We start from the raw sequence: 59,205 nt of genomic DNA, 5'->3' as shown, positions 1-59,205 counted from the left end.
CTTTCTTTCCCGGGCTGCCTGGGCTCGCTCTCAGCTCGGCTGGGCTCGGCGGGCGGCAGGAGGAGGAGGGAGAGGGAGGGAGCTGGCAGGCGGGTGGGCGGAAGGGGGAGGAGGGAGGGAGCTGGCAGGCGGGCGGGAGGGCAGGCGGGCGGAAGGGGGAGGAGAGGAGTGAGCGGAGCCAGTCCGGAGGGGCCCCGGAGCTCGGACGAGAGGAGAGACGGAGCAGCGGTTCCCGGCCCGGCCAGCTCCGCGACGCCGCTGCCGCCGCCGCCGAGTGAGTTGGGACGGCCTCCCGGGAGCCCGAGGCGCCGCGCGCAGGGGTGGGGCGGGACGCGGCGCGGAAAAGTTGGGAGAACTGGGGTCCCGTGAGGACGCGGCTCCACGGACAGGGCCGGCGGGGAAGGCAGCGGGCCGAGGAGGGGAGAGGGGCCCGGGCGCGGGGCGCCGCAGCGGGCTCGGGGCCTCTGCCGGGTGCGCTCATGGCGGCGGGCCTGGGGGAGGGCGGGCCGGAGCGCCTCGCGGGAGCGGCCGGGCCCCCAGCGCCGTCCGAGGGAAGGCTGGCTGTGCGCCTGGGCGTCCCCGGGCGCGCCGCCCCGAGCCCGGAGGAGCCTTCCTGGGCAACAGGTAGGGACCGGGAGGTGGGGACGCGGGGCTGCTCGCGGACAGCTGAGCCCCAGGCGCCCCTTTGTCGGGGAGTAGGCAGCTCCGGTGACCACTTGCATGAGAGCCCCCTGCCCGGCTGCGGGCCCGCGTCGTGGCTCCTGGCCCGGAGGGTCCCGTGGCTATAGAGTGGGAGGAGAGTGGAGGGTCTTGCTTTTTCTTACCGGTTCACTGTGCCCACTCCGGGAGGGAGGTCAGAGCGTCCATGTGCTTAACGGGAAACAGGAAGGTGCGGCTCTAAGTGTCTATCCCGGCCCCCCAAGGCTAAGGCTCTTGTACCGTTATGGGGTGTGTGGGGCTGCGGTCGGGGGGAGCTTCTGGTGAAATGGGTTTTCTGGGCCTCCCCTCCTGGCTAATTTTTGGCCCGGAGGCTCTCTGGAGAGTAGGTTAATTGCATGTGTGTGATTATAGTCTTTGGCCTCAGCTTAGGGGTTCACTTCCCAAGCCAGGTTCTTGGCATCAAAATCTGGTCTGTCACCTGAGTAGACAGGTCCAGGAAGCAGGGGGTTCTGAGGATCCTGAGCAATGGATTGAGCCCCTCTTTCCAGAGAACTGAATCAGGGAAGGCTTCCAGCAGGTGATCACTCCCTCCCACATCTGTGTTGGAAGGGTTGGTGTCCCGTACCAGAGTCGTGACTGGGCCCCATGTGGGTGGCCGACAGTGCTTGTGATGGGACTCCTAAGGGTAAGGACTTGTCTGCAGCCTCCTCCCACTGGGCCTGGCCCTAACCATAGAGTGACCTGCACACCCTCTGTTCTGAAGAGAGAGAGTTCCTTGTCTGCCGTGATGCCCCACAATCCACTTCCTTCACTGGGGCCTCTGGCCGGCTTTCCCCCTGGGAAGGAGGGCTTCCACTTTCCCTTGTCACTGGCCACAGGCTGGCTGATCCTTTACTGTGCCTTCTGCACACACCCCCTCCTGCCCCCCATCTTCCTCTTCCACCTGCCCATGGGGGCTGTAGTCTCATGCAGTATTCGGGTGTGTTGGGGCCTCTGGTGCGGCAGCCCAGAAAAATGAAAAATTTGGGACCTATACTGCAGCCTGGAGCAATGACACACCTCTTCTTGGCTTCATCCATTGCTCGCTGCCTTCTAGTTCATGACCTGCTGTTGCTTCCTGAAACAAGGAGGACTATTCAGGTCCTCTTGCACTTCTTTTTTGTAGTCCCTCAGGCTTCAGTGGAAGCTGGGAGTCTGTGGGACCCTCTCTTTGTCACTCTCTCTTCCCTTACTTACTGATCCTGTTATATTTTCCTTAATTATTCCTCCAAACTGAGAGCTGCTGGGACCGTTATCCCATTGAGTCTGTGAGATCTCTTCGTCCCAGACTCAAACTTCTGCCCTCCTAGCCCGCTGGGTCTACAAGCCCCCATGGGGACTTTCTGCCCCTTTTCGTCCATCGGTGAGGGTCTGGGACAGGTCAGTCAGAGTTGGGGCAAAAGTTGGGGGCTGGGCGGAGCCCTGTTCAAGTTGCTGGTAATCCAGTGCCCACGAAATCCCCGCTCAGCTGGCCCCTCTCCAGCCTGTGCCTCAGAAAGTGGTGTCTGGGTCTCTGGGTGAGGATGTGTGTCTGTGAGAGAGAGAGAGAGAGACAGAGACACACACACACACACACACACACACACTATTGTCTTGTCATGTGTGTGTGGGAGTAAATTCTATAAGTGGAAAAATATTTATAGGTGTGATTTTCTCCACCAGGAGATTAAGTAACGTGACCCAGAAAAGCAGGGTTGTCTCCCTATCCTGAGGGAACATCCCCTTTTCTTGACCCAGCTTTTTGTTTGTGGGATCCCTTTACTTGGCTGGGTGTGCCAGGGATGCCACTGGGAGCAGACTGATTGGTTCTGTGGGGAAGTGTAAATGAGGCCGGCTGGGAGCCCCTGTTGTCCTCCCTTCCCCCTCACATGGAGTCAGAAGTCCTGACCCTGCTGAATCTGGTGCCTCTCCCTGCTGGGCTAGGCCCTGGTGGGTGACGGGCAGGGCTGGGGCAGTTGCTCCTCTGCTAATGGAAGTACTGGGCGGCAAGGGAGGGCTATGGTCACAGAAAGCCTGAAACCCAGGTGTGAGAGAGCCCTAGATCAGAATCTGCCTCTCTGGACTCCTGACACATCATGCTCTCCTGCCCACACCATCTTCCACTCTCCCTGCTTGGAGCAGGAAGGGGACAGGTGCTGTCTTGTCCTGGGGTTGAGATCTTGTCCAGGCGCTTGCCCTTGACCTCTCTCTGACCCTCTGCCTACTCCCCCAGCTCCTCATCTTCTTTGTCAGGATCAGACTGGCATAAGACATTCCTGGACCCCAGGAATCAGGGAGAGGGGCTCCACTCATACCCTCCAGGACCCCAGCCAGCCCTCTGAATCTTTAATCCTCACAATATCTGTGACAAGAGAAACTTCCCTGCCGGTTTCCACTGACCGGAAGCCGGGTCAGCGATGGGACCCAATTTCTAGGCCTGACAGTGCCCTTGGCTTTAAACCTCAATGGAGGAGAAGTTGGGCTCCAAGAGGTATAGCAGTGAGGTGACTGGGTCAGGTCCATTTCCTCATCTCCAATCAAGCTAAGCAAAAAAGTTGGAAGGGAAGAGCCAGAGGTGTGCCACCACATCTAGGCATTCTGCCTTGTCCCTTCTCTACTAAATTTTCTACAACTTCTCTCCAGGAAAAAAGTGTGTGTGTGTGCGCCTGGTTGCGTGGGGAGGGTTCTACTGTGGATAATTGTGTTTTAATTTTGTTTAGTTCAAAAGGCTTCCATCTCTTTAAACTAATTAAGTATTTCTTCTGGCTGAGGTGGAGGGGGAAGTGGCAGTACCCTCAGGAGCTGAGGCCTGGAATGTGTGTGTGTGTGTGTGTGTGTGAGAGAGTGTGTGTGTTGCTGGGGGCGGGTGGAGCTGAAGCTCCTTTACTGTCAGTGCTGACCTCTGAGAGAGCAGTGACCAGGAGTGGGGACAAGAGGGTAAAGTCCTTGAGCTGGAATACAGACCCGTGACAGGCTGAGAGGGATTTCGCAAGTGCTTCTGTGGTGGGTGGGGGCGGAGCCGTCGGAGGAGCAGCCCAGCACAGCTGTGATACGATCAGCCTTCAGCTGTAGAGCGGCACCATTTGGTCTCCAGTTCACAGCGGAGAACAATCTCCCAACTCTCTTTCCTCCCTGGCTGGGAGGGGACTACCTTCCTTCTGTGTCAGCTTTTAGTCTCAAGGCCAGCCTGGATACCACCCACCGAGCCTCCCTCCTGGGAGGACGAGGGGTCGGGAGCCTGGCAGATTTGCCCTTGTCATCCTTCTGGGTTCACTGCTCAGTCCCAGGACTGCCAGGTGTTGTGTGGTCCCAGCATCACTGTCTCTTAAGGATCATCTTGCTGCTTCTCTCAACTCCAAGCAGCTGCTGTCCCCGCTTGGGCCCCAGATCATTCCCTTCCTCATTCGGGTATTCAAGTAGTCACTAACACCCTGTAGATTCTTTCTCTTTCAGTGGAGGAAAGGGGGGAGGCGGGGGAAAGCAGCAGCTCTTTCCTAGCTGAGGGTATTTGTGATGGGTGTTCCCCACGCAGACTAGTATTTTATTTTCTAGATGAGCCTTAATAAGAAATAGCTCCTAATTCTACCAGATGTCTTAGTCTGCTGTCTCGACTCTCTGTCCCCCAATCCCTGACTCCCTGAAGCCTTGTCTTCATTTTGTTTCTGAGGATAGGCTTCAGATTGGGTTCTTCTGCCTTATGTTTAGGAACTGGATGGCTTGGCATGGGGTATTAATCTTGTGTGCAATATTTTGATGTCCATTGGTTGTCCTGGAGCTCAGCATTCTTTGGGAGCATAATTTTGCTTTACTCAGGCCTCTTAATTTTCCCTAGGACCTGCTGCCTCAGTGGCTTAGAGGGAAGGAGGAGGAAGGGTTTGCCCCAACCCTGCAATCCTTTCTTGAGCTTCCCTGGCAAGGAAGCTTCCAGTTATGGGTTGCTTGGGGGCACTAGGGGGAGGCTGGAGAGTGCGAGGAAGGGAGGATGCCTCTGACTTTAGTTAAGATTGTTGGCTACAGCTTCTAGGGCCAGATCCTGCCTGTCCTCCACTTGAGGATAGCAAAATGATGGAGAGACCCCCAAGATTCTTAAGTCTAGGGAATCAGGATTTCTACGGGTTGTTAGCATCACCTTTGGTTGATGTGCATAGTAAATGTTAGAGCTGGAAAGCCACCATATTTCAGATGGGGAAACTGATTTGTCCACATGGCCAGGACCAAAACCCAGGGCTTGAGTCTCTGCCCCTGCCCTTTCTGTTAACACTGTGGAAATTTTCATCTGTCTCTTCTTACACTGCTGCCTGCTTTGATGCCCTCTACCTTCCCCTTCCTCACTCAGGATGCTCCAGACCTTATATGACTACTTCTGGTGGGAACGGCTGTGGCTCCCTGTGAACTTAACCTGGGCTGATCTAGAAGACCGAGATGGACGTGTCTACGCCAAAGCCTCAGACCTCTATATCACACTACCCCTGGCCTTGCTCTTCCTCATCATTCGATACTTCTTTGAGCTGTGAGCATACCAACATACCCCTATGCCTTCCCTGGCTGCCAGCCATAGTTTCTTGTACTTCCAAGTTTGTCTCTTGCTGTTTAATTGGTCCTGGACCCTGGTGTTCTCACCACCCAGGTCCCTGCCTACTGTGTGCCCCCTACTGAAGGCAGCATTGTCTTTCTGAGGGCTCAGCACCCCCAGGCCCTTTCCTTCAATGGTTATTTGTTCTCACCCTCCACCCGCCTGGTCGCTAGTGAACACAGGCAGCTTTGTCAGCTATGGGCAGCCCAAGGCAGCCAGAGAGGGCGTTGCCGGGAAACTGAGGCCCAGGATAAAGTTGTCTGAGCTTGCACTCCTGCCCCGCCAGCCCCCTAGCTTAGGGGCTACCAGGAGACTGAGGTGCTTCAAGAGAGCCAGACGGTCCTCACTCGTATCCCTTCCCCAGTTACGTGGCTACACCACTGGCTGCCCTCCTGAATGTAAAAGAGAAAACTCGGCTGCGGGCACCTCTCAACCCCACTTTGGAGCATTTCTACCTGACCAGTGGCAAGCAGCCCAAACAGGTATGAGCTGCAGACCCTGTTCTGGGAGTTAAGAGTTCTGGTGGGGAGTGAGGAGGAGATAGGGTTGGAATGCCAGCTCTGGTGGCGGAAGAGATGGGAAAGCAGTGGGGCCAACTTGGGTCATTACTGGCAGAGGGTGGGGTGCTGCTGAGTTCCGAAGCAGAGTGTAATGGGCTTCTTCACTGCACTCAGGCAGAGGTAGAGCTTCTGTCACGGCAGAGCGGGCTCTCTGGCCGCCAGGTAGAGCGCTGGTTCCGCCGCCGCCGCAACCAGGACCGGCCCAGTCTCCTGAAGAAGTTCCGAGAAGCAAGGTAGGGGAGGTTGGAACAAGAGAAACTGGGCAGCAGAGGAAGGTCTGATGTATTTTGGTGGGAGGGGTGGATCATAGCTGTATGCAGGGAGATTATACCCAGCTGAGGAGGGAAATTCGGTTATTAATATCCGTGAGAGGCTATCTGGAGGGAGGTACTTGGGGGTTGGTTGGAGGGCTGTGCCATTCTCCCACCCCACTCTCCTAGCTATTTCTGCTTCCTCTTCCAGCTGGAGATTCACATTTTACCTGATTGCTTTCATTGCCGGCATGGCTGTCATTGTAGACGTGAGTGGGGATTACTGGGAGGTGGGAGTAGATTCTCTGGCAAGGTGGGATGAGGCCACAGAATTTGGGTCCCTTCTCCTTTAACCTCTCACCATCTCTCTGCAGAAACCCTGGTTCTATGACATGAGGAAAGTTTGGGAGGGATATCCCATACAGGTACGAGATGGGTCCTGATTCCTTACATGGGGTGATTAAGAGAACCAGTGTAGGATAGGATTAGGACATACACATTCTTGTGAAGAGATGATCTCGGAGTATGTGACAGAAAGGACCGGAGTCATGGTGCTAAACAACCTCATGTTCTGGGAGGGCTGGGTTTGGAGAGGTGAGACCCTTGAGTCCAGTTGCTCTGGGGTCCCTTACCTTCCTCTTTCCTCTCCCCTCTCCCAGAGCATGATCCCTTCCCAGTATTGGTACTACATGATTGAACTGTCTTTCTACTGGTCCCTGCTCTTCAGCATTGCTTCTGATGTCAAGCGAAAGGTGGGTCAAGGGGCTGTGCCATTAAGCCTAGAAGCCAAAATGAAGCCCTGGGATGAATAGCCTCCCCTTTGACTTCTGGGTGCTTTGGATGGAGTTGTGGGATAAGTGGAATTAAAGGTGAGGGGGAGGAAGAATGGAGGCTAGGGACCAGGAAAAGGTCCTCTGGAGGCTGCATCTTTTCTACAGGATTTCAAGGAACAGATCATCCACCACGTGGCCACCATCATCCTCATTAGCTTCTCCTGGTTTGCCAGTTACGTCCGAGCAGGGACTCTTATCATGGCTCTGCATGACTCTTCTGACTACCTGCTGGAGGTCAGGATTTCTGGGCATTTCTTCAAGCCTAGAGACCCTGGTGCAGGTTCTTCTGTCCCTCTATCCATTTTCGGTGGGGTGGTGGTGGTGGGGTAGTGGTGGTGGGGAGTGGACATTCCCGGGATCAAGGAGCTGGGGGCACAGAGCCAGTGTGGTAACTGGGGCGTACATAGGAACGTATACGGGAGTAGGGAGCTCATGATGGATGGGGGCTGTCTACACAGTCAGCCAAGATGTTTAACTATGCGGGATGGAAAAACACCTGCAACAACATCTTCATCGTCTTCGCCATTGTCTTCATCATCACCCGACTGGTCATCCTGCCCTTCTGGTGAGTAGGAGGCGACACTATACTCCTGTTTTCAAGAAATCAGGAGTCTCCCAGCTCCGCACCCACATTTTCAGTCCTCCATCTTAACCCCTTCTTTTCTGTGTTCACAGTTCTTGTCTCTCCCTTTTCATCCCAAGGATCCTGCACTGCACCCTGGTGTACCCACTGGAGCTCTATCCTGCCTTCTTTGGCTATTACTTCTTCAATTTCATGATGGGAGTGCTACAGCTGCTGCATATCTTCTGGGCCTACCTCATTTTGCGCATGGCCCACAAGTTCATAACTGGAAAGGTGAAGCTTCTGTCCCCATTGTGTAGGCCCTACTCCCATCAACTCTAGTACTGCCCCAATTCCCTTCCCATATCAGCAACCCTGTAAAAACTACTGGGGGGCCCTGGGTGTAGCTGGAAAAAGCCTGCGGAGAGAGGCAGTCCTTAGGGGTTTGTAACCCTTCTCATCCCTTTCCACAGCTGGTAGAAGATGAACGCAGTGACCGGGAAGAAACAGAGAGCTCAGAGGGGGAGGAGGCTGCAGCTGGGGGAGGAGCAAAGAGCCGGCCCCTAGCCAACGGCCACCCCATCCTCAATAACAACCATCGTAAGATTGACTGAACCGTTGTCCCTGCTGCCCCTCAGATTAATGCATAAAGCCAAGGAACTACCCCACTCTCCCCACAGGGTCGCTTGAAGCTCTGGGGAGAAAGGAGAAAGCAAGAGGAGGGTGTTCTTCTCTGTGTCCCCACCCCTGCTGCTTTTTCACCCAGTTGCCTTTAAACCAAATTCTAACCAGCCTATCCCCAGGGAAGGGGAGGTTGGTTATATCCTTGTTAGAGCGGGGGATGGTCTTATTTTCCTCTCTACTTTCCAAGTTGTCCTTTCTATTGCTTTCGAGACCTTTCCTCAGCTCCGGGGGTGGGGGTCACAACTCACATTCCTTATTCTTCAGAATCTGGCCCTAGCTGTCTGCCTTTGACTCCCAGACCTCCAGAGCCAGGGTCGTGCCTTACTGTCCCACCCGTGGGCCTCATTCTGCCAAAGTTGGACCAAGGCTCACCTTTCTAATCTCCCTAACTTGGACCAGAAACCAAAGCTGAGCTTTTAACTTTTTCCCTCCTAAGATACAAATGAATTGAGTGTAGGAGGGTGCACATGACCCTTATCCTACCTCTGCCAAAAAGTGGGGGCCACAATGGGGACTGCTCAGACAGTCTTTTGTTACTACTCTGCCAGCTGTCCCTGTAGTCACAGGTCCAAGATCTTACTGCCTCCTTTCTCTGGCCTCTTTCCCTAGGCTAGCTGGTTTGGAGTAGAATGGCAACTAGTTCTAATTTTTATTTATTAAACATTTGGGGTTTTGGTTTTAAAGCCAGAATTACAGCTAGCGCCTGGCGTTTCAGCAGAGGGACCACTTCAGACCAAAACGTACTGTTAATGGTTTTTTTAATTAAAATATATTAAAGATTAAGTAAAACACGGCAACAAGTGTTTGAGACTCTTAGGAACTGAGAAGAGGGATCAACTAAATAAACTAAGGTAGTCTTCCTCATGCCTTCCTCACGGTTACATAACATTTAAAAATTTCAGATGGCAAGTAAGAAAAAGCAAAAGTAGAGAAAGGTCAAGATTAATGACAGCTGCCCACTGGGAAGGATGGGGGAAAAACAGCTCTCATCAAAAGACCCCGAATTGGGAGTTGAGGGACAGAAATCAAATCACAATCTTAGTTTTAACATCTTGTTAAAAGACTTTCAAGAAACAATACAAACCAGGGATAATAAAATACACAGCCCTCATTCTAGGAATAAAGTCTGTTAGAAGCATGAACACCTGAACAAATGTAGGATGGGAGGGGTGAGCAACAGGAGGACTGAAGGGATGTCAGGCCTAGGTTAGAGTGGTGACCTCTCCCACCTCTATGCCTCAGGAGGTGGGGGAGGGGCCCTGCCTGCTAGCACCACAGTGGAAGGGATCTCCTGATCCAGAACCCCCATTTCTATCTACTAGGAGCTGGGGGAGTAGCCAGACTAGAGACTTGGGGGTCAGAATTCAACAGTCAGGAAGACCCAGTTCCTGAGGAAAGGGCAGTTCAGGAAGGGTTCGGAAGGTTAGGAAGAAGGCTGTCCTCTAAAGAAGACGCCCTCTGCATTCGATGGCCCCACAGCAGCAAAGCAGCTCCTTGCCCTCCACGCTGCCCACCTCGTAGTTGTAGTCCCAGGTGAGTTCTGTCCCAGCCCGGATTCTTCTGAAGAGGAAGAAAAGGAAGGAGTGTGGTGAAACAGCAGATAACCCAGGCACCTGGGGTGACTGAGCATGCAGGTAGCGCTGGATCACAGATGGAGGAGCGACCCTTCAAATTTCTGTAGTCCTTGCCCCTCCCCAGCCATCCCCTTTCCTGACTCCCTCTTACTTGCTGGCAAAGAAGGCCACCCACGGGAAGCGAAGATCATGAGTATCCACGAAGACATTCTGGACAAACAGGTTGGGGCTGCAGCTGTGCTGTAGGGTTAAGGACAGATTCAAATAAGAACTAAGGAAACAGAATCTGGCTTTGTGGGGTGAGTGAGAGTTGGATGAAAACAATGCCATTTGATCCTCCCCATCACAACAGAGAAGTTTTGAAAGATCCTTTGAGATCAAGAATTTATAACAAGAAAAGGTGGGTTTACATAGTTGTGTTAAAAGTACTGGAGATGTGAGGACCATGGGATAATCAGCACATACAGGCGAGGGAAATGGGTCTCACATTGAGGTAGCGGCCCAGGTTGCCTTCAAGCTTAGCATCGATGATGTAGCAAGACTCCTCCCCGTCGTAGAATTGGCGTGTGTTCTTACGGACAGGTGCACTCTCTCCCTTTTCCACGGATGCCATGTTGGTTGATTTAATGGCAATCCCATGGGTTGATTTAAGAGCAAAACCCCGGGTTGATTTTACTGCCACTTGGCGCTTCATTGGACCTGGACAGGAAGAATGGGGTTAGGCCTGTCCTACCTCATGACTGGACATTCTACTTCCATTTTTATCCCACCCAGGGCAGTTCAGGAATACCAATAAGCTGGGACTCTGAGGCAAAGAGCCTAGGTGGCATTTTTTTCAAGCAGGATTAGATCTGGATAAAGGGGTTGAGGGAAAAGAGTAGGGAACTGGGAAGGAGAGAGGGAAGGGATGTGTCAAACATTGATATTAACAGTTTAGCTGGGAGTCAGGGAGCCCTCCCAGAGATGCTTCAACCCTCAGGATCTGAATTTTCCCTCCAACTGGTTCTTTCCTACTACCCCCCAAATTCTTCCAGACTACCAGACATGTTCTTCTTGTCCTCAAAGTCATCCCCTTCAGAGCCAGAGGAGATGGTCTGGATATCATCACTGTCAACGGCTGTGGCTGAAGTCTGGCCAGCAGTGGGCTTTCGGCTGGTCCCACTTTCCCCCTCACTTTCTGTGCTGCTGGACAGTGTCAGGATGTCCTGGGGAAGCGGAAGGGTGAAAAGAAGGAATAAGGGTAAATGGAGAGGGCCCTTTTGAATCCCTGCTTTTACCTATGGTTACGCAGGAAGGAGCTCAGACTATAGCAAGATTAGATGCTGGGTGAAGGAGAATGAGGCAGGAAGTCAAGGCCAGAGAAATCAGATATGTAACGGTAATTATGGTGACAGACTTGATGAGGTGAGAATGTTCCTTTACTCAGACTCTGAATAAAACAGAAAGCTGGGTAAGGTGCAGCTTGAGAAAGGTCACTTACATCAGGGTTTGACGGAGCAGAGGCCATGAGTCGTCGGCTCTGATGCATGCTAGTCTTACTTGGTGGGCGGCGAAGTCCTTCAGTCTTCACGGGAGAAGGATTGTAACCATAATTTCGAGAGCTTTCAGTAACTCTGATGGGAGAGGAAGACATGAGAGGGGTCAGGTTACTGGATGTTTCTTAGGCTACTTCTGTAGGCTTTAGAGAAGGTAGACTTGGAAAAAGGTCAAAGAGAGAGGCACTCACACTGACATCTTGTTCCGGTCATCAGGGTCCTGGAAAAGAGAGCAAGTGAAGGGTTAAATGTTTTCTGGTCCTAAATAACAAATCCAACGATTACAGACTTCACCTCAAATGACCTCCAAAGACATTAGCCAGTAACAGGTACACTATCTAAAGTGGAGTGTGTGTGAAGAAATTACTCTGCAAGTTAAGAGTAACAATCATTCTCATCAGGAAGCCCCCCTGGGAGGGGTCTTTAACCCTTCCCAACAATAGGGCATTAAAAAATGTACATGGAAAACACCATGGGCAGAATCTTACAAGGACAAGGGACAGTTCACCACCTGTAATGTGCTAAGTTCCAACATCATTAAAAATACACATAAGATCAATTCTCGTAAGATCATTCTACTATAATAAAAGAAAGCAATGATGTAGATAACTTGAAACAGCAATTAAAAAAATTACTTATAAACCCTTCACTTTGGAATAAATCAGATACTTTCCCCCCAGCAGGCTGACTTTAAAATAATTTGGTTCTTTAAACCAACACTAGGAATGTATTAGGGGTAGGTTAATCAGATTTGCCACAGAAATATCCATCAAGTAAATAATCTGTATGTGAAGACTCATGAGGGACTTCCCTGGCAGTCTAGCGGTTAGAATTCCACGCTTCCACTGCAGGGGGCACAGGTTTGATATCTGGTCAGGGAACTAAGATCCCACAAGCCGCGTGGCACGGCCAAAAAAAAAAAAGACTCATGGTGAGACCACATTGTTTGTTACCACAAAAAAGTTACACAAAAGCCACAATTCTCAAGTTTCCTGCCACTGCTTACCTCTTTCTTGGGCTGCTTGATGTCACCCTCATCCTTGAAGCCCAGCCCTGAGGTGGAAGCCTTCTCAGCCTCCCCTCTGCCTCCCCCAGCGTGACCTTCCCCACCTTCACTAGTTTTGAAGGATGAACGGCTATCAGAGTCAGCAAAGCCACCTTCACTGACACTATTGCAGCTCAACCACGAGGCCACTTTGTTCTTGGGTGTCTCTTCAGAGGAAGGTGGATTGCAGCCACCTACAGGGATCGATGGAGGGACAGGAACACGTGGGGGCCCAAGGTCTGGGGGGCGAGAGTCCTTGGAAGGCATCTCAGACAATCCATTCTCCTTCTGGCCCCGGGTCTGCCGCCGGGTAGCATAGCTGCGCCACACCGAGCTGGTGCTGAAGTCCTCATCCTTACAGAAGTTATCATCCGAGCTATCGTCATTGGACTCTTCGGGGTCCTCTGTACCGCTGTTGCCATCTTCCTGGTCCTTCAAGTCTACACCACTGCTGTCAGAGGAACAGGGGACATCACTCTCATATCCTTCCTTGAAGTTCTCCACGCTCTCGATATGGTCCAGATTGGCAAAATATTCATCACCCATTTCCAGGCCCTCCTTGTCGGCAAAGTCATCTGTCAGGATTTTGCCTGGGAATGAAGAGAAAGGCCTTCCAGGGTTATGAGGTGCTTTTAGAAAGAATAAAGTTCATTCCATCAATATCCAGCCCACCAGCAAAGAGAGTCAAATCGCCTCCATTATGGTGTCTCATTTCTCTTTGATGATACCTCCTTCTTAGCGTCTTAACTATGAGAGTAAGCGGAACTTACTATAGTTTTAAATCTTGCCCTTTCTGCCATTCCATTCTTCCCCTTTACTTTGTTTACCAAAAGAGAGTTCTTCAGTTATGCTAAATCTCTGGGTGGAGTGGAGTGATGTGGGAAAAAATGAAACATTGGACTCTCCTATCATGTCTCTCTGCTGAAACATCATGTCCACAATTTCATCCCTTTTGTTTTTTTAAACATCTTTATTGGAGTATAATTGCTTTACAATGGTGTGTTAGTTTCTGCTTTATAACAAAGTGAATCAGTTATACATATACATATGTTCCCATATCTCTTCCCTCTTGTGTCTCCCTCCCTCCCGCCCTCCCTATCCCACTCCTTCATCCCTTTTTGTTCTCGTCCTCCTGAAGCACTTCTGTCCCTTCTTGATCCACCCAGACAGGCACATCACTCATGTTCTTTATAGAAGAAAATTCTGGCTTCCCCTTTCCCCCAGTTCACATGTTAAGCATTCTTAAGTTCAACTTGTTTATGATTCAGTGTCCCACCGTGTCCTAACCCCAGAAAGCAACCCTTTCATTTCATCACCAACCTGCATAAATACAGACAAAGGAGCCTTTGGCAATGTCATCCAAGCAGCGGATACCCCAGCCCTTGTTCTGGGTCTTGAAGAGCTGCAGTCGAACCTGCAGTCCATGCTGCACCAACCGGTTTGTGCACATGTTTGGGTCACAATTGCAGCGTTTGTTACACTCATAAACTCTGGGAGGAGGTCACAATAAAATCAATCATAACACGATCACTAGAGCATCCATTACATCCACAGAACTTTTATAATTTTTAAGGTGTCATCATTTATCAGGTAATGATCTAAATGAGCAGATTTACTGAACTGTCTATGCTCTTTGATTCATTTGGGAATATAGCCCAAAGAAATAACTCAGAAGGGGGAAAAGTGACTGATACAGATATTTATAGCACTACAGATAGTAACAGTGAATAACAGAATGCCTAACAACTGGAGAAAAGCTAAGCAAACTATGAGGTGAACATGGATTTAGAGACATTAAAATAAGTCAATTTGTAGAAATAGATACATAAAATAAAGATACTTAAGGGACTTCCCTGGTGGTCCAGTGGTTAAGAATCTGCCTTACAATGCAGGGGACGCGGGTTCGATCCCTGGTTAGGGAACTAAGATCCCACATGCTGTGGGGCAACTAAGCCTGCGCGCCACAACTACTGAGCTTGCGCACCTCAACTAGAGCTCGTGTGCCACCAACTACAGAGCCCACGCACCCTGGAGCCTGTGTGCCACAACTAGAGAAAGAAAAAAACCCTGCACGCCACAACTAGAGAGAAGTCCATGTGCTGCTACAAAGAGCCCATGCGCTGCAACTAAGACCCGACACAGCCAAAAATAAATAAATCTTAAAAAAAAAAAAAGAAACGAAACATCTTTGTTAGGTCCCTTAAAACCCCACTGGGGTTGGGAAAGTATTAGCGCTCATATACTCTGTCTACAGCTGATAAAACAGGATCAGCTTGGAAGCAACAAGGCCAGAATTTGAACTCAGGCCTAATCACCAACACATGAGATTTTCAGAGTAGCTATACTGAGTATCATTCATTCATTCATTCAACAAAATTTGAATGGTTACTATGTGCCATGCACTGGGTAAATTAGCTGCTGGTGATACAATGGTGAGCAAGACAGACAAGGTTCCTGCCCTCATGGAGATTACCTTCTAACGGAAAAGAGAACGAAAACAAGTCAACAAATAAAATAAAGTTGTCACAGATACTAAAGGACACTCTCTCAATGAGAGAATTAAGGGAGTGAAAATGACCTAGTTTTAGAGTGACCAGGAAAGGTCTCTCTGAGGAGATGAGATTAAAGCTGAGAGCTCAAGGTTAAAGAAGATAATCATGCAAACAACAGTGGAAGGATGCCAAGAAGAGGGCACAGTACGTACAAAGCCTCTTGAGGTAGGCTGGCAAACACTGGGTGAACTGGATCCAGGCACTGAAGAATATCAGTGTGGTTGGAACAGTTTTGGAAGTAGAGAGATAGGAAGGGGCCAGATAGTACATTGTCTTGTGATCCAAGATTAAGAGTTAGAATAATATCCAAAGTGCAGTGGAAAGCTTTTAAAGAGTTTTAAGCAGGGGAGTGACATATTTGTGGAAATATTCTTATGAAACATTTCAAACATGTAAAAAAGATATAATGAACAGGCACCTACTACTCAGCATTATCAAATCTAAATGTTGTCACAAGATTCAATTTTTTTTGTTTATAATTAAAACATAAATGATACAATGCAGCTAAAGCTAACAGGTGTCTTTTCCTTTGCTTAGTTTTCAGTATGCACTCAGCTCAAATTTATGTCCTGATTTCCCCAGTAGTCTCAATCTCCTCTGAAGATACTCAAAACCATCAGGTTTTCTATCAAACCCCCTTTCCCAAAAGTCTCTCCTGCAGCCAAATCTGACCTGCTCTGACACTGGCTGTTCTCTACATCTGGTGCACAGCTGTCAGCCTGGAAGCCCCCTTGACTTCATTATCACGTGGGATTCCCCTCACTTCTCTTTTGAGCTGGAGCCTCTGTTTCCTGGATCAGTATATGCCTTCTTCTCTCTTGTCTTTTCCCCCCCATTTTAGTAAACATTTCCAGTAATTTTCTGAGAGGGAAAATAATGGAAAATTTGAGGTATTTCATGTCTAAAAAATGTCTTTAGGGACTCCCCTGGTGGCGCAGTGGTTAACAATCTGCCTGCCAATGCAGGAGACAAGGGTTTGATCCCTGGTCCGGGAAGATCCCACATGCCACGGAGCAACTAAGCCCATGTGCCACAACTACTGAGCCTGCGCTCTAGAGCCCACAAGCCACAACTATTGAGCCTGCGTGCCACAACTACTGAAGCCCATGAGCCCTAGAGCCCACGCACCCCAACTACCTAAGCCTACGCGCTCTAGGGCCCACGTGCCAAAACTACTGAGCCTGCGTGCTGCAACTATTGAAGCCCGCAAGTGTGGAGCCCACGCTCCGCAACAAGAGAAGCCTGCGCAACACAATGAAGAGTAGCCCCCGCTTGCCACACTAGAGAAAGCCTGTGTGCAGCAATGAAGACCCAACGCAGCCAAAACCAAATAACTTAAAAAAAAAAAAAAAAAAAAAGGCTTTAGCCTACTTTAACCAACAACTGATAGTTTTCCTGGGTTTAGAACTCTAGGTTAGAAATAATTTTCCTTAGAATTCTGAACAGATTCCTTAATTGCCATCTAGCTTCCAATGTTATTTTGAGAAGGCCGAAGTTACTTTGAATTCTTTTTTTTTTTTTGAATTCTTGTTTCTTTTGTGGTCTCTTTCTCTCCTCTAGAAGGTTTTAGTATTTTCTTTTTGTCCTCAGTGTTCTGTGGACACAATGATCACATTTTATCATGTGTTTTAGTGGGGATCTATTTTCATCCGTTATGCTAGGACCTGACTGGCCTTTACACTTTGGAAACACAGTCCCTTCCGTTATGGGAAAGCATCTGAATTATTTCACTGATGATTCTTTCCCTTTTCATCCTCTCTGTTAATTATGTATCTTGAGTACTAGGCTAATTAGTTCACATATTCATATACACCCAGCTTACCACATTATATCCCACTTTTTTCACTGTCCTCCTCTTTCCCTGACCTGTCCTTCTCAATCTCACATGCTGGCTCCACCTCCTCTGCTCAATTTCTAGTTGGATAGCCCAGGGCTTACTCTGGGCCCCTTCTCTTTTCTATTATCAATATTCTCTCTAGATGAACTCGTCCAGGCTTTAACTATCACTCCTGAGCTGATGACTCCTAATTCTTTATGCCCATTCCTTACACTTCTCTTCAGAAGTCTCAATGCCCTTTATTCTTAAAAAAAAAAAAAAAAAATTAAATAAATAAATAAATTTATTTGGCTGCGTTGGGTCTTCGTTGCTGCGCGCAGGCTTTCTCTAGTTGCAGCGAGTGGGGGCTACTCTTTGTTGTGGTGCGTGGGCTTCTCATTGTGGTGGCTTCCCTTGTTGCTGAGCACGGGCTCTAGGCTCATGGGTTTCAGTAGTTGTGGCACATGGGCTCAGTAGTTGTGGCTCGTGGGCTCTAGAGCGCCGGCTCAGTAGTTGTGGCGCATGGGCTTAGTTGCTCTGCGGCATGTGGGATCTTCCCGGAGCAGGGCTTGAATATGTGTCCCCTGCACTTGCAGCCGGATTCTTAACCACTGCGCCACCAGGGAAGTCCTCAATGCCTTCTTGACATTTCCACTTGGGTTGCCTAACAGGCATCTCAGACTTAACATGGCCAGAACAGAAGCTGACTTTTACTCAGACCTGCAACTCTAGCTCTAGTCTTCCATCTCGGTAAAAAGCACAAGCATCCACTTAGTTGCTCAACGATAAAATTTAGGACTTGTCCTTGATCTGTTCTTTCCCTCCCATTCCGCAATCTATGAAGTTCTGCAGCTCTACCTCGAAGTGCATCCCCAAGTGTATCCGCTTTCATCTCTACTGCCACCTTCATTCTAGTACAAGCCCCAGCAACCACCACTTCTTACCTATGTTCCTGAAAGTATCTAATTGGTCTACCAAATTCTACTTTTGCTGTCCTAAAGACTTATTTTTCATAGAGAAGTCAGAGTAATCTTTAAAAGGCAGATCACATCATTTGCCTGCTTAAAATTCCCTAACAGCTTCCCATCACATCATGAATTTGACTCTAATTTTTATTCTGATTTACAAAGTCCTATATAATCAGGTCTCCTCTCTGAACACATCTCGCTTGCCAGAGTAAACCACAATCTGTTAGAATAATCGTACAGCTCTGAAATCAAGGTGATCTTTTACTGCAACAGAAAATTGCTAGATACTATTCAATCATTTTATGTATTCATTTCGAGGAAAGCTCAAGGAAGAAACATGGGCTGGGAATTCAGTAACTGAGGCTTAATTGATAAAATGTCTGTTTCAGTTATCCTATTTTTGGCTCCAATATTTAGAATTCTGATGGTTGTTACAAGCACAGAAAAACAAGAATTCAGTCTCTGAGGTGCTTCATTTTCCCCTGACTACTTACCCTGTGGGAAGACACTCTTCTAGTCTCTTGTACTGGTAGCCAGAGTTAGAGTTGATTTGGCCACCTGGGGTGCAGGCTGTAGCCTGGAGAGTTAGCTGATGGCAGGTACACTTGGACCTGTATAGAACAGAAGGGTACAACAGCTACAGCTGTGACACTTTCTTTAGAGGCAAGAAGTTACTACTGATAAAAGGATGGTGATAGAGTAGTGAAATTTTTCTTCTTGCATACATATAAATGAGAACGTTAAAGACAGAATATGACAGAGTGAGAATAAGATAAAGAGACAGAGAACAAAACAAGTGGCAACTGAAAGCATAATGGAGGGAAGCAAAGGAAAAGGAGAATCAGAGAAACGAACATAAGACACATGCACCCAGGGTTAAGCTATGGGGCCCCAGCCCCTCAGTCTCATAGTTTTTATGGAGGCCTTACGGCAGGAGCTCCAGCTAAGAAGGTAAAGGGAGGTGAGGAAAGGAGGAGTGCAGTATAAGGCAAAGAAGTGGAAAGAAAGACAATCACAACAAAGTTGGAGGCAGGGCCAGCAATTCCCTAACCAACTCACTTGTCCCGGCAACCATCTTTGCAGTCACAGCCAACCAGAAATTCAGCGCCTGTGTTAATGAAAACACCCTTGCCTGGGATTCGTTCCTTGCTGTAGGCCACCTGAGGTGGGGGAGTTGTGTCAATCTCATTGACACAGGACAGAGGAACATCTTCCTTCCCATAGGTGATGTCCAAAATATAGTAAAAAGGCTTATAGGGCTGAAACTTTCGGTCCACAAGAACATATGGATCCAAACAGAACATCTCCAGGAAGAGGAAGTCACAGCCTGTCTCAAAAAGGTAGCGCTCAATCTCTTGCATTGTCCGAAGGCAGAGGCCACAGGGTGTCTTATAGATAACATGAAAGCCCATCTTGCGGTTAACTCGGCGCCGGGCTGTCATCCGCCGGAAGTCATACAGTAGTGGGACTAGGAGAGGGTTCTTGCCCCGATACTGCTCATTTCTCATAGGTCTGACTCGAGACAGACAAGTATAGCTGCAGACATGAGGTAAGTAGAAAAGCTTCTCCATGGGGGCGCGGTAGGAGGGCTCTGCCGGGGCCCGCTCCAGCATGCCATGGAAGGCTGGGGGTACTGGGGGAGCTGGGGGTGCTGGGGCAGAGGTTGTGGATCCTAAAGGTGATCTGCAAATGAGATGCAAGAATTCAGATGAGAAAGCAATAGCACCTCTCTAGTGTACACTTAGCCCATCAGCTGGCTCAACCACTTCTCTAACCTTTCAAATAGCTGTCCTCTTAAAGCTAAAGATGATACAAGAAAGTCAAATTTCCCCTTGCCTTACTAAACCTGGAAAATGACATGCTCTGGTTACTCTTCAGTGACTGATAATATCTCTATTTCAACAGCATATATTTTCCTAAAATTTTTTTTGCCTGAGACTTATGGAAGTAGAGTCCAGTCTTCTACCAATGCTAGTTTTTCCTGCTATGTGTCCTATAAATACCCTTACTGACTCCCACGATTCAAGGAAAGAGGCTACAGAGTTCCCTTTCTATTGTACCAACGATGACACCATATTCAATAAGCAATCTTAACAAATGACTTTCTGGTCATTGTATTTTTAGGTGCCTAGTTTCTAATTCAATTATTTTTACATTCTGTTTCCTGGAAACGTCCAAGTTTAAAGCTTCCTTTTCAAGTTCAAACTTCTCACCATCATAATCTTAACTAGACCCCTGTGGCTAAGGAACCTCCCTATACAGTGACCATTCAGTCCACACTGCCAACACCCCCAAAAGAGAGCCTGAGATTTTCTCACCTATGTGTCTGACTGATCCCAGGTTTCCCACCAGGAGCATTTTCACTGAGTGCAGGGGATGTAGGGGAGGAATGACCAGAGCCCACAGATCCTGGCCGGAAGGATGTGCTTTTTTTGGCTACCTGCTTCCGAGATTGGGCAAGCTGGCTTTCCAAGCTTCTAGGAGATTAGAGATCATATAGTAAGGGATACAGAAAATACAATATGAAAGAAACCAGCGAAAAAGAAGGAATAGCACTCACTCACTGTCACCTGCCTGGGGGGACAGAGGTGGACCAGGTGGGGCAGGTGGGGCAGGTGGGGCAGGTGGGGCAGGTGGAGCTGTAGGCTGAGGGGGCTCCACTGGCTTGAACTGGGTTCCAGTACTGGTCAGATCCTGAGTGTACTGGACCACGGGACCTTTGCTCCTCACAGCACCTATAGGAAAAAGGAAACTGACCATTGAGAAGATGAGAACTGTGTCATTTATATTCATGCACACATCTAATCCTCAATTTATATAATCTAAAAAAGCAACAATGGAAACATTCTGACTAAGTGCTAAGACTGTCAGATCTCACTATTTACACCAATGAGTGGGAATACTGGCACAGGCTGACTTTTACTTAAATAACAAGATTTCATCTTCCTGCCTCAGACGATTTACATTAGTAATTATCTTATACTTTGGTAAAATTTTTCAAAAACGCATTCTTTGATCAACTAATGTTGTCAGGAAAAATTAACCAGAAAGTATGCCAGGAATATATAAAAACAAAAACAAAACTGGTTTGGGCTTTAAAAAAACTGACCACAGATAACACACAAAGCAAATAATCTTCACGTGGATAACAGAGGTAATTACTACCAATAATACCCCTAACCTAAGCCAGTTGTTTCAGATTTTTATGTGTTTTTTAGAACAAATCAGAGCCATAGAATGTGCCGGCAGCATCACAAATCCATCACCACTACTGGAAACAATTCAGGGCACATGTCCTGTTTTCAATGAGTCAGTAGTGTAATCCTGGCAAACAAAGGATATAGCCATTGTACATAAACCCCTTTGCTGGTTTGTCCATTTCTTCCTTCTCCCAGGGTATCTTTCAGGACATACCCATATTTGGACGTGTCCTGAGCTGTCCGCCTTGCTTCTTCTCTAGTGTAGAGGCTGAGGATGTCTTCATGCTGAACATGGGCTCCAGCCGTGTAGAGCCTCGATAGATCCATTCACATCTTTTGTCATCCTGGGGGATTGGGAGGAAGGAAAGGTGGCGGGGCGAATGGGTTAAAGGCTAGAATCTACACCGCCGCTTGTGAAGAATACATACTATGTGCCTCCCTTGGGCGAAATCTCCCTGATGAGCCCTGAATTCCCTATCTATTCAATAAACTTATGTGCCAGGCTCCATGACAGGCATCAGGAATTCAACAACAACAAAAACAAACAAACAAAAAAACCCCAGAACAAAAACACATATATTCCTTGTGTGAAAAATTATAAGAGAGATAGATGTTTATACTGAGTATAAGAAGTGTAACAAGGATCATAAGGCCTTAGGATCAAAGGGCTGAAACAGTTCAGAGAAGAAATATAATTCTAAGAAAGGCATGAGACAGAAGTAAAGGATAGGTATAGAAGATCTAAGAGTTAAACTGGGCCTTGAAAGATCATCAAGACCTCGAATTCACTGATCCTTCTTTTTTGTCCCACTATGCTATCAAAGCCCTAACCCTGGCAAACAGAACTAGCCGCCTTCTCTGTACCTACATGCATTGTGGATACTCCTGAAGAAAAACAAAAACAGTGTCATGCAGATTAGTGTCATAATTAAATTCAGGGAATTTATTTTTCACAACCACTCATACAGGAACCAAAAAGAAGATAAAGTAAAATTTGACCCAAAACAGCAAGAACAGGTAAGAGGATAAGAAAGAGGAAAACTATGGCATTTCTACAAAATCATCATCATCATCGCCTCTTATGCTCCCCCATCTCACCCAAATCCCTGCCTCTAAAACTCTAGGGAAGAAGAGTACCAGGAAGAGGATCCTGACTAGGCTGCCGTCCACCTCCTCAACTCGGGACTTCCACCACGTGCCTTCCCACTCAGTCTTGATAAGCTGTCCACTCTTGAGCAAAACCATGGGGCGGTTGGGATAAGCAGTGATATACTCCTCTATGAAGTCTCGGCAGGAGATGTCTTCTATGTCCTCCCAAGTCTTTTTCACTGTCCCAAGGAAGAAGTAGGGCTGAGAGAGGGCAGGTAGGGCATGTCTTGATAGGGGAAAATGGTTGGCAAGGAGACATTTGGTATTTTTCAGGTTGGGAGGGAGAGAAAAAATAAACGAAGAAATCATAACCTCAAGGGAAGCAAAACCAAGATCACCTAAAAGTACTGAACCTAATGTGTAAATGTACACTCAAATCAAGTAAATACTAAATAAGCAATATGAAAACATAGGTGAGGCACTAATTTCATAAAAATGTTTGTTTCTTCTTAGGAAAAGTCAAGTGGAAATTCTTGCTAACTTGGTAAGTCTAAAGGTAAATCAAAAACAATAGGTGGCACCATGAAATTGATTTAAAAAAACCTGTCCTTCCTTCTCATGCTCCACCAGGCTTTTAAGGGACCCTGAATGTATTTACTGCCATGTTATGTGGAAACACAGCCATGTTAGTTGACTCTTCTGCAATTAAAAACTGTTGCTTCTGTTAAGAGTCTCTCCCAAGCCAGAGTCACAAGTACAGAGGACACTATGAAGCCCCCATCTAATACAGCTTCTGTAGAAAGCACCATGAGAAAGTGCTATGAAAGCACTATGCAGACTACAGATTTATACAAATGTTAGATTAAGCATGAGACTAGGAAAGAAGTAGTATCTTCTCAAACCTAAATCACTCAGAAATGAAATCAAAAGACATCTACAATATGAGCATCCACTCAAGGTAAGTCATGCTCTTCTAGTGTCTGACTCTTTGGCTGCAAAGACCCAGCACTAGAGATGAGCAAATAAAACTGTAACTCTCAAAGGACATTAATGAAACTTATCCTCTTTGAGACTAAAGCACCAAAAACATTAGGGCCTTTTAACTGGTTGTCTTAAGAAGAAATACAAGGTAGAGGAGGAAATGGATAGAACTAAGGAAGAAAGGAGGGACACTCACGTGGCCGGCAAATGGGATACAGTTCAGACTGTGTAACATAGGAAGCATAGCCATCATCAAAGAAAATGAGAAACCTGTAAGGAAAGAGTGATGGTAGAAAGATTGGGGGTTATGATATTTAACTCGACCGACAGAAATTATCTTATAGCTTCCATGCCTCTGGATCACAAACAGGACACACTCCAGGGAAGATGTTCGGTGCACTACTTTCTTCCTACTATTCTCTCTTCCCACCCCAAGAGTTAAGAATTCTCCCTTAGGTTAGCAGATACAAACTATTACATACAGAATGGATAAACAATAAGGTCCTACTGTATGGTACAGGGAACTATATTTAATATCTTGTGATAAACCATAATGGAAAAGAATATTAGAATTCTCCCTTAATCTAACCAACATATCCCCACTTTGCCAAAAGCCATTTATTCTCATTATATTGTCAGATTCCTAAACTGCTGAAAAACATTTAGTCTCCATTTCTTCCTTCTATATGAATTCTCTATTCCACCTAACCATTAATCAATCTGAATTATTCTCCCCTACCTAGTTTTCTCCTTGAGAAAAGGAGAAAAAAGGGTGTGTGTGTGGCGGGGGGGCGAGAAAGAATCATCCACATGACTCCATGGCAAAGAAAGAGTTTCTGGCCACTGGGGACTAAGAACACAAAAGCTAATTGTGAGATTTGGACTGTGGCTTGAACAGGGCAGGTGCTGTGCTCCCGGCTCCCACTTTCTTTACAATCCTCTGTCCAGGTACCTGAGCTTGTTTTTGACGTTTGGTGTCTCAGCTACAATGCCAGCATAGAGCCAGACCTGATTCCCATCTTTGTATTTGGCCACTACTCGACTGCCCACATACAGCTTGTCAGCAGGAGGGTGGTAATCATAGGCAATATGGTTCCCTGACAGAAGACTCTTTCCTTTGTTGTCAAATTTCACCTTGTACTTCTTCCCTGGCCCTGAGTAAAAGGGAAAGATAAACAAAAAATTTTAAAAACCATCAGTTTCTGTGTGAATCCTGGTTGCTACGTGAGAGACAAAAGGCAAGGCTACAGGGAAAAGAAACAATCAGCATTGGAGACCTGCAGGTTGTCTTTCATTAGTTCTTCCTCTAGCTTGAACATACCAACCGTCTGGATGGCAATAAGGGTGCCTTTGTGCCACGTCTTAGTTCTCTTCTTGCCCAGAATGCGCATGCTAACTACCAGGTCACCATCTTTACTCAATTCTCCAGACATTTGACTCAAGGTTCCTAGGAAGAAAGCATAAAGAGATATGGCATAGACTGGGGAAAGAATGGAAAAATAAAGAGAGTACTGGGTTATTGGGGCAAGTGGGGTAATCTTTTGATCCTTAGCCACTTTTACTGCTCTGTTGGCCAAGGGCAGAAATATAAGACACAGTCGAATCAACTGTTTATGTTAACAGGAAAAACTTGAATTGAAATTCACATGTAACTCAAGACCATCTCACTTTAACCAAATATTTCCAACTCCTTATTAATAACATTAATTACCACCCATTAAATGCCACGTAGCATTTTATAAAACATATTCCTGGGAGGATCTCTTAACAGCCACACTCTACAAAGCTTCCCTCAGACCTCTTTTTAAGGGTTTGAGTTACTCTCTTCTCTTTAACCTTCATCTGGAAGAAGAAATCATGAGCATGGAGCTAAAAAGGTATTTGGACAAAGCCATCACACAGTAGAAAACCAGCAGACAAAAGACTTAAGCCAAGGGACTTCCCCGGTGGTCCAGTGGTTAGGACTCTGCATTTTCACTGCCGTGGGCCTAGGTTCAATACCTGGATGGGGAACTAAGATCCCGTAAGCTGTTCAGCAGGGGGAGAAACGACAAGCAGACAGCAAGGAAAATCTGTGGTGTTAAAAGAACCAAACAGAGGTGAAGAAGGATTCTGAAATGCTAAAACAAAGCCAGTTATCCATGTAATCTCTTTGTAGGATTTCATGCCCGCACCTATACTGAGGTGCCTCCTGACTCTAACCTTTGTGTAGATCCTGGGAACTGCTCTTCTTGTTGACAGCATCCATGAACTTCTGGACATCTTGAGCTGACTTTCTTAAGGCAGCCATAGCTTCACGGAGCTGTAAGGAAAGGGATGAGGGAATCAAGTTTTAAAATAGTAGCACCGGTTCTTTTTTAACATCTTTACTGGAATATAATTGCTTTACAATGTTGTGCTAGTTTCTGCTGTACAACAAAGTGAATCAGCTATATGTATACATATATCGCCATATCCTCTCCCTCCCACCCTCCCTATCCCCCCCCACCAGGTGGTCACAAAGCACCAAGCTGATCTCCCTGTGCGATGCAACTGCTTCCCACTAGCCATCTATTTTACATTTGGTAGTGTATGTATGTCCATGCCACTCTCTTACTTTGTCCCAGCTTACCCTTCCCCCTCACCGTGTCCTCAAGTCCATTCTCTAGTAGGTCTGCGTCTTTATTTCCATCCTGCCCCTAGATTCTTCATAACCTTTTTTTTTTTTAGATTCCATGTATATGTGTTAGCGTACAGTATTTGTTTTTCTCTTTCTCACTTATTTCACTCTGTATGACAGACTCTAGGTCCACCCACCTCACTACAAATAACTCAATTTCATTTCTTTTTATGGCTGATTAATATTTCATTGTATATATGTAGCACCAGTTCTCGACAATAAGAACTTGTCTTTTAAAAAGCAAAATAGAATGAGTTATGTTTAGAAGCTTATAGTTACTTTATCAGGCAAAACCTGCCCTTTCTTACAAATCTGGTTCAGAAATCAGCTTTAGGAAGCTATCCTTGACTAATTTAACTGCCAAATTCGACATTCATACAGCACTCAGTGCATGCATCTATAAGAAACTTTTGCATTCTTTTAACACCTATTAGAGAAATGCAACCTGTAGGGCTGATTATGCAGGGTGAATGATTATATGCTGATAGCTGAACTGACCGAATGGTCAGGCCAAAAGTTTCTCCCATTTTCATATTCTTATCTCTCACCCTTCTCTTACCCATCCCAACTTACCTTCTGGTCTTTTGGAGTTCTGCTCCCAGCATCACCTACAGATGAGAAAAACTCTGAGTGTAAGGGACTTACACATAAGAATCTCCAAGAAATCAAGAACTAAGCTACTTAACAGGATTATCATGGAAACATTATTGATAACAACTGAAAACTAGATATAGATATACATATCTATGTGAAAGTACCAAAAGCATTTAGAAAGATACACAGCAAATAGGTAACAGTGCTTACCTGGGGATAAAGTACTGGGACAGGTGATATTCTGTGGGATTTTCAAATATTTGAATTCTCTCTTTTTAAATTTATTTATTTTTATTTTTTGGCTGCATTGGGTCTTCGCTGCTGTGCGTGGCCTTTCTCTAGTTGCGGTGAGTGGGGGCTACTCTTCGTTGCGGTGCATGGGCTTCTCATTGTGGTGGCTTCTCTTGTTGAGGAGCACAGGCTCTAGGCGCTTGGGCTTCAGTAGTTGTGGCACACGGGCTCAGCAGTTGTGGCTCGCGGGCTCTAGAGCACAGGCTCAGCAGTTGTGGCACATGGGCTTAGTTGCTCCACGGCATGTGGGATCTTCCCAGACCAGGGCTCGAACCCGTGTCCCCTGCACTGGCAGGTGGATTCTTAACCACGGCACCACCAGGGAAGCCCAAATATTTGAATTCTTATAACAATAATTTATGGGTTATTTGAATGATTTGAAAAGTGAAATATAGTCAGTGAATTAAGCAAAAATGTTTCTTCTTGAGTAGTGCTGTCCAACAGAACTTCCTGCTATGATAAACATGTTCTGTATCTACACTGTCTAATATGTTAAAATTTGGCTACTAAGCACCTGAAATGAACTTTTTCACTAAAAATTTTTTTAAAATCAGGTATAATTCACATACCAAGAAATTTACCCATTTAAAATGTTTAATTCAGTGGTTTTCAGTGTATTCACAAGGTTGTACAACCACCACCACTATCTAATTCTAGAACATTTTCATCACACTGAAAAGAAACCCCACTAATGAGTATGGGGTTTCTTTTCGGAGTGATGAAAATACCCATTAGCACTCACTCCCCATTCCACCCTTCCCACAACCCCCAGCAAACATTAATCTACTTTGTGTCTCTATGGATTTGCCTATTCTGGATATTTCATATAAACGGAGTCATATTATATATGGTGCATCATATCAGATTCATCTATGTTGCAACATTTATCAGCACTTCATTCCTTTATATGATTGAATAATATTCCATTGTATGGCTATGCCATATTTTATTTATCCATTCATCAGTTGATGGACATTTGGGTTGTTTCCGCTTTTTGGCTGTTATGAATAATGTTGATAGGCACATTTGAATATCAGTTTTTATGTGGGCATATGTTCTCATTTCTCTTGGGTATATGGCTAGGAGTGGAATTGTTAGGCCATAAGGTTTAACCTTTTGAGGAACTGAAAGATTTGTCCAAACTGGCTGTACCATTTTACATTCCCACCAGCAATTTAGAGGATTCCAATTTCTCCACATCCTTGTCAACACTTATTACTGTCTATCTTTTCAACTACAGCTATCCTAATAAGTATAAAGTAGTTCTGACTTGCATTTCCTTAACAACTAATGATGTTGAACATCTTTTCATATACTTATTGGTCATTTTCACATCTTCTTTGAAGAAATATCTATTCAAATCTTTTGCCCATTTTTAATTGGGTCATTTGTCTTTTTATTCTTGAGTTGTAAGAGTTCTTTATACATTCTGGAAAATATTAGGCTTCACATTTCACATAATATATTTTTTTATTTTTGGTCACACCACGTGGCTTGAGGGATCTTAGTTCCCTGACCAGGGATTGAACCTGGGCCCTTGGCAGTGAAAGTGCGGAGTTCTAACCACTGGACTGCTAGGGAATTCCCACATTTCACATAATTTAAATAGCCACGTGTGGATAGTGGCTACTGTATCGTACAGTGAAATTTTAGATATTTGTAACATATATTTAAAAATGGGGGGACTTCCTTGGTGGTCCAATGGTTAAGAATCCACCTTCCAATGCAGGGGACGCTGGTTTGATCCTGATCGGGGAACTAAGATCCCAGATGCTGTGGAGCAACTAAACCTGCACACTGCAACTACTGAGCCCGTGCGCTCTGTAGCCCGCGCACCACAACTAGAGAGAAGCCTGCATGCTGCGCTGAAAGATCCCGCATGCTGCAATGAAGATCCCACAAGCCACAACTAAGACCTGACGCAGCCAAATAATAAATTAAAATTTAAAAAGGAAGGCAATGGTGGTAATCATTTTGCAATAAACATACATATCAAATCATTATGTCTTATACCTTAAACTAATACTATATTATTTGTCAATTATATCCAATAAAACTGGGGGGAAAAAGTAGCAAAAATAAATAAATAAAAACAAAAATGGAAAGCAATGTACATTTCTGAAAATAACAAAAATAGTTAAATAAACTACAACATATCTAAATGAGGTTCATAAAGAATCTTCGATAACACGAGGCAATGCTAATGATATATATTAAGTTTTAAAAGTTAGGATACAAAATTATTTATTTGATATGAACTCAACCTTGGCGAGAATACACAGACACACCTGTGCATGTGCACACATTCCTCAAAGAACTGTGACTATGGCATATGATTAATATCTGTTATCTTAGAACTCCACAACTGTAAAAGGCTTCAAAACACATGTTCTATATTTGAGGACAAATTAAGGATGGACGGTTATTAATCTTGCAGGGATTTTTACCTTTAAAATATATTTAGATATATTCATGTGGTAAAAAATTGAAACATTATAAAAGGACACACAATCAAAAATAAGTCTCCCTCCTGCCCCTGCTTCTCGTTACTTGCCTCAGAAATAAACAATATTAACAGTATCTTTTGCAGCCAAAGATATTCTGCAAAGTTACATATGTATTCTATCCTGCAAAGTTACATATGTATTCTATCCTGCAAAGTTACATATGTATTCTATCCTGCCTTCATCCTTTTACTCACACTCAACATGCAGGTTTTTTTTTTTTGCGGTACGTGGGCCTCTCACTGTTGTGGCCTCTCCCGTTGCGGAGCACAGGCTCCGGACTCACAGGCTCAGTGGCCATGGCTCATGGACCCAGCCGCTCCGCGGCATGTGGGATCTTCCCAGACCGGGGCACGAACCCGTGTCCCCTGCATTGGCAGGTGGACTCTCAACCACTGCACCACCAGGGAAGCCCGCAGGTTTTTTTAAAAATAAATTTATGTATGTATGTCTGCCCGCACTGGGTCTTTGTTGCTGTGCACAGGCTTTCTCTATTTGTGGCAAGCGGGGGCTACTCTTTGTTGCAGTGCACGGGTTTCTCATTGCAATGACTTCTCTTGTTGTGGAGCATGGGCTCTAGGTGTGCGGGCTTCAGTAGTTGTGGCACACAGGTTCAGTAGTTGTGGCTCGCGGGTTCTAGAGCACAGGCTCAGGAGTTGTGGCACATGCGCTTAGTTGCTCCATGGCATGTGGGATCTTCCTGGACCAGGGCTCGAACCCGTGTCCTCTGCATTGGCAGGCAGATTCTTAACCACTGTGCCACCAGGGAAGTCCCAACATGCAGTTTTTTTGTTTTTATTTTTGGCTGCATCGGGTCTTAGTTGCAGCACGCGGGATCTTTGTTGTGGCATGCAGGATCTTTCGTTATGGTGCGTGGGCTCTTCGTTGCGGCACACGGGATTCTCTAGTTGTGGTGCACAGGCTCCAGAGTGTGCATGCTCTAGAGCTTGTGGGCTCTGTAGTTTGCGGCACGCGGGCTCTCTGGTTGAGGCGCACAGGCTTAGCTGCCCCATGGCATGTGGGATCTTAGTTCCCCAACCAGGGCTTGAACCTGCATCCCCTGCATTGGAAGGCGTATTCTTAACCACTGGACCACCAGGGAAGTCCCCATCATGCAGTTTTTATGTTGCTTTTTATCTCCACACTTAAAATTACTAGGAAAGTATTCCCTATCAGGACCTACAAATCTGATTCTTTTTTCCCCCAATTTTTTTTATTGTGGCAAAATATACGTAACACAGAATTTACCATCTTAACCATTTTTAAGTGCACAGTTCAGTGGTATTAAGTACATTCATGTCACTGTGCAACCATTACCATCAGTCATCTCCAGAACTCTAAGTCACCAAGTTAAGACATGAGGAACAGGACAGAGGGAGCATGAGGGAGTATAGTCATCTGTACGAAAGGTCTGAATTAAATGTCCAGCTTTGCTAAAAATATAAGCAGAAACTTTACACCAATAAATTGAATACTTAAGAAAAAATATAAATTACCAGAAAATTACAAGTTACCAAATCTGACTCAAAGAAATAGAAAAGCTTTGCACAAAGTAAATAGATACCTAGATGGCTTCACAGGCAAATTCTATCAAACACTCAAGGGATACATAATTCCAATTTTGCAAACACTTCCCAAGAATTAAAAGAAGAAATACTGCCTATTCCATTCTACAAGGCCATCAAAATCTCAATATTAAAATCACAGAAGGGTAGTACCAAAAAAAAAAAATTATAGGCCTATCTCTGTTATAAAAGTGAAGATGAAAAAATCCTAAATATCAGCACAACAAATCCAGAAATGTTTAAAAACGATATATTTAGTTGGAATCATCCAAGGACTATAAGGTTGGAAAACTTAGTGATTTAAAGAAAAATATTCACATAATAATTTTACTAGATATATAAGGTATGTCCAATAAAATCAACATCTACTCATGATAAAAACTCCCAGCAAACTAAAAATATGGGACAAGTTCTATTACCTGACAAATGACATCTTCGAAAACCTGTAATCAGCCTTAATAGTATAAGATGAAAACATGCCCTTTAAAACAAGCCACAAGGGCCGCTCTCGCCTTCTGAGATGGCCCACACTCTGTCTGTGGAGTGTGTTTCTCTCTAAATAAATCCACTTCTTACCTATCAAAAACAAAACAACCAAAAATAACCACCAAACAAGCCACAAGACAAAGAAGTCCTTGTCATCATCATCACTCCCATTTAACATTATAATTAAGGTCTTAGCTGGTGAAATATGACAAGAAAAACAAGACTTATCTGCCATAAGTATAGGAAAGGAGGAAAAACTGCAATTATCTTCAGATGACAGTCTACATAGAAAACTTAAATGAAATCATAGAAATAAAAATTTAATAAGATTGTCAGATACAAAAATCTATATGTAAAAGTCAACTGCATGTCTATATACCAGCAGCAACTAGTTGGAAATGTATTTTCTTTTTTTTTTAAAAGAAGGATATTAATTTATTTATTTTTGCTGTGTTAGGTCTTCGTTTCTGTGCGAGGGCTTTCTCTAGTTGTGGCAAGCGGGAGCCACTCTTCATTGCGGTGCGCGGGCCTCCCACTATCGCGGCCTCTCTTGTTGTGGAGCACAGGCTCCAGACGCACAGGCTCAGTAGTTGTGGCTCATGGGCCTAGTCGCTCCGCAGCATGTGGGATCCTCCCAGACCAGGGCTCGAACCCGTGTTCCCTGCATTAGCAGGCAGACTCTCAACCACTGCACCACCAGGGAAGCCCCTGGAAATGTATTTTCTTAAAAAGGATATTTTTTGTGGCTACTGAAAATGGGAGTTGGGAATAAATCTGACAAAAGACGTGCAAGCTTTCAGTGGAGAAAATTAATCAACCCTCCTGAAAAATGTTAAAGACTACATAAATGATCTTTGTATAGGAGAGTCAAATACTATGAAATTATCAACTATTCCTAAATTAATCTTGTGATAACGTCAATGGTTTGGGGGTTTTTACTGGTGGGGGGGAAGTGGGGAACATGACAAGCTAACTCTCAAATATAAATATAAGCACAACAGGTGAAACAGAACCAAGACATCTGTGAAGAAGAACAAGAAACTGAGGTTACTAGAGTTAAAAGATATTATAAAGCCACAGTGATAGGCTCTATAGAGTTGAAACAGGAGGAAATGACAGACCAGTGAAACAGAACAGAAAGTCCAGAAACAAACGCACACAAATATATGGAAATAATTTATGATAGAATAGGCAATGTAAATCAATAGGAGGGGACACATTTCAATAATGGTGCTGAAAAATTGTTTAAGAACAATATGAAAAAAAGAAAAAAATAAATTCCATTTGGAATTAAGACTTAAATGTGAAAGACAAAACTATGAAACTTTCAAAGGCAATGTAAAAGAAGATCTTTATAGACTCAGGGCAGTAAGGATATAAAAAGCAATGACCGGGCTTCCCTGGTGGCGCAGTGGTTGGGAGTCCGCCTGCCGATGCAGGGGACATGGGTTCGTGTTCCGGTCCGGGAGGATCCCACATGCCGCGGCAGCGGCTGGGCCCGTGAGCCATGGCCGCTGAGCCTGCGCGTCCGGAGCCTGTGCTCCGCAACGGGAGAGGCCACAGCAGTGAGAGGCCCGCGTATCGCAAAAAAAAAAAAAAAAAAAAAAAAAAAAAAGCAATGACCATAAAAGAAAATGTTAACATTAGAACTTCTGTTTATTAACAAACAACATAAAAAGTAAAGACAAAACATAAGGTTGGAGTGATATGTGCATTTTATAACTGCAAAGGATTAGTAATTATAATTATAGGAATAATAGGTAGACTTCCTATGAATTAAAAAAAACAGTTGAGCAAATGAGCAAGATACATGAACAGACGTAACAAAGAAAACCTACAGATGACTCACAAACACATGAAAAGATTCCCAAGTTCATCTGTAGACAGGGAAATCAAATTTTAAAATGAGAGTGCTAAGTGTTGTCAAGGATGTGGAACACAGGCCACTCTCAGCCACTGGTGGTACAAATATAAATTGGCACAACCACTTTGGAAAACTGTTTGGTCACTAATTATCCAGCAAGGTTGAAAATTCTATATCCTAAGAACTAGCAACTCCACTCTTACAGTACCCTAGGATATCCTAAAAAGATTCTTGCACATGTGCATCAAGAATCATTTACAAGAATATTTAGGGCATTATTTACAATTGCAAAAAAACTGAAAACAAATGAAATGTCAACTGTTCGGAGACTAGATAAAACTGTGGCATATTCACATAATGAAACATCATACTGCAGTAGCAACTGAACCAAGCATCACACATCAGCATGATGTTGAAGAAGTCATGGAAGAATGCATACAGTGTCTAAGATTCCATTTATACAGTTCAAAAACAGGCAAAACTACAGCACTTCTGGTAAAAGTGATGTGACAAGATTGGACAATCCCCCTATGCAGAAAACAAGTATAAAACTGGACAAAATTGTCAAAAGCAATCATTTCAGGACTTCCCTGGTGGTGCAGTGGTTAAGAATCCCCTTCCCAATGCATGGGACTGATCCCTGGTCCGGGAAGATCCCACATGTCGCAGAGCAACTAAGCCCGTGCACCACAACTACTGAGCCTGAGCTCTAGAGCCCGTGAGCCACAACTACTGAGCCCATGCACCGCAACTACTGAAGTCTGTGCACCTAGCGCCCGTGCTCTGCAACAAGAGAAGCCACCACAGTGAGAAGCCCACGCACTGCAATGAAGAGGAGGCCCAGCTCACTGCAACTAGAGAAAGCCTGTGCAGCAACGAAGACCCAATGCAGCCAAAAAATTAAAAAAAAAATCATTTTAGGACACTGGAAATTTGACCAAAGGCAAACAATAGATTGATAAGTATCCCTGAAAAACTGCTAAAGCTTCTGGTAACAAAGGTGGGAGTCTATGGATCTCTTGCCTGGGGCAGCTCCCATCCCTGCTCCACCTCTAGCTTGGTGGGCAAAAACTGTAGCTTTATCACTGAGGTGCTAGCCATAACAAGCAGATTTGCTAATTTGAGGTTGTAGCTCTTGTTTAGGGTAAGCGGCAAACCAGTAAATTTAACCAGGAGATTCTGAAAATGAGAGAGTCACAGACAGGCTTAGATAAATTCTCTATACATTTTTGGGTGACTGCTAAAATATGCATATGCAAAGAGGACCCAAGAGTGCCTGGTTAAAAAGGAAACCCAAGGTCAAAGAAAAAAATCACAAAGGAAATTAAAATTTATGAGTTACATGAAAATGAAAATTCAACATAAAAATTTATGAGATGCAGCAAAGCATGCTCAGAGGGAAATTTATAGCTTTAAATGTTTATATTAGAAAGAAAGAAAGGTCTAAAGTCAATAGTCTCAGCTTTGACTTTAAGAAACTAGAAAAAGAAGAGCAAATCAAACCCAAAAAAAGTGGAAGGAAGAAAATAGAGATCAGAGTAGAAATCGATGAAATAGAAAACAGAGCAACAGTAGCAAAAATAAATCAATGAATCCCCAATACTGGTTCCTTGTAAAAGAACAAAAATTGATAAACCTGTATCTAATCTAATCAAGAAAAAAAAGAGGAGATCTAAATAACCAATATCAGGAATGAAAGGGACATCACTACAGAACCTACAGAAATTAAAAAGGATCATAAGGGAATACTATGAACAACTTTATGGCAATAATTTAGACAACTTTGATAAAGTGAACCAATTCCTAGAAAGAAATTGTCCACAATGAACAAAATCAACTTGAGATGAAATAGAAAATCTAAACAGATATTTCAGGTAAAGAAAATGGATTAGTGATTATATTAAAATAGATATATCAGGTAAAGAAAATGGATTAGTGATTTATCTTCCCACGATAAATTCAATGTGATATCCTGGATTGGATCCTGGAACAGAAAAAGTCCAGAAATTGAATAAAGTCTGGAGTTTAGATAAAAGTAATGTACCAATGTTTGTTTCTTAGTTTTGACCAATATATACCATGGTAACATTAACATTAGAAGAAACTGGTGAAAGGTATGCAGGAACTCTCTATTACCTTTGCAATTTTTCCATAAATCTAAAATGATTCCAAACTAAAAAGCTTACTTAAAAAATATCTTTCCATGAAGTAAAGTCCAGGCCAAGATGGTCTCATTGCTTAATTTATCAAACATTTAAGGAAGAAATAATACCATTCCACACAACTCAGAGGAAGGAACACCTCCCAACTCATCTTATAAGGCCCATATTACCCTGCTACCAAAGCCAAAGACATCACAATAAAACTACAAACCAATAGCCCTCAAACATATGTGCAAAAATTGTTAAAACATTTGCAAATCCAATATAGCAACATATAAAAAGGATTATACACTAAGACAAAGTGGCGGGTGGGGATGGGAGAGTTATTCCAGGAACAAAAGATTGGTTTAACATATAAAAAATAATTATTGTAATACATCCTATTAATAGGATAAAGGACAAAAGCCATATGATCACCTGAGGACAACAGAGAAAAAGTAGCTGACAAAATCTGAAATCGAATCCAGCTATTATAAAAACTCTCAGCAAACTAGGAATAAAAGCAACTTCTCTGAACCTGGTAAAGGATACCTACAGCTCACATCATAATTAATGACTAAACATAAAATGCTTCCCTGATAAAATCAGGAACAAGGAAAGGATGTCTGCTCTTTTTTTTAACATCATACTGGAGGTTCTAGCAAGCATAATAAGGCATGGGAAAAACACAAGACATCTAGATTAGAAAGGAAGAAGTAAAATGACTATTTGTAGACAACATGGTCTAATGTATAGAAAATCCTAAGGGAGCCACAAAAAACTTCTAGGAAACTGCTAAGCTGATGCTAAAATTTATTTGGATTATATATGAAATACAAATGAATTTGGAGGACTTTCACTAAGTGATTTTAATACTTACTGTAAAGCTACAGTAATTAAGACAGTGTGGTGCTGGTATAAAAATAAACATTTAGTTCAATGTGACCCTCAACTACAACATATAGCCAGCTGATTTTTGACAAGGATACCAAAAGAATAGTCTTTTCAACCAATGGTGGTGGAACAACTGGATAGCCATAAGCAAAACAAACCAACCAACTACCCTCAGCTCTTAAGAATTTTTATTCTTCAAAAGACACCATTAAGAAAATGAAAAGACCACATCTGGGAAAATGTTTGTAAAATAGGTCTGATAAATGAATTGTACCTAAAGTATAATAAGTCAGAAGACTTATATATGTTGACTTAGAAAAGTCAATAATAAAAAGACAATCCAATTTTTTAAAAAAGGCAAAACTATTTGAATAGCTATTTCCTCAAAGAACATACATAAATGGCAAATAAGTATGTGAAAAGATGCTCAATGTCTTTAAGAACATGCAAACTACAATCACAATGTGAGGGAGTCCCCTAGTGGCCTAACAGTTAGGATTCCTGCTTTCACTGCTGTGGCCTGGGTTCAGTCCCTGGTTGGAGAACAGAGATCCCACAAGCCATGGAGCGTGGCCAAAAAAAAAAAAAAAAAAAGCTACAATCCCACTTTGCTAGTGGAAATGTAAAATAATATGGCCACTTTGGAAAACACAATAGTGATTTCTTAAAAACTCAAACATACACTTACCTAAGACTTACCAATTCCACGCCTAGGTGGAGTATCCAACAGACATGAAACATAATGTGGACATTAAGACTTACACACCAGGGACTTCCCTGGTGGCGCAGTGGTTAAGAATCCACCTGCCAATGCAGGAGACACGGGTTTGATCCCTGGTCTGGGAAGATCCCAAGTGCCACGGGGCAACCAAGCCCGTGCGCCACAACTACTGAGCCTGCGCTCTACAGCCTGCGAGACACAACGACTGAGCCCGTGTGCCTAGAGCTGTGCTCCGCAACACAGAAAAGCCACCACAATGAGAAGCCCGCACACCGCAACAAAGAGGAGCTCCCACTCGCCACAACTAGAGAAAGCCTGTGCACAGCAACGAAGACCCAACAAGCCAAAAATAAATCAATAAACTAAAAACAAACAAAAAACTGTTAAAGAATAGACAAAACCAAATAATCTGTTTTGAGATATATACATAGGTGCTAATGCCACCTATAAAGAAAAACAAGGGTGTTCAGAATACAGGTTACATAGAATGGGGAAAGGAGAATAATTCAATCAGGAAGTAGCAAGAAGTGAAAATCTATGATATCAATACTAACAATCTTCTATTTTTTTCCTGTAACAGACAAGTCCAACAGTTAGGAATATGAAGTTAGTAAGAATGGTTTCTCCTCTCTTTTATCTTCTATTTGCTCATCTTCCCAGATTTCAATTTTAGTCCTGAGATTTTCCTGTCCATAGCCTCATCTCTTACCTGAATCAATACTGAGGACATCATCGTCTTCATCAGGAATCTCAATTATTTCTGTAGGCCGGGAAGCTTCATCTTCAGAACTACTGTCCCGGTACTGTAGTCCCAGTTTGGAGTAAAAGTCCTTCACCAAAGACTCACAATTAGTCACTGCCCTAATATTGGAACATACGTAGAAAAGGTCAAAGCCAGCAGAAGCAGGTGTAAAAGCTATTAGAATTTATATATATTTCAGTATACACTGACCTCTATTTAAACAGGCCATATTCCAAAGTGTCTCTGTTTTGAATTTTAAATGCTTATCCCATAGAAAAATGTTTAAATAGTGGTTTCCAGACTAGTCCTTCAAAAATCCAAAATAAGCCCAAAGCACGGTCCTTTCAACCTTACCTCATTACTTACCTTGTTGTTATTTGAAAATATGTTCTAAGTGACAACTAGGGCAGGAGAAACAAATCTTCTGGGCGTTTAGGAGTAGAAACAGGGCTCTAGGAACTTATTAAAGCTTCGCAGTTACATAAAACAGCAAGTTTTTATAATATGCACTCCCTAGATGATTCTACTAAGAAAACAAAACAATTGCTCTGAAGTAGAGTGAAGTATAAAGAAGGGGAAGGGAGTCAAGACTTGGACTCCCCTACTGTTGAGCATATTAGCCTCTGATAGATGAATATTATATTACATGGGTGGTTGTGAGGTCAGATTATGGCCCTTCACCCTTGAGGAAGAGTAAGATTCTACATATCTGTACCTTCTAAAGTACAAAGTGTACAATGTCATGAACAATTATACTACTTTAAAAATGTCTGCCAATAGGTAGATTTCCTCCTATTTCCTATGTGGTTCTTACCTGGATGCATCATCAAACAGCTGGTCAACATGGGCCACCTCAGATTCCTTCTGTATTACCCATGTCTCCAACTCTGCTAGTTGCTTCTTGCGCTGCTGTATACAGTCCATCTTTTCCAGTTCTTCATCAATGAACTGCCGAAGTTCCTCCATAGAGATACCCAGCTCCTCAACCACTGCTTGCTGCAGCTCTGCAATCTCTTCAGACTCCACTGCAGCTGTTGCTGCATCCAAACCAATGCACCCAGGGAGGGAGGACATACTGTTGTCCTCTACATGGAGCAGGAAACTAGAATTACTTTTGGAGTTATTATGACTGCAATAGAGAATTTCAGTCCCCTAATAAAACTCATTCCTATTCTGCTACTTGTTACTCAAATATATGTAGTTAGTTCTCTTTCCCCATTCTCCAGTATCTGAAGCTGAGATTTTGTAGAGTTCTCATCTCCTGTAGGCCTGAATAAAATGCAAAAGTTTGAGAGGGCACGGAAGACATATATTATGCAACAGGGAGCTACTGAAAACAATGTTTTAGGAAACTGAAGAGAACCAGTTTATTGAGGAAGATATTTCTGTGGCCTGTGTTCTTTAATGAGATAAAACTGACTAATGAGATAAATCTTTGTGTGCACGCTCTGCCTAATTTGAACAAATACTCCCCACCTGGAGGGGAGGGTTTGGTCTACAACTCCCTAATTCGTTGTTTTCTCTTTAATTACTTTTCCCTTTACATTACTTCGCTTTTGTGTGGAAATTTTCTGTTTGAAAAGTATAATACTTAAGGACAGAAAAGCTTGCAGCAAAGAGGTTTCCCCAAAGTAAAAGGAAATAAAGCAATTTGGGAATAAACCGTGGCTACCTAAAATCGACAATTCAAATACTCCCACATACAACTCACATTGGTGTTAACTGCTTTTTTTATCAAACGGTTAAAGCAAAACTGATGCCATAATGCCGTGCGACCCCAGCGCCAGTTCTCACTGCCTCCATTTTTCTTTGGCCCACACACCGCCCCACCCCCGCGCTATCCATTTTAGGGGTGCGTCCCACCCACCCGCAAACCCAGCTCAACCCCGCCCCCGCTAGTCTCCCGGGGAAAACCTCCTTCCCACCCTCGCCCGACCTCCTACCACAAACAAAACATTCCATACAAGCCCTTGGTCTCCAAATACCTCAATTAACAGTATTTCCCACACCTCCCAGCTTCCAGCTATGAAGGCTCTTTCTCACCAACCAGACTCACGACTCAGGGGTCGGCCTCTGTAGGAAAGAACGAAACCAAAGGGAAAAGGGAGCAAGGGGAGGGGAAGAAGCGTGAGGGAGGGAAGGGGAAGCAAAAAAAAAAAAAAAAAAAAAAAAAAAAAAGACGCCGGAAGCAAACCTGAGGTGCCGTTCCGGTCGCCGCGACGGTAGCCTGACGGGGTCAAACCCAAAGGTGCAGGGTAACCCTCAAAGGCTGGGCAAACTCAGGCGAGTACGCATGCGTCGAGGCAGAGCCTTCCAGGGCACACGTGAGAAACGACCGGTCGGGTAAAGTGGGCGTGGCCTAGAGTATATTACAGAAGCTCCGCCTCTTCCACCACCCCCAATTGGTGGCAGCAATACTAAGTTTATTGTGTAAAGGCTCAGTTGGCAAACACTCTTAGGTTTAGAATTGTTTCTCACTTTTACTTGAGTTTGTTTTATTACGTAAGTTGTACAAATTGTAACAAGTTGAATATTAAGTTGTAATAAGAAAAATATGAAAATTTCCTCTCCACCCCATCACTTAACCATCCCTGCTCCTTTGAGATAAAACAGCTTACTTTTCTAGGCCTGGGTGTACAAGGTCAAACGTGGATTTTTTTTGTTATGTTTTGTTTTCATTTAGCATGTGGACATCACATGAAGTCAATAAAAAGGATAAAAGTTGTCTTTTTAACAGTTGCATAATATTTCATAATATGGCTAAACCATATTTAGGAATTTAGATTGTTTTCAATTTTTAGGCACTACAAATAACTCAACAATAAACATTAACATCCGTTTGCAGTAGTACTTTAATTTCTGTGAAAGAGATTCCCCAAAATGGAATCTGAGTAAAAAAATAATGTACTTTCTCCCATTTTTATTAGGATCTGCTGTCAAATTACTTTTCAAAAGTTTGAAACAATTTTTACTTCCACTAGCAAATCTGTGAAAGTATCTCTTTTCCTCACACCCTCATTAGGACTATTTGTTAACTATTTATTTATTAAATTTATTTATTTATTTATTTGGTTGCACCAGGTCTTCGTTGCGGCAGGTGGGCTCCTTAGTTGTGGCATGCAAACTCTTAGTTGCTGCATGCATGTGGGATCTAGCTCCCTGACCAGGGATTGAACCCAGGCTCCCTGCACTGGGAACACAGAGTCCTATCCACTGCATCACCAGGGAAGTCACTGGTAACTGTTTAGTTTTTAAGAATTTGATATGTGTTTAAATAGTATCTGTATCAGGACAGACTGTGCTATGTGCAGAAACAACTCCAAAAGCTTAAAACAAAAACACATATTACTTGCTCACACTGCATAATCATCTCTAGAAAGTTGATAGTGGAGCTCTGCTCATGATAGCTACTCAGAAACCCAGGCTGCTGAGCTGCCCTGCCAAAAGGAGAGAACACTAGAGGGTCTCACGTTGGCAATTACAGTGACTCAGGACACTACTTTTCAACTCATTGGCTTGAATGAGTCATAAGGCCCTACCCAAACACAAGGGGGCCAGGAAGAACAGTCACATCTCATCTCTGGAAGGAGGGAGAAGCAGATGTATTTGATGAATCAGCACTATTGACTACCACAGACTCTCATTATTGCTTTAATTTGTTCAGCTATATTTACACTAACTGCATCTAACTTCATTTAAAAAGTATAAATCAGGGGCTTCCCTGGTGGCGCAGTGGTTGGGAGTCCGCCTGCCGATGCAGGGGACACGGATTCGTGTCCCGGTCTGGGAAGATCCCACATGCCGTGGAGCGGCTGCGCCTGTGAGCCATGGCCGCTGAGTCTGCGCTCCGCGACGGGAGAGGCCACGGCAGTGAGAGGCCCGCGTACCGCAAAAAAAAAAAAAAAGTATAAATCAGAACCTCCTTTTTTTTTTTTTTCTTTTGACCGTGCCGCATGCATGTGGGATCTTAGTTCCCCAACTAGGGATGAAACCCGTGCCCCCAACATTGGAAGCCTGGAGTGTTAACCACTGGACCACCAGGGAAGTCCCTAGAACCTGCTCTGTAAGACTGGAAATAGGGCCTGAGCATCCAGGATCATCAATGTTTTTAAAATCCTCTCCTGGTAACCACACTTTCACCTATGCTCATATCACCTGCCCACCAGTTTCCTGGGACCACGCTAAGTGCCTATTTCTAATTGTTAAGAGACCAGGAATTGAGGTACAGAGAAGTAAATGTCTCCTCTAGATATTTGAAATTCAGAATATTCCAGACTCACCTCACGATCGTATTATTTTGTAACCTGAGCTAGAAATTTTAGACATATTACTCCTTATAAAACACACACACACACACACACACACACACGATATCTATTGAGTGTTTACTTCATACCAGTCACTGTTCTAAGCACTTTACAGTCATTAATTTAATCCTCACAATAATCCTATGAGGTAGGAACTATTATTATTGTCTCCTTTTTTAAATTAAAAATTTTAAACTGAGGTATAACTGACTTACATTATGTTAGTTCCAGGTGTATCAAATAATTTTTTTGATATTTGTGTATATTGCAAAATGATCACCACAATAATTCTAGTTAACACGCTACCATACATAATTTTTTCTTGTGATGAGAAATTTTATGATTTTTTTCTTAGCAACTTTCAAATATGCAATACAGTATTATTAACTATAGTAGCCATGCTGTATATTATATCACCATGACTTCTTTATTTTGTAACTAGAAGTTTGTACCTTTCAACTCCCTTCACCCATTTCACCTAACCACCCCCCCACTCCCTGCCGTCTCTGGAAACCATCAATTTGTTCTCTGTACAAATTGGTTTTTGGTGGTCTTTATTTTTTTTTAAGATTCCACATATAAATGAGATTATACAGTATTTGTCTTTCTCTGTCTGAATTACTTCAGTTAGCGTTATGCCCTCAGGTCCATTCATATTGTCTCAAATGGCAAGATTTCATCCATTTTTATGGGTGAATAACATTCCATTGTATATATTATTGTCTCTTTTTTTATGGATGAGAAAACTGAGGTACAGAATTAAATAAATTTCCCAAACCACAAAGTTAAAAAGTGTCAGAGCATAGCAGTTTGGCCTTACAGCTTGTGGTTTTAAACCTTTATACAATACAGCTTGTTTATCCTAGCTTATGAATGCTTTTTATATCTTTTCCCTCCTTTCTTTTCCTATTCTACTGCCTTTATTTTGTTCTTCTTTCTTTCTATTTTTTTTGGCCACACTACACAGCATGTGGGATCTTAGTTCCCCAACCAGGGATTGAACTCGCTCCCCCTGCATTGGAAGCCTAGAGTCTTAACCACTGGACCACCAGGGAAGTCCCCTAGATCTTATTTCTTGCCAGGACAAAATAGTCTCCTAATTGATAGGCCTTATTGTAGATCAGTTCTATCAGTAGCTCTGATCATGTCACTCCCCTGCTTTAAAACTGTTTTCTTTATGTTTAAACTTTACAGTATAAAATTTGAGGCTCTTCATAATTTGACCCCAATTTACCTCTCTGGCCATGTTTCCCATTTCTCCTTTCACACTCCTGATTATATGCTATTTACACAAGAATTTTATGCATTTCACTTTTATATCTTCATACTTTTGTTTACTGTGATCTATCTCCTGGAATGACCCTTCCCTTTCTGTTGGTGAAATATTAATTCTCTAAGGCCCAACTCAAATGTCTTCTCTGTGAAGTTTTCATAGACCAGCAGTTGTCAAACTTTAGTATGTATCAGAATCACCTGGAGAGCTTGTGAAACCACAGATTGCTGTCCCCACACCACACTTGGAGTAGGTCTGGGTGGAGTCTGAGAATTTGCATGTCTAAAATTTTCCCAGTTGATGCCCATGCCATTGGTACTGGGACCAGAGTTTAAGAATCATTGTTCTAGGGACTTCCCTGGTGGCACAGTTGTTAAGAATCTGCCTGCCAATGCAGGAGACACGGGTTCAATCCCTGGTCTGGGAAGATCCCACATGCCACAGAGCAACTAAGCCTGTGCTCCACAACTACTGAGCCTGCGCTCTAGAGCCCGCATGCCACAACTACTGAGCGTGCGAGCCACAACTACTGAAGCCCGCACGCATGGAGCCCCTACTCCGCAACAAAAGAAGCCACCGCAACGAGAAGCGCATGCACCACAAGGAAGAGTAGGCCCTGATCACTGCAATTAGAGAAAGCCTATGCGCAGCAACAAAAACCCCAACACAGCCAAAAAAAAAAAAAAAGAATCATTGTTCTAGACCATCATTTACTCCCTGCAGAATTAACTCTTGCCTCTGTTCTTCTGTTACCTTAGTTCCTTTCCACTTGTCTGTTATCTGTGTATGTGTGTTTCCTCTGTTGGTTTGAGATCATCTCAATGCTGAGTTCCTATATTAATCATCTTTGTTTCCCCTAGCAACTGACATATTGCCCCGTACATGCCGTGCTCTGTAATGTGTGATGATTAAAGGGAAATCTTTGCTCTGCCCTGATTATGTTTCTATTAGTTAGATTCGTTCAGCTTTCTGATGTGTGTGTGGGTAGGCTGGGGGTGGAAATGAGGAATGGGGATGTTGAAGAGAAACAGGAGCTATTTGGAGCATCACATTCCAGTCTGATTTCTTCATTGCCCTGAGGAGGTGAAGTGATCAGTTCAGTAGATCAGCAGTGGGACTCAGGGAAGTGTCTTCTAAGGACTTGTTGCTAAACATGCAATCAGGGAGCCTGCTAGAGAACCTAAATCTCTGGCCCCACTCCGGATGTACTGAATCAGAATCTGAATTTTAATAAGACGTCCAAGTAATTTGCTCACTAAAATTTGAGAAGCACTATAGGAAAGGCAGGTTTGAGCTGAATAATCCTTTTCAGGGCAATATTAGGGAGCCAAGCTCTGGCTTCGTTTTTTTTTAAGTACTGAAGACTAACTGTAGTCAGAGATGATGAGGCCCTGATATAAATGACTCACATTATTAAAATTTACAAATTATTGAAGTAGACAGCTTATTGTCAGCTTAATAATATGAAGTAATAAATAACTGATACACCAATTGGAATGCTCATGTTGGTGTGCTCAGCATATTCACTCCTGTAATCTATTGTGATATGTTGAAAAATCACAACCATATGCTACTTAGTACTTGATCATGAGAAATCATAGTATGGGGTCCAGAACCTTGGAATGCCAAATGATCCTTTCCTTGGAGACAGACTTGGGGGAAATTAGATCATAATCTGAAGGTTACTGTGTGATCTCAGAATCAAAACAAAGGAACATAGGGATTAAAAACTCAGAGGGTTTCAGGCATCAGGAAAGTATTGTACAGAAGCAAAATGGGGTGAGTGAGGACTGTGGTCACCTGGGAAATACGTGTCTCACCTACAGGGAGCAGTTGATGATATTTAGGTTTAGCTAATGTTTGTCCTGTGTCACACATATCATGCTGCCAGATCTCCAATTTTTCAAGTGAACTTAAAAACCCGTATTTTTTTCTATGAAAGCTTCTGAGTTTTGAATATTGACAACTAATTCAAAAATTTTGTTAATTCTGCAATACTCTGAATCAGCAATTCAAATTCTAGGAATTAAAATACATACCTTTGAAATGACATACAGTGCTAAATTATCTTCTACAACATTGTTTGAAATAACAAAATATTTAGAAGCAAAATAAATTTTCATCAGCAAGGGTTGGTTAAACAAACTATGGCACACCGAAACAGGTGTGTTTTTTAAAAAAGGCTAAGGAATCTCTTTGTGTATTAATATGAAGTGATCTTCAAGATACTTTATTAAATGAGAAAAACAAGTGCAGAACATGGTATACACCATGCTATTAGTTGTTATATAATAGTAAAAATATACATTTTTATACATGTACATAACATATCACTGGATGGATACCTAAGAAATTAACACTGGTTGTCTCTGAAGAGGGCAAATGGAAGGGGGGGGGATAAGAGTGAGAGTTTTTACAGTACACCATTTTATACCTTTTGAATTTTGAAACATGAAAATAGATAGTTTATTCAAAAATATTACCTTAAAAATAAAAGGAAAAGAAGAATGTCTGGAAAGATACACATATATGCAAAAACAAACTACCTTAATTGCAGTTACCTCTAGAAAGAAGGATTGGGAAACAAGGCAATGTCTAGGAACTTTCTGCATTTTTATCCTTAGGTAATGATTGAAAAAAATTTTTTTTATTATGTGCATTTGTTACTTTTACAATAATAATTTTAAAATATCAACTCAAAAAGCAAATATAAAACCCAACACATAACCACACACACTTTGTAGATTACACTGGAGGGGGTCTGGCTCAATAAAACTTCTTTGCAGACCCACTGGATTTCTAAGCCGCCAGTTTAAGGTAAGTGAAAGGAATGTTTAAGGACACCAGATTAACAGAGGTAATGTGGGCAATAAAACCAGACAGACCCAAGGTCTGTGGGCTGCAGCTCCCTGAATCTCCACACCAAGGACTATCTGGCTACTGAACCTAGAAATAATCAGCTGTCCAATGGCTAATTGCCTTCTTTCCTGAACAGCATTCACTCTGGCCCTGTGTGAGTTTGCCTTGGGTTGCTCCTCTTTCTCTGCTTCCACATATGATCCGTTTCTTCTGACTGACGCACTTTTTTTTTCCTTGGATAGGTTACTGGAGAAAGTAGGATAACAGTCAAACCTGTCACTCTCTAGTGACTATATATGGATGCTCTCATTAACCATGTGTTTGTCTTGCATTTTATTTTAGAAGGTGGAGAAAAGGTTGATTTCTGAGCTTCTGGAGGGAAACACATGTAACCCTCAAGTACTGCTTCAATCTTAATCTGCTTTCATTTTACCCTGACCTGTACCTTGTCCTGAATTTCTTTTCAGCCAATAAGGGTACAATCATCTCTTGCTCTTTTTCTCCAGTTTAACCAATACAGCATCATCTGTTCTGGTGAAGGCAAAATCTAGTATCTCCAGTGGAAGGCTCCAGTTTCCCTGCCTCCATTTTCAAATAATCCTGAGCATTTACTCATGCCAAGCAGTGGGGCAGTCCTGCTTCCAGGAATCAGGAACACAGACAATTATCAAGTCTCTGCTAACAGTGCATGGCTAGAGTTATGTCTCCATACCATTTCGTATTGCTGCTAAAGCCTGGTCCAGCATGGTCCCAAGGATACAAGTCTCCTCTGAAGTGACTGCATGCTGGTACAAGTCCCTGCACAAGCCCAAGTGCTGCCCCACACTTAGATTCCAGGGTTACAACTCTCTTAGTTCACATTCCCATGCGAGGTCACTGTTGCCTAGAACATTTGGCCAGCCTGGCTGGACTTGAGAGCTTTAGTCTCTATTATTTACTGTGCTAGAACCAATTCTCTTCAGCCAAACCTGTGTTGAGCCTTGGTCAGTGGCCTAGATGCCTCCTTTCCTTCTAATGAATTCTCTTATAGACTTTCCTGCCGGTTAGCCCTACTTCATTCTACCAAATTTCCATTAACTTCAGACTTTGGAGAGTAGGCATTATGATTTCCTTCTCTTTTCTCTTAAAAGGTCCCTGGGATGCTGATTGTGACACTCATCATCATCATCATGTATTATATATGAACTTCCTGTGACTGCCATAACAAATTATCACAAACTAGGTGGCTTAAAACAATAGAATTTTGTCCCAGAGTTCTGGAGCCTAGAAGTCCAAAATCAAGGTGTTGGCAGGGCTGCACTCCCTCCAAAGGCTCTGGGGAGAATACTTCCTTGCCTCTTCCAGCTTCTGATGGCTCCCACCAAGGATTCTTTAGCTGTGGTTGCAGAACTCCAGTCTCTGCTCTCATCTTCACATGACCTTTTCATCTCTCTCTCTCTGTGTTTTCTCTTCTGTCTTTTATAAAGACACTTGTCATTGGATTTAGGGCTCACCCCACTAATCCAGGTTGAGTTCATCTTGAGGTCCTTAACTTTCCATTTGCAAAGACCCTTTATCCAAATAAGGTCACATTCATAGATTTCAGGGGTAAGGACATGGACATATCATTTTGAGGGCCTCTTTTCAACCCACTAGACATTATTTTATAAATGAGGAAATGTAGGCTGAGGGAGATTAAGAGGCTCACCCAAGGCAAATTTGTTCCCCTCTACCACAGAGCTCTGCCTGCTTGAGAAGGGCATCAGCTTTTTTTTTTTCTTTTTTGGCTGCGTTGGGTCTTCGTTGCTGCGCACGGGCTTTCTCTAGTTGCGGCAAGTGGAGGCTACTCTCCATTGCGGTGCGTGGGCTTCTCATTGCGGTGGCTTCTCTTGTTGAGGAGCTGGGGCTCTAGGCGCATGGGCTTCAGTAGTTGTGGCATGTGGGTTCAGTAGTTGTGGCTTGCGGGTTCAGTAGTTGTGGCTTGCGGGCTCTAGAGTGCAGGCTCAGTAGTTGTGGTGCATGGCTTAGTTGCTCCCCGGCATGTGGGATCTTCCCGGACCAGGGCTTGAACCCGCGTCCCCTGAACTGGCAGGCAGATTCTCAACCACTGTGCCACCAGGGAAGCCCCGGATCATCACCTTTTATAAAATCTCACACACTAAAAAGGTCCTGTAAGACTCTTATCTTATAAGGTTCCTGCTGCCCTTATATTTGCATAACTAAAGGTACTTCCTAGGGCCACCTCTAGGAGGGCTTCTAGTTTTAGATGCACCTTACCAAGCATCATGATATTATATTACATTACCTCATAAAATTATGGCCAACTTTCTTATCTTAAGAATATTAGATACTGGGGGATTGAAACCCATGGCCTTATTTTTTATTTTATTTATTTATTTTGCTGTACGCGGGCCTCTCACTGTTGTGGCCTCTCCCATTGTGGAGCACAGGCTCCGGACGCACAGGCTCAGCGGCCATGGCTCACGGGCCCAGCTGCTCCGCGGCATGTGGGATCTTCCTGGACTGGGGCACGAACCTGTGTCGCCTGCATCGGCAGGCGTACTCTCAACCACTGCACCACCAGGGAAGCCCATCATGGCCTTATTTTAATCAATAAGTTCAACCTGTCTCTGTCCCACTTTGGTAACTATTTCCCTGAATAGGAACAACACAGACTGGTTTGTGTTTCATCCTTGTTATTATTCTCAACTTAACCTCATGTGCCTATTGTGGAATGCAAGAGTGAGAAGGCTGAGAAATAGGGAGGTGAAATGATAATAAGTCTGTTTCATAAATGTCTGTATAAAAGATTTCATATCTCCTGTGAAGGAAGGTCTACCAGGCTTTTTCATAGTTCAGCTCAGAGATGATTCTGTGGCTGTGGAGCTGGCCTCATAGGGATTCTTCACCAACTTGGCACACCGAAAAATCATCACCATTAGGAACAAAAAAACAAGAACAACAAAGGCAATGGCAAAGCCTTTGTCTACATCAACACTGCTGGACAGGCTTGAATCATCCATGAGAACACACACCTCTTTACCCTTGTCCAGCTGTAGCTACTTCCTCAGGAATGTCTTCAGATTTGTCATATTCCTAGACAAAAGAGGATAAAACAAGTTTACTGGTTTGTATATGTATATATGTATTTTCTTAATAATGCTATGCTGAAACCAGAGGGTTTTCAAAAAAAAATTAGCAAGATTTATTTGAGGCACTTGTGAAACTGATAACATTAGTATAGGTGACCTTCAAGAAATACACATATGCAGAAACGGAAGAAATACTCCAAGGCAAAACATGAACAATTATGTGTATCTCAGAAATCAACCGGGGCTTCCTTGCTCTGTTAAATCCAGGTAAAATTGTCTTGAACACCCCAGTTCTGTGTTAAGTCCAAATCGTTTTCTAATATTTATTCAAATTCTGAGTACTTACTCTAAGTAATTTCTTGTAGGGTCTTAACTTAGTAGGTATGAACATAAAATTGTTTTATTTTTTCTAATCACTATGTGCTGTCATTCCCATGTCTTAATTAAAAATCAGGTATGTCGCAGAAGTGATCAGTTTCAGTTATTAAAAAAACTTAATCGGACTTCCCTGGTGGTCCAGTGGTTAAGAACCTGAGCTTCCAATGCACATGGTGCAGGTTCGATCCCTGGTCAGGGAACTAAGATCCTACATGCTGTGTGGTGCAGCAAAAAACACCCCAAAAACAAAAGACAACTTAATCCACCAAAACAATACTGAAAAGAACAAAGTCAGAGGACTCCCTCTTCTCAATTTCAAAACTCACCATAAAGCTACAGTTACTGAGATAGTGTCAATTGGCATAAGGATAGACATATAGATCAATGGAATAGAATTGAGAGTACAGAAATAAACTCATATAGGTATTGTCAACTGATTTTTGAGAAGGGTGCCAATACCGTTCAATGAGGAAAGAAAACAAATGGTGCTTGGACAACTGAATAGCCATATGCAAAAGAATGAAGTTGGACCCTTTCTTCACACCATATATAAATATTAACTCAAAATAGATCAAAGACCCAAATGTAAGAACTAAAACTATAAAACTCAGAAGAAAACAAAGGGGTAAATTTTCATAACTTTGGATTTGGCAAAGGATTTTTAGATATGACATCAAAATCACAGGCAACAAAAGAAAAAAATAGATAAATTGGACTTCTTCAAAATTTAAAACTTTTGAGATTCAAAAGACACTATCAAGAAAGTGAAAAAACCCACACAATGGAAGAAAATGTTAGCAAATCTTATATCTGATAAGGGATTTGTATCTAGAATATCTAAAGTATTCTTACAACTAAATAATAACACAACGCAATTAAAAATTGGGCAAAGGATGTGAATAGATATTTCTCTAAGGAAGATATACAAATGGCCGATAAGTACATGAAAAAATGCTCAACATCATTAGTCATGGGGAATTACGCTAATCAACAGGCACAAAGTTTCAGTGAAGCAAGATGGATAAGCTCTAGAGATCTGCTGTATGACATTGCACGTGTAGTTAATGATAATGTATCATACACTTAAAAATTTGTTAAGAAGGTATATCTCATGTTAAGTGTTCTTACCATAGTAAAACAAAATTTGAAAAAAGAAAGAAAGAAAAGAGGTTGGCTGAAGCAGCCTGTGGCAGTAGAGAAGAAGGCAGCGTTGAGATTGAATTGATCAAGGGGGATTTTTTTTTTTCTTGAGGACCAGATATGGACCACAGATAGGGACCAGCCTGGGGGTCACATAAAAGAGGATCTAGCCCAACAGAGCTTCTTGCCAAGATGACTGTTACTTTAATAGAAAATGGCTGGAGGTGAACTCGGATTCAGCATTGTAACGACCAGTCAGAGGAGAAACATTGACCTGGAGGGATCTGCAGTTAGATAACCCTAGTGAGGGAATTTCTGGGGAGCTCACGAAAAGCACATCATGAGCGAAAGAGTCCTGAACGTCATCCAAGCCTAGAGAGAAAAAATGCCAATGGATTTGTTGTGAAAAATGGCTTAATGGCCCTTTTGGTGACACATAGAGAAAACTAAAATATTGTTTTATAAAAGATTAATTGGGATGGTGAGGAGATTAAATTGCTCTGTGAAACAATATCAAGAATTGCGTTCATAATGGGCAGAGTTGTACCTTGGCAGAGAATTGTAAGGAAGTGTTCCTAAACTGAAGGTGAGAGAAAAACTAGTCTGGTAGCTGGAAAATGGGGCAAGATTGGTAGATATTTGTACCGTCTTTAAGATATGTATCTCATTTATGTATGTATTACATTCTTTTTTTTTTTTTTTTTTTTTGCGGTACATGGGCCTCTCACTGTTGTGGCCTCTCCCGCTGCGGAGCACAGGCTGCGGACGCGCAGGCTCAGCGGCCATGGCTCACAGGCCCAGCCGCTCCGTGGCATGTGGGAGCTTCCCGGACCGGGGCACGAACCCGCGTCCCCTGCGTCGGCAGGCGGACTCTCAACCGCTGCGCCACCAGGGAAGCCCTGTATTACATTCTTTATGTGCCTTATCCTTTCTACAGTGCAGAGTCATGTGTATTTTTGCGTTCCACATTTCAGTGGCTTATCACTCTCTACCTCTGTTAATATCCTTTCGGGCCTACTTCCCAAATATGTCTCAGATCAATTCCCTTTTCTTTATCCCTTATGTGCTCTAGGCCATCAAATGCCAGACACCTGCAAATACTCTCTGATCTCCTGAAAACACTCTTATTCTCCTGCAAACCACAAAGCAATCTTTAACAAATGTAAATCAATCAGGCTGCTGATTAAAATCCTTCAGCAGCTTCCCACTGTCTTCAAACTTCTTGATGGGGTTTCAAGGCTGTCCACGATTTGGTCTCATCTTGTTTCCTGCCACTCTCTTCTTTGTACTTTTTTACCCAGTAATGCTGGGCTTCTCACAGTTCCATGAGTTTTGCATGATCCTCCTTTGCCTCCATCCCTTTTCTATTAACATTATCTTTGCATTACTCCCATCCTTCTTTTTTTTTTTGCTGTACGCGGGCCTCACTATTGTGGCCTCTGCCGTTGCGGAGCACAGGCTCTGGACGCGCAGGCTCAGCGGCCATGGCTCACAGGCCCAGCCGCTCCGTGACATGTGGGATCTTCCCGGACTGGGGCACGAACCTGTGTCCCCTGCATCGGCAGGCGGACTCTCAACCACTGCACCACCAGGGAAGCCCCCTCCCATCCTTCTATATTGAACTTTTAGGCCTTAGCTTAAACGTTAATTTCCTAGGGAGATATTCTAGTAACATTCACTATAGTTTATTATAGTTAGTTTCTGTCTTCTCTGATAAAATAGTAATCCTACATGAGACTAAGGACCCTATATAATTTGTTTTTTTGTTTTTTTGTCTTTTTGTTTTTTGCGGAACGCGGGACTCTCACTGTTGTGGCCTCTCCCGTTGCGGAGTACAGGCTCCGGACGTGCAGGCTCAGCGGCCATGGCTCACGGACCCAGATGCTCTGCGGCATGTGGGACCTTCCCGGACCGGGGCACGAACCTGTGTCCCCTGCATCGGCAGGCGGATTCTCAACCACTGCGCCACCAGGGAAGCCCTATAATTTGTTTATTTATCTAAAAGTCTGGCATACATTAGATGTTCAGTAAGTATCTGTTCAATGAATGACAGTAGCACTACACTTTGTAAAGATGCTCATTGAATGAATGAATGACTTTGAGAATGTGGCACTGAACTAAGAAAGGAGAAGACTGTTGCTGATGTAAAAGGATAGTGTTAGCAGAGTGGTAAAGAAGGAATCCAGACTTTAGTGGATTAAGCAGGAAAGGGCAGTGAGGAAATGAAGACACCAAGATTTTAAATCGTTTATGAGGAGTTCGTCTAGGAAAGAAAGAATAGCAGCTAAAAGCCTATTGCAGAATCAAACGAGGGATTCCTTTTCAAAGGCAGAATGGAAAGGTATCAGGTAGGATGTTTTTGGTTGCAAGAGACAGAGAAGTCCACTTAAGTGAGATTAAATAATACATGAAATTTATTGACTTATAAGACTGAAGTCCAGAGTAAGGATAACTTTAGGTATGGTTGGATCCAGAGATTCAAGGCGTTATCAGGGTTCTGCCTTTATATGTCTACCTTTCTTCTATGTTGATTTTATACCCAGGCTGGCTTCCCTGTTGTAACAAGAATGGCTCCAGAAAATCCAGACCTCACATATTCCCCTTTCATATTATCTCCTCTTCATCAATTCCAGAGGAAGAAAGAACACTTTTATATGTCAGGATTCTTGTTTGCAAGCGATAGAAACAGGGTTTCCTTTACTTAAGCAAAAAAGGGTATTTATTATAAAGAGATCAGGTGGCTTCCAGAATCAAGCAGAAGGAGAACTGGTCCTATAAAACAAGCAGAAGCCAACAGAGGCCAGGCATTGGGAACCACAGCCAAGGTCAGCACAGGAAAAGTCTGGTTAGGGCACTGTCGGCACTGGACACTACCACAATTGGACACTGCTGTTGCTGAGCACTGCTGCTACCGTCATTGGATACTGCTGCCTCTGCCATGCCTGAATTATAAATTGTGTCATCTTTGTGTCATTCAATATTCCAGACCCTGGCTGGAGCATCCGACTGGTCAAGGCTGAGTCATGCCCCAGGACTTAGCCACCACAGGGTGGAAGAGGGAATATTTGGTATCTCTAGGCACTGTAGTGAAAATGATGTTCTGCCTCTCACAGACTCACATAAAGGAAGATTTCCCTCAAGTAAGACGAGGTTTCGGATGTTGAGCAGACAAAAAATGACACATGTATTTTTCGGTCTTGGCCCCAATCCAACTATATACTGTTTATAAGAGACTCACTTAAAATTTAGAGGCATAAAAACATTGAAAGTAAAATGTATGCTAAGTAAATACTCACCAAAAGAAAACTGAGGTGCTATATTAATGTCAGACAAAATAGACCTTAAGACCAGAAGCATTATTAGGGATACAGAGGAATAACATTATGATGAAGGGCAAAATTCAGTAGGAAGATGTAACAGTTCTAAATTGTATGCACCTAATAAAATAGTCTCAAGAGAAATAAGAAAACAATAGGACTATAGGGAGAAATTGATAAAAATTGTAGTGCATAATAAACACATTCTTCTCAATCATTGATAGGTCAACTAGACAGAAATCAGTGAAGATACAGAATATTTCATTTATACAATTAACAAGCTTGATTTATAGAACCATGCATTCAACACTGAGCAAACTCATACTTTTCCACATATTGTTTAATCACATTTGAGTTGGCTTTGGGGTTTTTTTTTGGTAATTTGAAACTAAAAACATCCTAATTCCATGTATTAAATCCCTTTCTGCTTAGAATAGCTAGAATGGTTTCTGTTCTCTGCAAGTAAGCCTTGATGGATATAGATACCAAGCTGAGTTTATCCCAGAAGTAGAAGTGTAGCATATATATATATATGTAAACCATATGAATACCTCAGTTGTTGCAGAAAAAGCATTTGATACATTTCAATACTAATATAAAACACCCATATTAATGTTCTTAGCAAAATAGGGGTAGAAGGGAACACCTTTAACCCAATAAAGGTACCAGCAACAAAAAATGTATAGTAAACATTCTACTTAATGGTCAAAAGTTGAAAGATTTTCCTTTTAAAATTGGGAACAAGACAAAGATGTTCACTAGCTTCACTTTATTCAACATCATTCTGGAGGTTCTAGCCAGTGCAGTAAAATAAGATAAAGAAAGAAAAAAAAGAAAAAACAAAGATTTTAAAGGAAAAAACAAAAATGTTCATTATTCACAGATGTCATTTCCTTCAGAGTAGTCTATAGAAAATACGAGAAATAGGCAATTTAGCAAGGTGTCTGGATGAGATACATAAGTCAATTGCATTTCTAAACGCCAGTAACAAACAATAAGCAGAAGGAAGAAGAGGGAGGAGGAGGAGGGAGGTGGTGGAGCGTGGTGGAGGAGGGGGAGGGGGATGGAGAAGAGAAGGCTCCTGGGTGGCGTGGCGCTCCTGCTCCCCCAGGCGCTGCCCAGCCCCCTGTCAGCCAGGGCTGAACCCCCGCAGATCTTGGCTCTCCTCTCATTTTTGGCCTCACGAATGTTAGTTTGTTCTCACACACGCTCAGCCTGCAGAAACCGTTAGATGTTCTCAGGTTGCCACGAGGGAAGCTGAGGGTCCTGGACTTTACCAGAGCTGTGTCTGGAGGACAGCCCTCTCTTCCAGGTCCAGGATGCCCCTCATCTATGGGTGCTGGGCACAAGCTGGCTACTCTGTGGGTGCTGTGGTTGCTGGACTGACATTTGAGGTACCATGAGGACCAGGTGGAGCAATGATCAGTTTGCTAGATTCCTAGAAGTGGAACTGGGGATTGTGGGATTACAGGCTCTCCAGGGCCTAGGCTGGGTGTCCCCATCCCGTGTCTGGCTGACCATGCCCACCCTCAAGATTCCTTGATTGCGAAATGAGAAACTTGGGGGCCCTCAACCGTAGTCTCCTTTAGCCTCCACTGGCCAGATGACAAGCACTTTACCAGGATAAGGAAACCTGCGTGGGTCCCAACAATCAAAGCTACATCTGTGACACAGGACACTGCTGTGGACGGTCTCAGTGCTGCAGCTACTACTATGAACTCTGGTGGTTCTGGCTCGTGCGGACCGTCGTCATCCTGCCGAGCTGCTGCTGCTGCGTGTGCCACCACCGCCGAGCCAAGCACCGCCGTCAGGCCCAGCGGCGGCAACATGAAATCCACCCGATCGCCTACCGGGAAGCCCACAGCTACTCAGCGCTGCCATTTCCTTTCAGGTTTTTGCCAAACTCTTTATTACCTCCTTATGAGGAAGTGGTGAACCGACCTCCGACTCCTCCCCCACCATACAGTGCCTTCCAGCTCCAGCAGCAGCTGTCTGCACAGTGTGGCCTTACAGGCGGCAGCCCCCGGGGCGCCGACCCACCAGGGGCTCCCAGGGGGCTCAGAGCAGCCCCTCGCCCGGGCCCAGCAGAAGCAGCACGCGATCCCCGAGCATCGCTGACCCTGAGCCCTCCAACATGCCAGCAGACCCAGCAGCAGCCACCAAAGACCCCAGGATGGAGCCCAGCGGCTCTGTGGCCGGCCTGGGGGAGGTGGACCCTGGGGCCTTCCTGGACAAGGATTCCGAACGTAAGGAGGAGCTGCTGAAAGAGTACAGCTCCGAGCAGGGCGGCGCCCTCCCTGACAGCAAAGACAAGATGCCCGGCAGACGTCTCCGCTTCACAGGTGACTCGGGCATCGAGGTGTGTGTGTGTAACCGGGGCCACCATGATGACGACCTCAAGGAATTCAGCGCGCTCATCGACGATGCTCTGGATGGGCCCCTGGACTTCTGCGACAGCTGCCACGTGCGGCCCCCTGGCGACGAGGAGGAAGGGCTCTGCCAGCCCTCCGAGGAGCAGGCCCGGGAGGCCGGGCACCCTCACCTGCCGCGGCTGCCTGCCTGCCTGCTGCTGAACACCATCAACGAGCAGGACTCCCCAAACTCCCGGAGCAGCAGCTCCCCAAGCTAGAGCAGGCCCTGCCTGCGCCCGAGAACTTGGCAACGCAACCAGGGTAGGGAAGAACCATGAGAGGAAAATTAAGTGACTGTGTTCCCTTTTTTTTTTTTTTTCCCCTCTGCTCCTGCGTTTTCCTGCATCTCCAGGTACAGTTTGGGGTGTGGGTGCCTCGCCCCCCATAGATACAGTGTCACGGAGGGCCGAGAAGTTGTCCTGTGACTCATTCCTCATACCCCACCCTGTCCCCCTTTACCTCTTTTCAAGTCACGTGTCACTACCTGCTTGGGTCAGAGAGATGTGTGTTTCAGAAGCCCCCAAGGAGGGGATGAGACTGTGCCCTGAGGTGACTCTTGGTGATGGAGTGGATTCATGTTCTGGTATGAGATTACAAGAACCTCGCCGCGTCTGTCTGAGAGAGGTGGCAGGTCTCAGCCCTGGGTGAAGCCCCAGTGGTCTGGGGATTGTCGCTCCTCGCTGCCAGTGTCTCTGGAGCCGGAGTTGGGCCCCTCCTGTGGGAGGATGAGAGCTGACCGGCGGTTTCGTGGTGGGTTGGTAAAGGGCTTTTGCTCTCAAATTCCAGGTGACGAGATCGAGGTGGCACGATGCATCCTGGAGGGGCCCCTTCCCAGCAGGTCCTGGCTGGCCGCGGACTGGTTCAGTGTGGAAGATTACACCTGCCTTCTCTTTGTTTTTTTTTCTTTTTTAAAAAAACAACAACAGAAGTCAGAAGTGAGCTGAAAATAAGAACTTGACCAGTGGGCAGGCAAGAATTCTGTTTTGGGAAAGGAAAATTTGTGGCTTTTTCCCAACTTGGCCTTCAAAGAGTCCTGGCTACAGTCGAGCCAGAAGGAGATGTTTTGTGTGCAGGCTTGGCTGGGGGCTATCTCCGGAACTTCTGCGGGTGAGCAGAAGGCCCTGCCCTGTGGCAGTGGATAGAGGTGCAGCTTTCCGCATCTCTGCCCTTTGATCTGTGCCCACAGGTGATCAGTACCCTCCCCCATCCCAAGCACACGTCTGCCGGCCTTCACGTCTCACTGTTCTCTATGAACAAATGAGGAGGCTGTGGGACCTGAGAAAGGGCGGTCCCGCAGCCTGACTCTCACACAGTATTTTCTCTTGATTCTGAGTAAGTTGTTTTGTTTATTTGTTTGTTTTTTCAAACTGACCATTTGGAAAAAATGCCTTGGTTATCTGTGGTTTTCGTGTCCTTTCCCTGCTCCGCTCCGCCTTGAGTGGGGTAACTAATTTTGTAGCCTATGTAAAGTGTCTAAGTGGCCCAGGTAGGAGGGTGAAGGCAGCCATCCTGAAGGACCACAGGATCCTTATTATTGTAGTTTGGCTTCAAAAACCAGTTGAGTTTTGATAGGAATAATCTGAATGGAGAAAGCAAACTGCTGAAACTAACATTCCCTGTCCAGCCCTGTTCATATGAAGAGTTTGGTTCTTCCCCCACTCTTGAACGATGACATTCAGACTAGGCATTGATGTTATGGTAAGAAAGGAAGGTATATATATGTATATATATGAATACACACGTATATATGTGTATGTGTGTATATATGTGTACACACACACACACACACACACACACACACAAATTAGACAAATCCAAGGCTGTGAGGTGAACGAGTGTCTGAGTTTGGAGTCCACAAAACCAAAATCCATGTTGAACAAAGTGCAGTCCATATACAGAGACTTTTTGGATAACCTGTGTGTGTCTGTCCGCTGTGTGTAAGCCCCCAGCCCTGTTTTCCTGTGACTACACTTTGAACGGTAGCCTCTCTGCTCACGTTACCCACGCGTTTGGAGCAGGCGCAGCCCTCTCAAGGTAATTTGTTTTACGCATTTACTGTTTACTGAGCAAATGTCTGACTGTGCGCTTGGGTGTACTCAGCAGCGCTGTCGGCGGCAGTCCCCACATTTGCCAGAGATCCTGTGCTCCAAGTAGAGGTTTTACTTTACCCATCACTGCAATTTGCACATTGCTCCGTGGACACTCAGAGGCCTGTGTTCTGCTCCCTGTAAACGGAAACGTGCTCTGAGCCTGTTTGCCTCTCTCAGCTGCTCCTGGCCCTCGGCCTCAGCCCCCGGGGGTGTCCACAACCGCTCGGGACAGAAGGCCAGGGTGGAACCTCAGACAGAAGCTGGACTGGATCTTCAGTGTCCAGCTTGGACTGGCTGTGGCCCAGACGTCAGCCCTGCCCAGAATTGTCAGGAGGGTTTGGCGGCCACCACAGTGCCGTAGGGCTTACCTCCCTCTGCTGAGGTCCAGTGCGTGGCTGATGTGTGGCGAAAGTGGGCAGAAATGTGCCACAGCCCTCAGATGCCTTTCCTGCCACCTTTTGGTTTTTGGTTTTTGTTTTTGTCTCAAACAACTCACTGAAGTGTCTCAAAGGAGATCAAGTTTTACCAAAATGAACGCTGCTTGAGTTAACTGGTTGAAGGGATGATTCTGGCCCTCTCAGAATTCCTTCTCCAGTCAGAGTGGGGAACTGGTCCACGTGTTTACTGCTGGGTTCACTGCAGCATCCAACCCAAAAGGCACGAGAAGAAGAAAACACAACGGGTGGAGCTGGGCTCGAGTCCAGCGTCACAGTCTGGCCCCTGCTACATGAGGCTGCCCTGCATGACGAAAGACAGAAGTAGGGAGCTGAAGGACTCGGGAGGGGGCCGGGGAGATGTGAAGGAGTCTTGTGTTCCAGGTGAACGAGAAGAAAGGGGTTGGTCGAGGGTTTGGTGCTACAGTCGGAAGATTTGCAAATGCTAACACATTCCCCTGTGAGGCACATCACCTTTTGTCAGTTATTGTGAATATGTGTATTTTAAGCAATAAGATTCAGTTGGTCAGACTTTTCTGGGCAGTCTCGGTGACGCATTTCCT

The 59,205-nt window shown here is 44.3% G+C and overlaps 4 protein-coding genes across 7 annotated transcripts; 2 read left to right on the top strand and 2 right to left on the bottom strand.

The window, feature by feature from the left end:
- The first annotated feature begins 218 nt into the window (after window positions 1-218).
- On the top strand, window positions 219-8,932 carry CERS2 (ceramide synthase 2). The gene is made up of 11 exons (XM_065871249.1): window positions 219-274; window positions 5,015-5,188; window positions 5,616-5,733; window positions 5,926-6,044; window positions 6,274-6,331; window positions 6,437-6,487; window positions 6,722-6,814; window positions 7,001-7,129; window positions 7,354-7,460; window positions 7,598-7,751; window positions 7,931-8,932. The coding sequence occupies exons 2-11, from the start codon at window positions 5,016-5,018 to the stop codon at window positions 8,069-8,071; spliced, it is 1,143 nt and encodes a 380-aa protein (XP_065727321.1). The 5' UTR covers window positions 219-274; window position 5,015; the 3' UTR covers window positions 8,072-8,932.
- On the bottom strand, window positions 8,883-39,424 carry SETDB1 (SET domain bifurcated histone lysine methyltransferase 1). 4 transcript variants are annotated; one of them, XM_065874283.1, is made up of 22 exons: window positions 39,348-39,424; window positions 38,177-38,447; window positions 37,330-37,481; window positions 26,134-26,168; window positions 25,104-25,203; window positions 24,223-24,348; window positions 23,854-24,055; window positions 23,098-23,171; window positions 21,969-22,159; window positions 21,046-21,175; window positions 20,192-20,366; window positions 19,950-20,108; window positions 18,691-19,314; window positions 18,126-18,242; window positions 13,616-13,785; window positions 12,257-12,885; window positions 11,442-11,470; window positions 11,196-11,328; window positions 10,755-10,920; window positions 10,203-10,414; window positions 9,867-9,955; window positions 8,883-9,701 (listed from the first exon to the last, which is right to left on the bottom strand). In XM_065874283.1, the coding sequence occupies exons 2-22, from the start codon at window positions 38,434-38,436 to the stop codon at window positions 9,584-9,586; spliced, it is 3,891 nt and encodes a 1,296-aa protein (XP_065730355.1). In that variant the 5' UTR covers window positions 38,437-38,447; window positions 39,348-39,424; the 3' UTR covers window positions 8,883-9,583. The 4 variants fall into 4 exon arrangements, with proteins under 4 accessions (XP_065730355.1, XP_065744573.1, XP_065737347.1 ...); XM_065888501.1 differs by lacking the exon at window positions 39,348-39,424 and having other exon boundaries at window positions 9,584-9,698; window positions 38,177-38,436; XM_065881275.1 differs by lacking the exon at window positions 39,348-39,424 and having other exon boundaries at window positions 9,584-9,701; window positions 19,950-20,105; window positions 38,177-38,436.
- A 9,211-nt stretch (window positions 39,425-48,635) lies between these two features.
- On the bottom strand, window positions 48,636-48,803 carry CTXND2 (cortexin domain containing 2). Its single transcript, XM_065898217.1, has one exon. The coding sequence runs from the start codon at window positions 48,801-48,803 to the stop codon at window positions 48,636-48,638; it is 168 nt and encodes a 55-aa protein (XP_065754289.1).
- A 5,967-nt stretch (window positions 48,804-54,770) lies between these two features.
- Window positions 54,771-56,336, top strand: LOC136135762 (WW domain binding protein 1-like). Its single transcript, XM_065893707.1, is given in 3 exon segments — window positions 54,771-54,866; window positions 55,330-55,723; window positions 55,726-56,336. Coding segments are annotated over 3 exon segments (1,101 nt in total).
- Window positions 56,337-59,205: the final 2,869 nt, after the last annotated feature.

Source organism: Phocoena phocoena, chromosome 1 (assembly GCF_963924675.1).
Source record: "Phocoena phocoena chromosome 1, mPhoPho1.1, whole genome shotgun sequence".
Classification (NCBI taxonomy): domain Eukaryota; kingdom Metazoa; phylum Chordata; class Mammalia; order Artiodactyla; family Phocoenidae; genus Phocoena; species Phocoena phocoena.
Note: the sequence above shows the minus strand (reverse complement) of the source record. Positions and strands in the feature narration are given on the sequence as shown.

Bases quoted from the DNA above. Each gene is read 5' to 3' on its own strand.
- CERS2 (XM_065871249.1), top strand. From the start codon at position 5,016: ATGCTCCAGACCTTATATGACTACTTCTGGTGGGAACGGCTGTGGCTC. The intron at 6,815-7,000 runs GTGGGTCAAGGG...TCTTTTCTACAG, and splicing joins CTTCTGATGTCAAGCGAAAG to GATTTCAAGGAACAGATCAT. The intron at 7,130-7,353 runs GTCAGGATTTCT...CTGTCTACACAG, and splicing joins CTTCTGACTACCTGCTGGAG to TCAGCCAAGATGTTTAACTA.
- SETDB1 (XM_065874283.1), bottom strand. From the start codon at position 38,436: ATGTCCTCCCTCCCTGGGTGCATTGGTTTGGATGCAGCAACAGCTGCA. The intron at 24,349-25,103 runs GTTAGAGTCAGG...CTTTCTTCCTAG, and splicing joins TTCCCAGGATCTACACAAAG to GAACCTTGAGTCAAATGTCT. The intron at 10,415-10,754 runs GTAGTCTGGAAG...CTTCCTGTCCAG, and splicing joins GGACAAGAAGAACATGTCTG to GTCCAATGAAGCGCCAAGTG.
- CTXND2 (XM_065898217.1), bottom strand. From the start codon at position 48,803: ATGGATGATTCAAGCCTGTCCAGCAGTGTTGATGTAGACAAAGGCTTT.